The sequence below is a fragment of the Podarcis vaucheri genome (genome assembly GCF_965113315.1).
Source record: "Podarcis vaucheri genome assembly, chromosome: W".
Taxonomy (NCBI): Eukaryota; Metazoa; Chordata; class Lepidosauria; order Squamata; family Lacertidae; genus Podarcis; species Podarcis vaucheri.
In genome coordinates this window covers 15,406,994-15,479,082 of record NC_138757.1, presented here as the reverse complement: position 1 = coordinate 15,479,082, position 72,089 = coordinate 15,406,994, and the positions used below count along the sequence as shown (strand labels likewise).

General features: G+C 45.7%; 1 long non-coding RNA gene across 1 annotated transcript; it reads right to left on the bottom strand.

Annotated features, from left to right (window-relative positions):
* Positions 1–51,826: 51,826 nt before the first annotated feature.
* Positions 51,827–70,084, bottom strand: LOC309523340. Its single transcript, XR_014215310.1, has 3 exons — positions 69,908–70,084; positions 60,676–60,758; positions 51,827–51,919 (listed from the first exon to the last, which is right to left on the bottom strand). It is a non-coding gene; the product is annotated as an uncharacterized lncRNA (long non-coding RNA).
* Positions 70,085–72,089: the final 2,005 nt, after the last annotated feature.

The following is a 72,089-nucleotide window of genomic DNA, read 5'->3' as shown; positions in this document are numbered from 1 at the left end:
AAGGGGCGGTTGAAGAGGAGGGGTTCCTAGGAAGCAAAGGCATCGGTTTTTAACTTGAATTTTGATTTGAGGTAAAGCAGTTAGAGAACTAAGACAATGTTGGATACCTTAAAATTTTTATCATGGAACGTGAATGGGTTGAATGAGAAAATTAAAAGGAATAAAATCCAAAAAGTTTTGAGAAATAAAAAATACGATGTAATTTGTTTTCAGGAAACCCATATTGCAGAGAGACATAAACATATTTTGGTGAATAAAAACTTAGGAATGGAATTTGTAAACTCGGAGGTAAACAAAAAAAAAGGAGTGGTAATCTATGCTAAAGAAAGGTGGGAACCAAGACTAATCTGTAAAGATGAAGAAGGTAGAATACTAGGTATTCAATTAAATTTTAGAGGGGAAAGAATTAACGTGGTGTCGGTCTATGCACCAAATACAAACAGAACTGAGTTCTTTGGAAAATTAGAAAGTATGTTGTTGGAATTGGAACCGTATAAGTTAATTTTGTTGGGAGATTGGAACGGGGTCCCAATACCGAGTATAGATAGAAGTGAGAACCAAAGGAACGTAAACAGGGGGAAGCTCCCTAACTCATTTAATGAGTTAGTGGAAAATTTAGATCTAATTGACATCTGGAGGCATCGGAACCCCACAACAAAACAGTTCACTCATTACTCAGAGCCACACCAGAGCTGGGGTAGGATCGACCAGATATGGGTGACCAGGGCTATGGTATGGAGAGTTAAGAGATGTGAGATATTACCCAGGACCCTGTCGGATCACTGCCCCTTGACCTTGGAAATTAAAAACGAATTGAAAGGGCAGCTCAGGTGGAGGATGAACGAATATTTATTTGAAAATGAGGAAGTACTGGATATGGCAAAAAAAACTTTGAGAGATTATTTGGAGATGAATCTAAATAGAGATACCCCAATAGAGCTGGTTTGGGATGCTGGTAAGGCCGTCCTAAGGGGCTTTCTAATACAACAAAATAGCTATAGAAAGAAGTTAAGGGAGAAAAAGAAGGATGATATTTTAGCACAATTGAGAGACTATGAAAGAAGACTTGCTTTAGATCCGACGGACGAAATAACCAATCAAACGGTGAGGGTGCTGCGGTCCCAATACTCAGCTATTCTGAATCTAGAGGTAGAACAGAAAATTAAATTTACGAGACAGAAATATTTTGAGTCGGCAAATAAAATGGGGAAGTTACTTGCTTGGCAGCTTAGGAAAAGAAGGAAACAAAATGTGATTAATAAACTTATAATAGATGAAAGGGTAATAGAAGATCCAGAGGATATTGAAAACAGGTTTGTTGCCTTCTTTGAAAAGCTGTATGAAAAAGGAGAAGAGAGCAGTGTAGAAATAGAGAACTATCTAAATCGAGAAGAAAGGAAATTCATTACGGAAGAGGACTGTATATATCTAAATAATGCGGTGTCTGTAAAAGAGGTCCGGGACGCTATTAATAAAATGAAGAACGGGAAGTCCCCCGGTCCGGATGGCCTACCGGCAAAATATTATAAAAAAATGATAGATCTATTAGTGCCGGTACTAACGGAGGTAATTAATAATACTCTCCGAGAAGGGAGGATTCCTAGCTCCTGGAAGGAGGCGTATATTACATTAGTCCCTAAGACCGAAAGCGAAAAGACAGATTTAAAAAATTATAGGCCAATCTCATTATTAAATTGCGACTATAAGATCTTCGCAGACATTATGGCAAGCAGACTCAAAAAATTACTAAATAGATATATACATAGAGACCAAGTGGGATTCTTACCGGGTAGACAATTGAGAGACAACGTCCGGCATGTATTAGATATTATGGAGTTTTTAGAGGCAAGACCAGATGTCCCAGCGGCCCTTATCTTTGTCGATGCAGAAAAAGCTTTTGACTGTGTGTCTTGGGAATTCCTGCTACAAAAACTCGACAAGGTGGGTATAAGAGGCCCCTATCTGAAGGGTATCAGGGCAATCTATAAAGAGCAGCAGGCCAGGTTGATTGTTAATAATAATTTGACTAAGTATTTTCCGATTATGAAAGGTACAAGGCAGGGCTGCCCTTTGTCACCCTTATTGTTTATTTTGGTGTTAGAAACAGTCGCAAATAAAATAAGAACGACCCCGAGCATTAAGGGTATAAGAATTGGAGAGAAAGAGTACAAATTAAAAGCTTACGCAGATGACCTAGTCTTTTTCCTCGAGAACCCATCTGAAACCACCAGTAAGGCGATAGAACTTTTGGAAGAGTATGGCAAATTATCCGGATTCAAGCTAAATAGGGGGAAAACTAAAATACTAACAAAGAACCTTACCGCACAAGAAAGAACACAGTTAGAACAACAGGTGAATATTAAAGTAGTAAATAAGGTGAAATATCTGGGAATTTGGTTGTCCCCAAAGAATATTAATTTGGTTGAGGATAATTACAATAAATTATGGAAGGAAATTAAGAAAGATATGAACATCTGGCGTAGATTGAATCTATCTTGGACCGGGAGGATGGAATCGATTAAGATGTGTATCCTCCCGAGATTGCTATTCCTGTTCCAGAACTTGCCAGTCATAAAAGGCACCACCTGCTTTAAAAATTGGCAAAAGACCCTGACCAAATACATTTGGCAAGAGAAGAAACCCAGGGTGAAACTTAAATATTTGATGGATGCTAGGGAAAGAGGGGGTTTTGGCGTACCGAACCTAAGGCTCTATTATGAGGCGGCATGCCTACTATGGATAAAGGACTGGGCCTCCCTGAAAGATACTGATCTATTAGACCTGGAAGGGTTTGATTTAAGATTTGGGTGGCATGCCTACCTTTGGCAGGGAAAGGACAAGGTCCATAGAGGATTTACTAACCATATAATTAGGGGATCACTCATAGAAGTTTGGAACAGGAAGAAAAATGTGATTGAACAAAATACTCCCTGGTGGCTTTCACCCGTGGATATCATTAAAATAAAGAAATTAAATATGACCGGTAAAAGATGGACTTATGAGGATTTATTAATTAAAACAGAAGAAGGGTGGAAATTAAGAACACAGGATGAATTGAAAGAGAAGATTAAGGATTGGTTCCACCTTCACCAAGTTAGTGCAATATGGAGGGAACATAAGAGAATAGGTATGGGAGAAAATAAATCAAGATACCAAACCGAGATTATGGAGAGTAATAGCAAATTACTGTCTAAGATGTATAGGCAATTGCTGGAAAGTGAAAATAAAGAAGTGTTAATTAAAGAAGTAATGATTAAATGGAACAAAGATCTAGGATATGAGATAGGATATGACAAATGGCAAATATTATGGAAAAAAGGGATGAGATTTACCGTATGTGCTGACTTACGTGAGAATATGTATAAGATGATGTACCGCTGGTATCTGACCCCAGCAAGACTAGGGAGAATGTATAGAACAGCAGATAATACCTGCTGGAGATGTAAAGATAAGGTGGGGACTTTCCTCCATATCTGGTGGACCTGTGAGGAAGTGAAGGGTTTCTGGGGTCAAGTTTATGAGGAGTTAAAGAAAATTTTGAAGTATAACTTTCCCAAGAAGCCTGAAGCGTTCCTCCTAGGGATGATAGGAGAAGAGATAAAAAAGACAGATCAGACTTTCTTCCAATACGCCACCACCGCTGCGAGAATTCTAATAGCAAAGAATTGGAAATCTCCAGAAATACCTACAATGAGAGAATGGCAGGAGAAAGTATATCAATACCTGGAATTGGCGAGACTTACACAATATATTAGGCGAGATAAACCGATAAAAAAGATAGAAGAATGGTCTAAATTCATAAGCTACCTTGAGATTAATTTGAGAATTAATAACTTAACAGTAGATGATGCTTAACTCCTTCGACATATAAAGATAAATGAAAATAACTGCAGATGATAAATGTAGAATATTTAACCCAAAGCTGAGGTTAATGGAAGTCAACTGTATGTAAGGGAATGATTGAAAGTGGTTTACTTTGTGATGTTTGGTTTTTTTTTTTTCTTTTTTCTTTTTCTTTCTCTACTTTTTTTTTGTTATTCCTCTTTTTTAGAAGCATGTGTTTTAATGTGCTATTTGTATTGTATTTTTTTTTTACGATACAATCACTTTTGTATGAGAAAGTATACCTGATTGCAATAAAGTTTTTCAATAAAAAAAAAAAAAAAAAAAAGAGAAATATGGGATCATTCTGCCATGTCTCCTGAAAAAGGATGATGTCAAATTGCTTGAGGTAGCACAAAAATTGCTGGTTATTTTTCTTGGCGTTCCAACCCGCGATATTCCAAGACAGCACTTTTAGGCCCCGGGCCCTTCGAGGAGCTGGATCTATGTCACCACCACGTCCAGCAGTTCTTTGGTGTCTAAAAAAACACACCCGTTGGCTCTTTTCGAGGATGACTGCTTGGAGAGGGTGTAGTAATCCTCTCTTCTTGGTGATTTGGGGCTAGGTTTTGGATTAGGGGGGGAGGCTAATTCATTCGGGGACAATTTAAGGTAGCTATGCCAGGAGTTTTGAGATTTCACACATTGATTTGGTTTTACTTTATTATACATTCCCATTCAGGACCAGGGAATCCTCCACACCTGCCCGCCTCCTGTCCCCCAAAAACAGTACTTCTGTCTTGTCAGGATTCAACCTCAATCTGTTAGCCGCCATCCATCCTCCAACCGCCTCCAGGCACTCACACAGGACCTTCACCACCTTCACTGGTTCTGATTTAAAAGAGAGGTAGAGCTGGGTATCATCCGCATACTGATGAACACCAAGCCCCAACCTCCTGATGATCTCTCCCAGCTGCTGCATGTAGATGTTGAAAAGCATTGGGGAGAGGACAGAACCCTGAGGCACCCCACAAGTGAGAGCCCAGGGGTCTGAACACTCATCCCCCACCACCACTTTCTGAACACGGCCCAGGAGGAAGGAGCGGAACCACTGTATGACAGTGCCCCCAGCTCCCAGCCCCTCAAGACGGTCCAGAAGGATGTTATGGTCGATGGTATCAAACGCCGCTGAGAGATCCAGCAGAACTAGGAAACAGCTCTCACCTTTGTCCCTAGCTCGCCGGAGATCATCAACCAGTGCGACCAAGGCAGTTTCAGTCCCATGATGAGGCCTGAATCCCGATTGGAAGGGATCCAAATGGTCCGCTTCTTCCAGGCGTGCCTGGAATTACACTTAACACTTAATTTTATTTACGGCTATTAGCCCATAAAATATGTACAAACATAAAAGGGCAGAGGCATAAAGACCGATATATTCGGCACCAGAAAGAGAACACCACGATGCAAGGGTGGGACATTGAGCCGAGCCAAATAACAGCTTGGGGCCCGGAGAGCTCCAAGGGACTGATCGCAGAAAAAGGAAAACTGAAAACGAAATCCGACATGCACTCTCATCATAACTGTCCGATTAGTTTTTGATGTTGTTGTTTTTTAGTGGTTTTTGTGTGTGAGATAACCGCGTTCAGGAATCTCGCCGCCTGCAGAGTTACAGAAGGATCTGTATCCTGCAAAAGTAGTGCGGCGTGTGACTCAACAGGCCTGCCAACCAAGCGCAATAAAACAGGACCCAGGAATTTAGTCCTGGCTATGCTATGTAGGGGACAGTTGAACATTATATGTGGAAGAGAGTCAACAGTTTTCCCGTCACACACGCATAGCGGAGACACCAAACCCCTGGAAAATCTGTGGCTCAGCAGGTTCGATGGAAGGACATTGAACCTTGCACGAATAAATGCAAGTCGGTGTGGTACAGATGAAAGAGATGACATGTATGATGGAAGGCCAAGTGGTGGGGTTATTCTGTGATACCTGGGGGAGCAGACACCCCCACCCCAGGCGAGGTTGTGTTGATTTTCAATGTCTGCTAATCTTTGCTCTATAAGGCTTTTGGCTGAGCGTAAGTTCATCTTTAAGGAGTCTGTTGGGGAAATTCTGATGCTCAGAAGTTTGGCTTGGATTTTTCCTACCCACGGATTGACAAAGACGTCCCGCCAGAGGCACTGGAAAAGGTAATGGTCGGGAAGCCTATGCCAGCTGGACAGCCAATAGCCAAAGACTCGCTTCCAGATGACAGTCTCCAATGATGCAATCCTTAACTCCAAACGTATGGCTGCGTTGCTCACACACATGGGGAGTTTCAGGAGGCGACGGAGAAACTGATTCTGCAATGTCTCAAGCGATGTTAGATTGGACCCTGGGGCCCAGAGCGGGGCAGCATAACAGAGGGTGGAAACCACTTTTGTGTGGTATACCTTCAATGCAGAAGGGATGTGGGAGGCTCAGTCAGCCGCAAAAAATTGGAGTAGAGAATAAAGTATTGTTTTCCCTTTGTTTAGTAAATACTGTATCTGTGGCTTCCAGCTTAGGTTGTAGTGAAAAAAGACTCCCAGGTATTTAAATTTGAAAACCTGTTCTAATTGGACTCCATCTAACTTCCAGCTGTAAGTTTTCCGAGACCTGGTAAAGACCAGGACTTTAGATTTCCCATGATTAATTGTCAAATGGTTGAGTTTGCAATAAGCTGCAAAAATCTTTAGAGCTCTGCATAAGCCGACTCTAGAGTAGGAAAGGATCGCTGCATCGTCGGCATATAGGAGCAGAGGGCAGCGGAAATCAGCTAGGCGGGGGGCATGAATGTTGGCTTGAGACTCATTCAGAAAGAGCTTCATATCACTAATAAACAAGTTAAAGAGGAGTGGGGCCAAAATGCAGCCTTGGCGCACACCTCTATTTATTGGGACCTCGTTGGATAGGTTTCCCGCCGGCGTGAGTCTCACTCTAGCCGACGACCCGTGATGTAATTGGGTTATAAGCCATAACAGCCTTCTATCTATGCCCCATCTCTCTAATTTCTTCCATAGACAGTTTCTTGGGATACTGTCGGAGGCGGCCTTTAGGTCTATGAAAACGACACATAGGCGCCCCCGCCTCGGGGCAGAATATTTTCTGGCAAGATGATACATAATTACCATATGGTCAGTGGTCGAATAATTGTTCCTAAAGCCCACTTGCTCATGGCCAATCAAGTTTGAGTCGTTTGCCCAATGGGATAGCTTAGACAGCAAAAATTTTGCATAGATTTTCCCGATGATAGACAAAAGGCTGATGTTCCGATAGTTCTCCGGGACAGCAGGGGGACCCTTTTTATGGACTGGCACGATCACGGCCTCCTTCCATGACCTAGGGATAAGCCCCGTAGAATTAATTGCGTCAAAGACTTTGGCCAGGATTTCGGCCCACCACCTCGGTTGCGCAACAATGGCCTCAGCAGGGACTAGATCCGGCCCAGGGGCTTTGCCCGTTTTCAGTTCTAATATCAAGTTCATTATCAGGTCTGGGTCGGTAGAGGGCCACAAAGGTAGGTGGTCGGCTCGGAATTCCGTGGATGAGTTGGATTCCTCTGCCAAGGAGAAATATTTACTCAAGAATTGTTCCCATGTGGGCGCAGGGATAATCGTCAGTGGGTACTTCCTCTTGTGTTTATCAAAGCCCAAAATTCCTGTGGTCTGCGGGATCTAGAAGCCGCAATCAAGGCTCGCCAACGCTTTAAATACCACTCACGTTTGGCCAGCTTTAAAGTCTGTTTGTATGTTCTTTTGGCTTGTAAGTAGGAGGATGGTAGAGCCTGGGCATTAGAGTTTTTATATTCATTATAGATGGAACGGAGAAGGGATCTTGCTTGTTTACAAGAGGTGTTAAACCAAGGGGCCCCAGCACTGCAATGCGCTACTTTCGCCTTTTGAGGAGGTGATGTAAAAAAAGTGGTAAGGTTTGTTATAAGGAGGTTAAAAAGTTTCAAAACCGAATTGGAATCTTGTAAATCAGTAGTTATTTGAGGTAGATAGGCAGTGATTTCCCTGTGGAAAAAATCCTGGTATTTTTGGGCCACAGCCTCAGACCATTTGATCCCTCTTATTTTGATCGCTGATGAGGTTTCCAGAAGGACTGGGTGTTTATAGTCCTTCTGGCACCGGAACAATGACAAAGAGGTCACTATTGGGAGGTGATCACTGAAGTGTTGGTTTTCAACTTGGAAGGAAAGTACATTGACGGCCAAATTTGCGGAGATCAAGAAATAATCAATAACACTGTTAGATGCTAGTCCCAGGTGAGTGAACTCCCCCGGTATATCGGGGGGGGGGGAGGTGCCGTTCAAAAATACTAAATTCAGGCGAATGGCCATTTGGTAAAGGGTCACTCCAGCTTTGTTTACTCTGTTGTCCTTTGAAGTTCTAGTTCTGGTATGTTCCAAGTCAAAGTTGTCCAAACATGGGGGGTTCCACCATTTGGACTTGGTTAGTAGGTCCCAATTTGTGGCAATTCGAGCGTTAAAGTCTCCCCCAATTAAAGAATACGAATTAGGGCATTTGGTATGACATGACAATAGATGATTTTCAAATGATTCCCATCTCCAATCAAGATCAGGTGCTGAGCCTTCGGGGGGGAGATAAACATTAGTAATTAGTAATGAGGATTTCCCTTCTGCGATCAGTCCAGATAGAGCAAAAGGCGGGGAAGCCCGTATCAGAGTGAATTTGGCGCGAAGTTGGAGTGAGATCCCAATCAAAAGACCCCCTTTGGGGCGACCACCTTTCAAAGAAGGGGAGGCCAGAAGTGTTAGAAGATCGAAGCCGTCTATGGTAATCTCTTCCTCATCCCATGTTTCTTGGAATAGGATGATGTTAAATGAATTTATGTACTTCCTGAATTCGGGGTCTACTTTTTTTGATCTCCAACCAGCAATGTTCCAACTGAGTATTGATAATGTCGGGTCCTTGTGTTGTCCCGGTAATTGTCACTTTGAGTTGTTTAATGGGTTCTTGGGGGTAGAACGAGGACCCGTAAGGAAATCAGTAATTTTAGTTTGTGTGGATAACGTCTTCCTCTGTGTTGATTGAGTCCGTGATTTGGTAACATTAACAGGCAGGAAGGGCTTTGCCGAAGAGGAAGAATTAGGCAAAGTTGATGAAGTCGAATGCTGTTCATTAAGGTGAGTAGTAGCAAGTCTTTGATGGGCTATACTAGTAGATCCGTCAGAGTGGTCAATCTTAACCAGAGTAGCGCTAAGAGGTGTTCGAGCCATCACTTGTAGTTGCTGCGCAGATGGAGAAGAATTATCACGCAGATGTATAGGAGGACGTGAACATGGGGTTGGTACATGCATAGTCATTTCCTGGTGATCTTCAGACAGGGTCGATTCTAGCTCAGGCATTGAGGCAAAGGAATCATCAGCTTCCATATTTTGGTTGGACTTAAAGTCTAAGACGGGAGTATTGAGTTTATCGACTTCCTCCACAGTGGAGTGGTGCTGTTGGTCAACAGGTGATTGCTGATTCAGATCAATAGGGGGTAACAATGTAGCAGGTTGAGAGATTTTCAAGGCATTTGATGGAGACGCCTTGTGGGACGTGGAGCGCCTGCTCTCCTCTCTCATCGGCATAGAGGGGTCCCCTAGCGATAGGAGTCTTTGTTTGAGTAGATCCAATCTATCGAGAATAGCCAGCTGTTCTTCTGAAGGGAGTTTTCCATAAGAGAAGATAAGATTTCTCTCTTCAGGGATATTCCAATCTCCGCTTGCAGTTGGATCATTCCTCAATGTAGCTAGATGGGTACTTGAGATCGCAGATGGAACAGGGGGTACCCGGCTAGGTGTTTTTCCCTTTAATATAGGAACAGAAGGAGGAGGCGAGCGTTCATTGCCGGTTAGGATGTTAGCAAAAAGAGGTTTAACACTCGTGTCCTTAAAGACTCTTGTTGTTACAATCTCCCAGAGTGCCAGCCGATCTTTCTGTCTTGCAAGAAGATGTGGGATTCTTGCAGACTGGAAAGAGAGCACAAATCTCCCCGGCCAGGGCGTGGCATTTAGGGGTACCACAGACACAAGATCTATCTGGGAAAGAGGAGTATTTAACAAATCACGTAGGTACCCTTTAGCCGTCCTCAGGTTATTCCACCTAAGTCTGGGGGCATCACGGGGAAAAAAGGATAGACATATTTTATTAGGTTGAAAAATCAAGGATTGCTTATTCCTTTGCTTATTCCTTTGGGGCAGTGGCGACCAGCGTCTTGAGCTCTTAAGATGAAATTTCTGGTCAGGTTGTCTCTTTAAGGCACTTACAAGCTGCACAGGAGATTGATGCAAATTAGATAGCTCAGTTGAGGAAGGTAAATGGGCCAGAAGGGCCCGTGAAAGTTTATTCAATGACAAAGAAATCCCCTCCAATTCCTTAAAAATGAAGCTTAAAGTCCTGATAACCAGTTGTATTTGATCAGGTACTAATTCGTGGGCAGTTTGCCCTAATGCGTCGTGTTTCAATGGCGGAGGTGTAATTAAGGTGTCAGGGAGGAGGGCTTCCCTATGGCTTCCATCCCCCGCTGGATCAGCTAGCTTTTCCAACTCTCCTTGATCATACAGAGGCCAAAAGCGGTTGTATGTTTCGACCGCAGAAACAATTACTTGCTCTGTTTTGCTGTAATTGTTAGTAGATGGTGGGGGAGATTCAAGCTTCGACTGCTTTACTCTTGGAGGTGAGCAATCTTTCTCAGCAGATCTTGGTCGCTTGCCATGACCCATTTGTCGCTGTCTCACTAACTGCGGAGGTTCAAGGTAGAAGTAAACGGATAACCGGAGATAAAAGAGAACTTATCTTTTATGGACACAACTTATCTGCTACTCCTCCTCCACTGCTCAGCATAACCCAGTCTCCAAAGTGGTGTTACTAATCAGCTGCAGGCTTTCTCAGCAGAAGGTTTGAATATCCTTGTTGATACGTATATTGGCCCCAACAGGCCAACCGTGAAAGTAAAACAATTAAACTTCTAACAGAGGTAAAATAAATTTAAAAGTCTAATAAAAACAGCCATAAAAACAGCTATAAAGACGGCTGTAGGAGGCTATAAAAGGTTTGTAATCGGAGGGTTCACGAAGGAGAAGGTGTTACAGCCGCCATCTTCTTCCAATTTGGGCAGTACCGTGCCTGGAGTTGTTCAGCAACCACTCGCTCAATCACCTTGCCCAAGAATGGAAGATTTGAGACTGGGCGATAGTTGGCCATCGTGGCCGCATCTAAAGATGTTTTTTTAAGAAGCGGTTTAATAACCGCCTCTTTCAGCGGGTCTGGGAAGGCTCCCTCACGGAGGGAAGCATTCACCACCCCACGAAGCCCATCGCCCAGCCCTTCCCAGCTAGCTTTTATAAGCCAGGATGGGCAAGGATCAAGGAGACAGGTGGTTGGTTTCACTCGTCCAAGCAGCCTGTCCACATCCTCGGAGGTAACAGATTGGAATTGATCCCACGCAATTTGACTAGACAGGACTCTAGCACTCTCCCGCCCCGGCCCTGCTCCCACGGTGGCGTCTACCTCTTCCCGAATCTGAGCGACTTTATCTGCAAAAAACTTTACAAAATCATTGCAGGAGATCATGTGGCCCGTACTGGGCCCCGATGTAGCAGGTGGTTCCGCTAAATTGCGGACCACCTGAAAAAGTCTCCTGCTGCTGTTTTCTGCAGATGCAATAGAGGCGGCGAAGAAAGCCTTCTTCGCCGTCGCTACCGCCACTTGGTAGGCTCGACACTGAGCTCTAACCTGTGTCCGGCCAGCTTCAGAATGGGTCATCCGCCACCGGCGCTCTAGCCGTCTCAACGATTGTTTCATTGCCCTCAGATCCGTGGAAAACCACGGGGCTGTCCGGGCTCCATGCAATCGGAGAGGGCGCTTCGGAGCCAAACAGTCAATAGCCCTGGTTAACTCCACATTCCAGCAGGCCACCAGGGAATCAGCTGAAAGGCCATCAACATGGGATAAAGCATCCCCTACCGCTCTCTGGAAACCATTCGGATCCATTAAGTGGCGGGGGCGGACCATCCGAATCGGTCCCACCTCCCTGCAGAGGGGAAGGGTCGCGGAGAAGTCAAGTTGCACCAGGAAGTGGTCTGACCATGGCACTTCTTTTGTTTCGCTTTTACTTAGTGTCAGAACACCAATATCCATGGAGGTAAACACCAGGTCCAAGGCATGTCCGCGGCTATGGGTTGGGCCAAACTTATTCAGGGACAGCCCCATGGAGGCCATGCTTTCCACGAAGTCCCGAGCGGCCCCTTGTAAGGTCGTGTCAGCATGGATATTAAAATCCCCTAGGACAACCAAACTAGGTGTCTCCAGGAGAACATCCACCACGACCTGAAGCAGCTCGGGCAGGGAATCCTTGGTGCAGCGGGGAGGTCGGTACACCAAAAGGAATCCTGTACTGCCCCTATTGCCCAACTTCCAGAACATGCACTCAGAGAACTGGGTCTTCCCAATAGGACGCCTGGTGCAAACTAATGACTTCCTAAAAATCACTGCAACCCCCACTCCCCGCCCACAAGGCCTGGGTTGCTGTGCGTAAGAGAAACCTGGTGGACAAGCAGCGGCAAGAACATGCCCATCTGCTTCATCCAACCAAGTCTCTTTTACACAAGCCAGGTCAAATCCTCCATCCATGATCAAGTCATGGATGGCAGTGGTCTTATGAATCATTGACCTGGCATTGCACAGCAGCACCTTCAGGCTATGTGGGTATCCCTTGCTGATTCTAGTATCCGTCCGGACAGGACCAGACCCGGAGGCAGGGATAGTCCTCAGACAACAACTAAACCTGCCTCCTCTGTAATGACATGGTCTGATCTTAGCGTAACTCCTCCTCCTACCCGTGATCACTGAGATCGGTTGTCCCAGCGCATCCCCCTCTGTGGAACATACCCCAGCCATTCTGTTGGCTGGGACCCACTCCCCGGCAGCCCTGACCCTTCCCCTTAAGAACAAAATAAGACCTTAAAACAATAAAAAACCCCAGAAAACAAAAGAAGAAGAAGAAGAAGAGTTTGGATTTGATATCCCGCCTTTCACTCCCCTTCAGGAGTCTCAAAGCGGCTAACAATCTCCTTTCCCTTCCTCCCCCACAACAAACACTCTGTGAGGTGAGTGGGGCTGAGAGACTTCACAGAAGTGTGACTGGCCCAAGGTCACCCAGCAGCCGCATGTGGAGGAGCGGAGACACGAACCCGGTTTCCCAGATTACGAGACTACCGCTCTTAACCACTACACCACACTGGCTCAAAACAATACAAATGAAAAACTATAAAAATTACAAATCCATTAAAATCAAACAAATTCCCAACTAAACATCCATCCCACCCCCATCCCCGTCCCCACATATGTAGGAATGAAAAATCACAGGAGACGAGAGAGGCAGGTGCAACATGAGGCGTCTGTCAGGGCAGGCCCTGGGAGCCTCTTTTATTGAATATTGCAAGCATTGCCACAGGTGGGCCTGTGGCTGATTGGTTGATACATGCACAAAGAAACTTGTGATTGGTTAACATAAGTACAAGGCGGGGATTACATGTGAGAGGTGGGATTTACATATGATCATTTATCACTGATACATTAAAGGCTGAGAATCGGAGCTAGAACTAGACAGGCATGAAGCCTCCTAATTAAATTGTAACTAGAGATTAATATGGCACAAACAATTACTAATGATTGATCATAACATGAAACAATATAACAATCAAGTTCTGTAGATGTGGTCAGCTAGGCATGAAGAGCAGGTCATGTTGTTTTCCATGAGCTTAGGATGTCTGTTACTAATGATTGATCATAACATGAAACAATATAACAATCAGGTTCTGTAGATGTGGTCAGCTAGGCATGAAGAGCAAGTCATGTTGTTTTCCATGAGCTTAGGATGACTGAACAAGGAAGGAATGTCTTGGTGTTTGGAACAGTTTCGTACAGTGTGTGCAAAAGCAGAGAAAAGCCTGCAAGCAAGACTTCCCAGAATGCAAGAGAAAAGAAGCAAGGCTTCCCCATAATGCAGCAGTTTTGTGCAGAAGGAGAACTAACAGTTATGTGCAGACAGAGGACTTCCCTTCACACATATACAAAAAAATAAAAGGAAAAGGAAAAGGAACATTTTAAAACATTTTAAAAAGAACTCTGCGCCCCTCCGGATCCCCCTGGGCCGCAGCAGCAGTAACAGCAACCGTCCCTGTGAGGCCTGTCAGGCCCTGCCCTGGGCCAGGTGATGAGTGGCAGGAAGGAGCAGGGCCCTCAGACACTCACACAGGAGAGTCCTCCTGGGCAGCAGAACGCAGCAGTCCCTGTGAGTCCTTCAGGCCCCGCCCTGGGCCAGATGGTGAGTGGCAGGAAGGAGCAGGGCCCTCAGACACTCACACAGGAGAGTCCTCCTGGGCAGCAGAACGCAGCAGTCCCTGTGAGTCCTTCAGGCCCCGCCCTGGGCCAGATGGTGTGTGGCAGGAAGGAGCAGGGCCCTCAGACATTCACACAGGAGAGTCCTCCTGGGCAGCAGAACGCAGCAGTCCCTGTGAGTCCTTCAGGCCCCGCCCTGGGCCAGATGGTGAGTGGCAGGAAGGAGCAAGGCCCTCAGACACTCACACAGGAGAGTCCTCCTGGGCAGCAGAATGCAGCAGTCCCTGTGAGTCCTTCAGGCCCCGCCCTGGGCCAGATGGTGAGTGGCAGGAAGGAGCAGGGCCCTCAGACACTCACACAGGAGAGTCCTCCTGGGCAGCAGAACGCAGCAGTCCCTGTGAGTCCTTCAGGCCCCGCCCTGGGCCAGATGGTGAGTGGCATGAAGGAGCAGGGCCCTCAGACACTCACACAGGAGAGTCCTCCTGGGCAGCAGAACGCAGCAGTCCCTGTGAGTCCTTCAGGCCTCGCCCTGGGCCAGATGGTGAGTGGCAGGAAGGAGCAGGGCCCTCAGACACTCACACAGGAGAGTCCTCCTGGGCAGCAGAACGCAGCAGTCCCTGTGAGTCCTTCAGGCCCCGCCCTGGGCCAGATGGTGTGTGGCAGGAAGGAGCAGGGCCCTCAGACACTCACACAGGAGAGTCCTCCTGGGCAGCAGAACGCAGCAGTCCCTGTGAGTCCTTCAGGCCCTGCCCTGGGCCAGATGGTGAGTGGCAGGAAGGAGCAGGGCCCTCAGACACTCACACAGGAGAGTCCTCCTGAGCAGCAGAATGCAGCAGTCCCTGTGAGTCCTTCAGGCCCCGCCCTGGGCCAGATGGTGAGTGGCAGGAAGGAGCAGGGCCCTCAGACACTCACACAGGAGAGTCCTCCTGGGCAGCAGAACGCAGCAGTCCCTGTGAGTCCTTCAGGCACCGCCCTGGGCCAAATGGTGAGTGGCAGGAAGGAGCAGGGCCCTCAGACACTCACACAGGAGAGTCCTCCTGGGCAGCAGAACGCAGCAGTCCCTGTGAGTCCTTCAGGCCCCGCCCTGGGCCAGATGGTGTGTGGCAGGAAGGAGCAGGGCCCTCAGACACTCACACAGGAGAGTCCTCCTGGGCAGCAGAACGCAGCAGTCCCTGTGAGTCCTTCAGGCCTCGCCCTGGGCCAGATGGTGAGTGGCAGGAAGGAGCAGGGCCCTCAGACACTCACACAGGAGAGTCCTCCTGGGCAGCAGAACGCAGCAGTCCCTGTGAGTCCTTCAGGCCCCGCCCTGGGCCAGATGGTGTGTGGCAGGAAGGAGCAGGGCCCTCAGACACTCACACAGGAGAGTCCTCCTGGGCAGCAGAACGCAGCAGTCCCTGTGAGTCCTTCAGGCCCTGCCCTGGGCCAGATGGTGAGTGGCAGGAAGGAGCAGGGCCCTCAGACACTCACACAGGAGAGTCCTCCTGAGCAGCAGAATGCAGCAGTCCCTGTGAGTCCTTCAGGCCCCGCCCTGGGCCAGATGGTGAGTGGCAGGAAGGAGCAGGGCCCTCAGACACTCACACAGGAGAGTCCTCCTGGGCAGCAGAACGCAGCAGTCCCTGTGAGTCCTTCAGGCACCGCCCTGGGCCAAATGGTGAGTGGCAGGAAGGAGCAGGGCCCTCAGACACTCACACAGGAGAGTCCTCCTGGGCAGCAGAACGCAGCAGTCCCTGTGAGTCCTTCAGGCCCTGCCCTGGGCCAGATGGTGTGTGGCAGGAAGGAGCAGGGCCCTCAGACACTCACACAGGAGAGTCCTCCTGGGCAGCAGAACGCAGCAGTCCCTGTGAGTCCTTCAGGCCTCGCCCTGGGCCAGATGGTGAGTGGCAGGAAGGAGCAGGGCCCTCAGACACTCACACAGGAGAGTACTTCCAGCCATTTTGCAATTTCCTGGATCAGTTCCTGCTCAATCTCTTCCTCCTGTATCTCCAGGACACCTCTCAGACGGAGCATCAATTCTCTCTGATGCATTTTAAGCATCACAATCTGGTCCAGGACCTCTTCATGAAATATCCTTAATTCCTGTGTTTCTACCTTCATTGTCTCTTTGATTTCTTTTGTTTTCATATTATTTGATGATAATTTCTTAATTGTTTTTTCTTGTTTGTTAACTCTTGTCTTGAGATCATGTACCGTTTTGTCCATATCCTTATATTTTTTCGCCAGGTCCTTTATTTGATATGATAATTCTTTAGTTATCTTTGCATTTTTTTCAATTTTAATGTCCATTTGTTCAATCTTTAAATCCACTGCATCCAGTTTATAATTTAGATTCTTATCCATTTTTACTAACACCTCTTTAATGTTCGCGTTTGGATCTGATTCAACTAGCGATTGTCTTCTTAATTGTGAACCAAGAGTTGATGTAATTGTTGCTTGCTTGTTTCTCACAGTCATCCTGGAATCATTGTTCTACCCAAAATTGCTATTCGAGAAAACAAGACAAGAGGGGAGATTGAGAAGCAGAACCAGAGCTTTGTAATGTTCTGGCTTCCTCTTGATCCATTGTTTCTGCTAAATTATTATTATTATTATTATTATTATTCCTATAAATTCTCTTACATGTGATGTTGGTTAATTGGTGAGTCTTCCCCGAAAGGGTGCCAATTAATTATTATTCCATTCTTTTTAAATTTATTTTATTATGAAAATGCTATTTACTGTTGTCTCTTATTCCTGTCTGAGAATTAACGTGGACTTATTTTTATAATTTTCCCCTTCCTTAATATTTTTTCCTTAATTGAAGACACACAAGTTTTAATTTATTTGTCCCCTTTATGCCCCTACTAGACTTAATGGAGTTCTAAGTTTACTGCTCTTAAGTTTTAGATTATTGTAGAAAGTGCTATGTGATATAGAGTGGGTAATGACAATGGTATAAAGAGAATCAGTTTAAAGTTACATTATTATTTTCCCCACACACCCAGGTGGCGCTGTTGCTCCTGTTTCACTTGACTCCTCTTGGGGTTTCTAAGTTTCTGTGTGTTTTCTCTATGGTTGTAGTCCTTATACTCCTTCCTGTTATTCTTTCCTGATTCAGCACTGCTCCACCATTTTCTTCCCTCCTCTGTTCCTCCGCTTCTCCTCTGTCCGTTCCCCCTTCTAATTTCCTGCTTCCGAAAGTTTCCCTTTTAATTGTCTCCTGCCTTCTGCGCGATCCCACGATGTCCTGCCTCCTCCCAAGTCGTCTTTCCTTTGTCTCACTCCTTATCCTCCTTCCGTCTGCGTTTTATATCCCTTCTGTCCTTTCCTCTGTAAGTTCCGTTCCTTTCCTCCTCCCAATTCCCTTCTCGAACGTCCCTTTCTTACCCGCTTCTCTGCCACGTCCTTGCTGTTGTTTATTGTCCCTCGGTCTCTCCCTTCTGCTCTTTACGTTTTCAACGTGGTGGTTTGGTCTCGCTAATATGTTTCAAACCTCTTCACTACTCCCGCTGTAAGGTCTCTCAGCACAACTTGTATAAATCTTCACACGGTGAACCTCTGTTATTCTTCTCTGTCTGTTCTTATAATAAAGTACCTCTCCAGTTACCTTAGTTGCTGTTTTGTAATACTTATTTCCATATATATTCATCAAGATCCTTTATTAGGCATAGCAGACCACACATTATCAAACAGACACCGTATACAAATTGTGCAACATACGAGCTCAACATAACAAGGTTTGTCCCAGTCAGATCTTTAACTCAAGAGAAAATTAATTTGCATAAATAATAAAATACAGAACTACCGAATCCCCGATAAGTTAAGAACTACTGATTCTCTTTATAATGACCCAGTCTTTCTACATGGACAGCACTCAAAAATTCAGCCACTATTAAAGCAATTTGTTCATTCCTGTCCGAAAGCAGGTCCTGAACCGTTGGTAGCATAGAAATCAGCCTATTGAGTTGTAAGGCCTCTAATAATTGTCTTCTGGCAAAAATGCCAAAATCACAAGAAAAGAAAATATGCTCCAAAGTATCAGGTTCCTGTTTACTACATTTGCAGAGATGCTCTGCTTCTGGGAGAGCTAAATATCTTCCTCTCACTATCATCGAGGGAAACATATTAAATCTGGCTGACATAAACAGCCTGCACAATTCATGATTCTTCAGATTTGTCATGTATCCCTTTTGAAAATCTCTACACAAAGGGAGATTTAAATACAGAGGAGAGCAAGTGCTGTGCTTTACAACCTCGAGAGTGGAGAGAACACTTTTTTTTGTAAGTTTCTTCCTGATAATTTCCCAAGCATCTTTGGGGTCAGAATTTTCAAAGTCAGTTAGATTAAGCCCTATCAAATTCAATTTTCTCCTACAAATCAATGATAAATTGTAAATTACATTATCACTTAAGAGGTCGTAAAGGAGAGAATTAGGAGATAGGTCTCTATAATGCAAGACGATCCAATATTTCAAGGTTCTTAGCCATACTCTTACTGATAAAGGAGGTATTCCCAACTCACAACATATTGATTCATATTTTACAGAATTTGCAAGTCCTAATAATGACCTCAGAAGGGATGCATGAAATTTATCCAACCTCTTGAGGTCACCTGAAATCCACACTGGGGTGCCATATAAAAGTTGGGCACAAAGTTTCATATCAATCACTTGCAATACAGCTGGAATATATCTATTTCCTACAGGAGAGGGGGGAAAAGATTTAATATGGTGAGCTGTCACTTTAGCCTTAGCTATTGCAGCACAGATATATGTGTTCTAATTCATGTTATTTTTAAATACTATTCCCAGATAATTAAAATGCTTAACTTCTTGTATTAGATGTCCATTGATAATCCAATTTTTTGGGTTTCCTCTCTTTGTAAATTGCATAATTTTTGTCTTATCATAGTTAATGTTGAGGTTATTAAGAGAGCAAAAATTTGAGAAACACTTAAGTAATTTTTTTAAACCCAAAGAAGAAAGTGAGATAATTACCGCATCATCTGCATAAAGTAATAAAAAAAAACTGGGATATTGTTTAAATAAGGAATATGAGTGGTTGCATTTTGAAGAAATAATGGGAGGTCAGATAAAAAGAGATTAAATAGGATAGGGGCCAAGATACAGCCTTGCCTAACTCCTCGGTTATTCAGAATTGGACCTATAAGTCTACCACCTTTTGAAACTTTAACTTATATTTGGTTACCAGAGTGTAGACTTTTAATCAATGTAAGCAGGTATGGGTCAATACCAAGGTATTCCAATTTGGTCCACAATTTATTACGATCAACAAAATCAAAGGCACTTTTTAAATCTACAAATGCCACAAAGAGTCTTCATTTGTTTCTCAAGACATATTTGTCCACAAGATGACTTAACACTAGACACTTGTCAAGAGTTGAAGAGCCTGCCTTGAAACCAGCTTGTTCTTTACCAGGTAGACCTTTTGCAAGCATCCAGTCTTCCAGTTTAATAAAGCCATTTCCGGCTTCAAGGAGATGGGGTTGCGGGCTTGCTCCACCCCACTCCCGCGCGGGGGCTGGCTCTTCCCCCGCGCGAGAACAGGGAATCCCCGGGCGTGTCACTGAACCGGCCAGCCTATTGGCTGGCCGGGGAGGCGGGACCTTGCCTATTTAAGGCCAGGCACGCCCGGGGATCGCCCTCTTCCCACCTGGACCCCAGAGAGGTTTTTTCCCATCCCACCCACCCGTAGGTTTAGCTAGTCTTGGCCTTGCTATGGACTTCGGTTGGTCGCCGCAAGGGGCCTGGTAGGAATTTTTCCAAGTTGGCCCACTTCGTGCCTTTTGGTTTTTTCGCCTACCTCGTAGCAAACGTCACAACTTCTCCGGTGTTGGCGGTTAGGCATTGGCAGGGGGAATTGATACGCAAATGAGAGGGGGGGAAGGAAGCGCCATCACCTTCCCCCAAATAAAAGGGGTAGTCCGGTAGAGGACTCCGGGGGGCGTTGCCTTGTCCGAAACCTACGTAGGTAAGGGCCGCCGGCACGCCCCCGAGCGGTGACACCCGTGGGATCCTAGTTGGCGTACTCCAACAGGACCCCCCACGGTTTGTGGACAACCCTCCCAGTCACCATGCCGGGTAGTCGATAGGAGCCAATGCCTAAAGCCAATACCTTTCAATTCTGTAATCAATAAAGTTGTGGCCTTTTTATGCCCATTAACCTTAAATATTGTGTCCCGTGTCTTCATTTCTCAATGGGGGGGGGGGGGGAGTATTGCCACGCAAGCAGGGATTTGGCATAGATTTTGCTTATGCATGGTAGCAAACTAATAGGCCTGTAAATCTCTTGGCAATTCCTATCACCTTTTTTTAAAAAATCAGCACCACTATTGAGTTATTCCACGATTTAGGTACCAAGCCTGAGTGATAGATAGAGTTAAAGAGTGGGACAAGATTAGTGGCCCACCATTCCACATTTAATCTCAGCAGGTCTATTGAGATGCCATCCATACCTGGAGATTTTCCTTGCTTAAACGAAAGAATTATCCTTTCCATCTCAATAGTAATTTGAAATTGTGTGGTTATTGCCGAAGAAGAGTTAAAATTTTCCTTCTTAAAAACTTGGGAATCGTAGAAAACAGCAGTAAAATGCGTAATCCAAGCGTCATCACTTATATTAGGGAAAGCAGTGGCATCTTTTATTGAAAAGAGTGACAAAAAACTTTTGGTATCTTTAATTTCTAATGCAGTAACAATTTTGGACCATTTGGCTTGTGAAAACACGGATTTTTTCCCCAGGAGCATGTTCTTAAAAGCGTTTTTCATTTCAAAATAGGTCTTCCAGAGATCTTGGGAGTTAGTGACAGAGGCTTCTTTTAGACAAGTTCTAAGTTCTTTCTTATGGTTAATACATTCTTTATCAAACCAGTTATTTTTATTTAAAGGTTTGTGCTGGACTGGAAATTTAAAAAAGAAGAAAATAATTCCTGAATAGTATTGTAATAATAATCAATGTCTGCCAAAGGTATCAAATTTTGGTTAGCCAAAGGTTCGAGAATAACTGGGTTATTATCAAATACTGCTAATAGACCGTCCCTATTTTTATCACTTATATACATTCTTTTGGCATAACTAGTCTTATCAGTACTAATAAGAGGACAAGGGTGATTAATTCTGGAGTTTTTATATATCTTTAAAACAATTGGAAAGTGGTCACTCTCAACTGTAAAAGAGGCAACTTCATCAAACATTTCTAAGGAGACTAAGGAATAGTCAATTACACTTCTGCCCCTTTTGGAGCAGAAGGTAAAATCTCCTGGAGTATCAGGCCATATTGAGCCATTCAAAAATGAAAGATTAAATTCTAAAACCAATTGTAAGAGTTTTCCTCCCGCTTTATTAATAGTAATGTTCTTTGAAATTCTCCCTATTCTCAAAGGAAGTGGAGCACCTTCGGCTAGAGTTGAGACATAGCGTTTATCGAGAGCTGTGTTATCTGATCCAATTCGTGCATTGGTGTCCCCCATTACAATCAGGGGGATATTTGGAAATTTACTGCGTATTAAGTACAGCTCTTCAAAGACTATATTTCCCACAATAATCTGGTCTGTCTTCCAACTCCATGGGAGGAAAATATATATTTAAAAGAAGAATTTCCTTGTGAACATTGGAAAATGATAACAATTGTGCATACTGTCCAATATTTCTAATGTAATTAATTTTTAAGGTTAGAAGACTGTTTAATACCACAGATCAAACCAGCTTTGGGGCATCCTTTTCTTGACATTTTAGTGGCGGGTAAATTATAAATAATAAAATTAGGAATATCTAGAGGTTTAAGAGACCAAGTTTCCTGCAAAAGGATTATATCATGAGAATCAAGAATCAAGAAAATTTATAAAATCTAGGTGAGCTAATTTACATAAAAGTCCGGCTACATTCCAGGACATAATAGAAAGAGTTTGCAAAGATCGATGATTTACAGATACTGATGGTCAATCCAATAAAGGGAGCACATTTCCACTTAATTTGTTTACATCACCAGAAGGATTAATATCAGAAGAGCATTCCAGTTCAGGCAAAGAAAACTCATGGTCCCTATTGTCGGTGCTTCTTATACTGTCTGCTGTCAGCTCCTTCTTCGAAGTCAAGTAGCTAATTAGAGGGGCGGGATCACTAGGTCTGAGAGCATCGACAGGAATGTGCGTTCCAGAAGTCGTTCCCGGGAGTTCTTCTTCTGTTGGGCTGTCCTCTGGTGCCGGCATATCAAAGACAGCATTTGCGGGGCGAGATGAAGATTGATGGATTAAAATGTTAACTTCTTGCAGATGGGCTTTGGAGCAGTCCTGGAACACAGGTGGGAGAACAGGTTGCTTAACAGTTTGTGATACATCTGGTAGGTTTGGCATTATGTTATCTATCCGGAAGGTTTCTGGTTGGTCCTCGGCTGGGGGCAATCGCAGCTCAGCGCTCGGGATGACCGGCTTCCCACTGTGCATCTTCTGATTGAGTTCAAACAGTCCCCCATACATTTGTGTAGTTTCTGATCTTGCTTGCTCCTCCTCCATAACTGTGGACAAAGTCTGTTCTATGGATAGAGGTGAAGATGGATTGTCTATAGTGTCATACATGTTGATTCGGCATATATTTGGATCCAGTCCTTTGGTCTTGGTTGGGTGAGTCTCTTACCAGGGATTCCTCATGTAAAAAGGCCAGTATCTCCTCTTTCTCAGACCTATCATTGTTCGTATTCCTGCTGCCCACGTTAGCAGGTTCATGGGGGTTTGTCCTAGGCTATTGAGGTCACACATCGAATCTTGAATACTGTTTGTTATTTCTTCAATTTCCTCTAGTATGGAGTTAATTGGGGTTGTGTTTATCGTTGTTCTTTCCTCAATATTCCTAAGGAGCAGAGATTTCTCTAAAGTCACTCTTTGAGGCCCTCCTGTATTAACTGCAGCTGTGTTAGTATCAATCAGAGGAAATGGAAGATTTCCACGTTGGGTTAATCTTAAAGGTGGAGCAGAGCTTGAGTCAGGGGGGTGCTCAGGAGATAACCAACTTGTTGGCCTCTGTATAGCTGGAAGTAGAGGTGCAGCGTACAAGTCTGCAAACACCCTTTTAACTGTAATGTGGAAATGACTCAGGAAGCCACCCATTTTGGGGAGAAGCAGGGAGATGGCATGACTTTGAAATTTGAGAAATAGCTTTGTTACTCTTGGATGGCTCGGCAGTTTTTCCAGTGTTTTTAAGTCCAGAGAGCCTATATCCAATCTCAGAAGTTCAGATAAGGAGAGGCAGACTCTCATTGGAGATCCAACGCCCTTTGTTCTCCTAGTTGTTTTGAATAATCAGGACTATCTGATCCAGCTGCAAACACCTCTTAGTATGGGGGGGACCCTTGGGCTCCTTCCTGGGATTATATGGACTGTGCAGCTTGCGGGCTCTCCCTGGCAGGATTAGGGGGCTCCAGCCTGCCTGGTGGTACCCACTCAGCATTCCTCTCCCGGGGCCACCAGGGGCTCTCTGCCCCCTGACCACCGACCGCAAGGTTCTCAATGCTCTCCAACTTTTGAAGAATCAGTACCAATGACCTTCCGGTAAGTAAGCTTTGTTCTCCTAACAATTTTCCTAGCAATTCTCCTAGCAATTTCCCAGGTGTAATCTCCTCGTTAGCTCCGTACGGTGAAGGTAGCTTTTGAGGAGTTGTCTGGGCAGTGGCATGGGACGATTGGGTTGCTTTAATCTCTGAACTCTTTCCTGTGGTCTCATTGTTCTTTGAGCTTTTTGGCCTTGGGCTTTTTGGCTGCTTGGGGGGGGGTCTTCGAAACAGCTAGTTAGCTGCTGTTTAGAACTGTGGGGAGACTGTGAGTCGGCATCATGCCCATTGCCCCCCTCCTCCACCTGCTCCCCTGTCCTTGTTTCTAGCCCATCAGGCACCTCTTGTTCAATTTCAGCATTTGCCCAGTCTGAAAAGTCTGTCAGGCTTAATTGTTTAGATTTTGTTTTTGATCTGGTTAAACGATTTGGCTCGGAGGGCTCTCACTGCCGCTGCAGCTTTTTCTTCTTAGCCCTCAATCCAAAGCAATCCTCCTTCGTCAAACTTAATTAAAATCTGGTATCATACCAGTAGGAAGTCCAGCAATTACTTGTCTAGCAGAATGCAAAACTAAAGTAAATAACTTACTCCAGCAGTTGTAAAATCTAATTCAGAAGAAGAGATCGGAGAGAGCTGGAAGGAGAAATCTTACACGGCAGCCATCTTGACTTCTAATACTTATTTATGGTAACCGTTTGTATTGTCAGTTGTTCTTTCTTGAGAAACCTGGTACTTGCTCTGTTGGGTCCTGAGGCGTCTCGCAGCTAAGAGTGCGTTCAATTTGGGCCCGGCTTATTCCTGCTCTCTTCCACACAAAATAAAGATTCATGTATCAACTTTGTGCTGGAGCAGCAGGAATCCCTTTAATGCGCAGCTCGATGCTTTAGATTGAAGACCTCCTCTTCAATTTTATTAGGGGTTCACATCGCCCTTGCTTCCCCCCTCTCTTTTATTCACTGCGATAGGAAATGCCTGACCCAGGCAGAGCAATTTCCCCGACCCGATCTCAGAGTGCACCACGCAGGAAGTCCGAATAGTTTTCAGCAGACATTTAAAAGTTGGCACAGAAGATGTCCACTGAATCTCCAGTGGCAGAGTGTTCCACAGGACTGGGCCGATGACACTAAAGGCTTGGTTTCTTGTTGTCATCAAACAAGCCTCACCAGCTTGGGGTATGACCAGACACACTCCTGCAGATGATCTCAGTGATCAAGCTGGGATATAAAGGATTATTAGGCAGTATCTTGGATCTATGCAGTTCAGGGCTTTGTAAATGAATACATGGACCTTGAACTTGGCTTGGTAGTAGAAGGGTTTCAGAACTTACAGGGTTAAGAGTTCTGAGTGACGTCTCACATCATGAGGCGTGGCTGCGAAACACATACGGGAGTGGTTTTCTCTCTGTGTGTTATTCTCATCCGCTCTGCGAGAGGCGAGATGTGTGCTTTGTCACCGGGTGCTTGAGACTGAATTTACGATGTTATGCTACACGATTAAAGACTGTTGGAGATAAGAGAACGACTTGCCTGCGTTCTGTTTTATTACCCCCACAGCGTAGCAGCTTCTATCGCTGTGTTTACTCTGCTAAAACGGTCAGAGAGGCTGGAGGATTTTTCGCTCGGCACGAGACAGCAAAGCTGCGCAGCAGAAGTGTGCCGGACAGCCATCTTGGCCGCATAGGACAGCTAGTACAAATGTTTCAACAGTGGTGTCATATGGGATAGGACATAAGAAGCTAAACTTATGTACCAAGTCAGACGTTTGGGTCCATTTGGCTCAGTATTGCCTACACTGACTTGCAGTGGCTCTCTGAAGGTTCCAGGCTAGGGAATCTCTCCCAGCCGTAACTGGAGATGCCAGGGATTGAATTTGAGGTTTATTGCATGCAAAGTAAGTGCTCAAGTACTGAGCTACACCCCTTAGCAAAAACATTGGCCTCTGCGATAGGAAAGGTCTATAAGAAAGAGAAGTTTCTTTTTTAAAAAATATATTCAAAATTAAAACAAAACATATTATCCAAAAACATATCACCCTTATTCCCCCCTCCATTTTTCCTCCCTCCCCCCTCCCCCCACCCTCCCACACAAAACCCACCCACCCGCCAGCTCCCCTCAGTTCCAGTCTTTGGTTTCTCTGAGACTGCTGTTTTCTGCATGTTACAAAGTTGTATAAATCCTCAAACTATTTAGCTCATTATTATCAATAAAAAGTTTGTGAATGTTTATTCAAAGCCAGCCAAGGAGTCCAGTTCGCTTTGTTGTGTCTTCAAATACTTTGTAAAGGGTTCCCATTCATCTTTAAAGTCATAGTTATCCTTGTCCCATAGCTTATATGCCAGTTTTGCCAGTTCTGCATAGTCCATCAATTTTTCTTGCCATGATTCTTTAGTTGGGGTTTCTTCAGTTTTCCATCCTTGTGCTATTAGAACTCTCACGGCTGTTGTCACATACATGAAGATGTTTTTCAGCTTTTTTGGCAGATCTTTCCCTACAATACCTAACAAAAATGCTTCAGGTTTTTAAATAAATGTTAAATGGAACATTTTCTTCAATTCGTTGTATATCATTTCCCAAAATTTTTAATTGCATTACAATCCCACCACATATGGTAAAATGTCCCCTCCTTTTCCTTACACTTCCAACATATATTTGAACTAGTTTTGTACATTTTCCCTAACTGCACTGCTGTTGTGTACCATCTATACATCATCTTCATGCAATTCTCCTTCAATAGGGAACAATCTGTAAATTTTAAATCAGTTTTCCATAATTTTTCCCAATCTTCCATCATAATGTTGTGACCTACATCTTGTGTCCATTTAATCATAACTGATTTTACCTCTTCATCTTTCGTCTCCCATTCTAATAGTATGCTGTATGCCGCCTTCAGTAATTTCACTTTCCCTTCAATCACTTCCGTTTGAAACCTAGATCTTGTATAAATGAATCCTTTCTTGCTGTCTTCTTTATATGTTTCATATAGTTGTCGATAATGCAACCAACTCTGAAAGTGGTCTTTGATCTCATCATAATCTCTTAATTTCCATTTTCCATCATCCATTCCTATTTAGCTTAAATCCATCTGCCACTCTTCCAGTGTGGGTAAATCTTGAGTCTTCCAACGTTTTGCGATACGAATTCTTGCTGCTGTAGTTGCATACATAAAAAAGGTTCTATCCTTCTTTGACACCTTTTGGCCGACAATGCCCAAGAGAAAGGCCTCTGGTTTCTTAGGGAAGGTGTACTTGAACACCTTTTTTAACTCATTGTAAATCATTTCCCAGAAGGCCTTCACCTTTGGACAGGTCCACCAGAGGTGAAAGAATGTCCCTTCAGCCTCCTTACATTTCCAACATTTATTATCAGACAAATGGTATATCTTAGCAAGCTTGACTGGGGTCATGTACCACCTGTATATCATTTTCATAATGTTTTCTTTCAAGGCATTACATGCCGTAAATTTCATACCGGTGGTCCATAACCTTTCCCAGTCCTCAAACATAATGTTGTACCCAATGTCTTGAGCCCACTTTATCATGGCTGATTTAACTGTCTCATCCTGAGTGTTCCATTTAAGCAGCAAGTTATACATTCTCGATAATACCTTGGTCTTTGGTTCTAACAGTTCTGTCTCTAGTTTCGATTTTTCCACCTGGAATCCTGTTTTTTTATCCAACTTTAAAACCTCTTGAATTTGAGCATAATGAAACCAATCTTGCATCTTATTCTTTAGTTTTTCATAGCTCTGTAACCTCCAATTATCTCCAATTTTTTCTACTATTTCCCCATATTTCAGCCAACCGGCCTCCATATTGGGTTTTTTTCGGGCCTTAGCCTCCACTGGTGATAACCACCTCGGGGTCTTACTTTCTAATAAGTCTTTATATTTTGTCCAGACCATAAATATTGCTTTTCTGACAATATGGTTTTTAAACATTTTGTGAGTCCTTACCTTGTCGTACCACAGATATGCATGCCATCCTAACGAATTGTTAAACCCTTCCAGATCTAGGACATCCGTGTTCTCTAAAAGCAACCAATCTTTCATCCAGCAGAAGGCTGCAGCTTCATAATATAACCTTAAGTCTGGCAGGGCAAACCCCCCTCTTTCTTTTGCATCCGTTAGTATTTTAAACTTTATTCGGGGCTTTTTGCCCTGCCAAACAAACTTTGAGATATCCTTCTGCCACTTTCCAAAACATTCCACTCTGTCCACGATCTGTAGGGTTTGAAACAAAAACAACATCTTTGGCAAAACATTCATTTTTATAGCTGCTATTCGGCCCAACAAGGAAAGTTTCAGTCTTGACCAAGTTTCTAAATCCTTTTTAACTTCTGACCAACATTTTTCATAGTTATCTTTGAATAAGTTCAAATTTTTGGAAGACAAGTTAACCCCCAGGTATTTCACTTTTTTAACCACATTTAACTCTGTTTCCTTCTGAAACCCATCTGTTTCTGAAGGTGTCAAGTTTTTCCCCAAAACTTTAGTTTTTTGTTTGTTCAACTTAAATCCCGCCACCCGACCAAACTCATGAATCAGTTCTAAAACTCTTTTTGTACTAGGCTCTGGCTCCTGTAATGTTAAGACCAAGTCATCTGCAAAAGCTTTCAGTTTATATTGTTTCACTCCGACCCATACTCCTTGCACCAGCCGGTCCTCCCTAATCATATTCAAAAGCACCTCCAGGACTGAGATAAATAATAGGGGGGAGAGAGGGCATCCCTGTCGTGTTCCTTTTTCAATTTTGAACTCTTCTGTCACCACATTGTTCACTATCAACTTAGCTTTTTGTTCTGAATAAATTGCTTCTATACCATTTTCAAACCCCCGTCCCACTCCCATCCCCTCCAGATTTTTCTTCATAAACTTCCAAGAAATGTTGTCAAAGGCCTTCTCCGCATCAATAAAAATTAACACTGCTTTAGTGTTAATGTTGGTTTGCAAAAGTTCCAGAATATCAATAATATTCCTAGTATTGTCAAACAAGTGTCTGCCTGGGAGAAAACCTGCCTGGTCCTTATGAATTACTTCATTTAATACCTTTTTGAGTCTACTTGCCAAAATGTCCGCAAAAATTTTGTAATCCACATTTAAGAGTGAGATGGGACGGTAGTTCTTAAGCTGAGTCTTTTCAGTTTCCAATTTGGGTATCAATGTGATGAAAGCTTCTTTCCACGTTTCCGGTGCCCTCCTTCCCTCCATAATCTGATTGCAAACCTCCATTAATGGTTGTATCAAATAGTCTTTTAATATCTTATAGTACTTGGAGGTAAGTCCATCTGGGCCTGGAGATTTGCCCAGTTGCATATTCTGAATGGCATCCTCAATTTCCTGTTGTGTTATTCTGTAGTTCAAGATTGATCTCTTCTCCTGAGATAGTTTTGGTAAACCATTAACTTTTAAGAATTGGTCCATCTCAGGCACTTCCTCAGGCCCTTGCGTATACAGTTTTTTGAAATATTTCTGGAAACACTTTCTAATTTCATCTGGTTTCTGAATATTTCTCCCTTCAACCTCTAGATTGGTAACAAAGTTCAATTTTTGTCTCTTTTTCAACTGTCATGCTAGCAGTTTTCCACATTTGTTTGCCGATTCAAATGATCTTTGTTTCATTTGTTTAATTTTCCATTCCACTTCTTGATTTATCAGTTTCGCATATTGTGTTTGGTGGAATTTGATTTCTCTTAGAATCTCTTTTGATTTTGGTTTTAGTCTCAATTTTTTCTCTCCATCTCTTATCTTCTCTAATACCTTGTCCTTTTTTCCATTCCAGAGTTTTTTCTTGATCGTATTCTGTTGTATCAGAAACCCTCTCATTACAGCTTTACTTGCATCCCAGATTGTTCTCTTTTCCACCGAGGTGTTCAAATTAATTTCGAAATAGTCCTTTAAAGTTTTTTGGGCCTTCTTTACAATCTCTTGATCTCTTAGTAGGTTGTCATTCATTTTCCATCTGAAGGAACCGGCTGGAGTAAGTCTCAATTCCATTTTCAAAGCGTTATGGTCGGAGCAAGTCTTTGGGCAGATTTCCACTCTTCTAGTCTTAGGTGCCAGCCCTCTAGTTGTCCATATTTGGTCGATTCTTGTCCATGACAGGTGGGCCTCAGAAAAGAATGTTCCTTCTTTACCTAAGGGGTTTCTTGTCCTCCAGATATCAATCAAGTCCATATTGTCGGTTAGTTCAAAAAAAGTTTTTGGTAGTCTGCCATCCTTGGTTAGATTTTGATTTTGTGACTTATCCATGTAGGTAGAGACCACCCCATTCATATCTCCCATCATGATGATGTTGGAATAATCCAGATAGTCCAGCAATGTCTCATGTAGCTTCTTGTAAAATTCCGATTTCCCCTCATTTGGTGCGTAAATTCCTAATATCAAAAATTTTTCTCCTTGAGTTTGTATTTCGATTGCCAAAATTCTTCCTTGCTCATCTTTAAACAAAAATTTCGGTGACAGGTTCTCCTTTGCATAGATCACCACGCCTCTCTTTTTAACTCTATCTGATGAAATAAATTCTTGGCCTAGTCTTTTATTGATTAACACTTTCCTGTGGAGTCTAGTCACGTGTGTTTCCTGCAAGCAGATAATGTCCAATTGTTCTTTTTTCAAAATATGAAAGATCCTTCTTCTTTTTTCCGGGGAATTTGCTCCATGAATGTTCCAACTGTACAGCTGCAGAGACATCCTGAATCAATCTGTTGTTCCTCTTTATGGGGTGTCCTTCTTTTCGTCCGCACCCGAGGGTGTGGGAGTTGGTACTATTCCAGACTCTGGCGGTGGCCAAGGAATTGCTGCTCCCTTCTGCAGGTCCTCTCCGTAGTCGTGCAGGAACTTCTGGTTGTCTTCTATTGTTTTGATTTTAACTTTCTTTCCTTTGTAGTTGAAAGATAGAGATACAAAGACTTATTGGAACAAAAGACCCCGTGGTGGCTCTCACCACATGAAGCATTACTGTTCAAACCACTTGGAAAGAAAGGAAAATGGCTTGCATATGTTGATTTATTAAAGGACCATGATGATGGAAGAAAGAGAAGTTTCAAGGGACGGGTGATACCTGGCTCACTTGATTGGTAGCTACAGTTGCCAGAACTTGGTGGACAGCTTGTGCAGCAGACTGAGGAACCGATGACCTAGAAAAGGAAAAGGAAAAGATTTCAGAGGCCAAACAAACCACCAAAGAATTCAACAAACAAAACACAGGAACAAAGGAGGCTGCCACTGAATGAGCCAGATTGCTGGGGTGCATATAGCTCAGTATTTCCTACATTGAATGGCAGAGGCTCTCTCCCAGCCCTTCCTGAAGACGCTGAGGATTAACTCTGTATGACAGCATAAATGCTAAGCTGCCAAAAGAAAATGCAAGATTCTCAAAGGTGTGTTGCCTGCTGCACCCCTTCATGAGTTACTGTTGTGCCGATTACATTCTGTCAAGATTGCATAATTCTCCATCTTTGCATAGGACAAGGTTGGGTCCATAACATCATTCAAGACGCAGTAGAGTCACCCTTCAGGTCAGTGGCAGCTTGGGGTATGTTTACATGAGTCTCCGCTCCATCAGTTCAGATGGGTTACGCCTAGCGCAGAGACTCAATCAAACGTACCAGAGATGGGAATTCTCTAGCCTTTTTACTGCTTTCATATTTACTCCATTTTTATCTCATCCTTCCTCCAAGGGCTGCATTCCCTTCTGGGGGCAACATGCCAATAGGAGGTGGGGGCAGAGGTAAAAGTATGAACAGCAATCACTGCAAATTTTTACTTTCATACAATAGGCTAGTTTCTACAAACACACTGATCCACCCCTCTCTATCCTCCATCCAAACAAGCAAGCTAGAGGCTTTATCATAGTTCACGGGCACAGCCCAGCAAGGCAAACACACTCAAGATGAGTCCCCCACCCCTACACTGCTTGTGGGTTTCTTCTTGGTTCCTGTTGATAGCAGAAGACCTGCGGTCTGATCCAAGAGAATTCTTTTTGTGAGGGTGTTTGCAGAAGGCTTGCTTGCAGCAACAGCCAGGAGTGGGTAGAGGATCCACAGAGAAAGTGCAGTATTCCCCTTTGGTGTGAGGGTGCATATACACACAAACACACTCCTCCATTTACATAGACTGGGTTCTTTTATTTTTTGTCACACTGACAATACCATGAATCAATCCCTGGCATCTCCACCCTGGTTTGAAATCCTGGAGAGCCACTGCCAGTCAATGAAGACAGTACTGAAATAGATGGGTCAATGGTCAAACTCAGTTACAATGAGGCAAGGAAGGAAGGGCTACCCCTATACTATCCATATAACCAGTTATCAATAATCAATATTGTCAGAGCTGCTTCCAGGTCCCAGCTCACAGAGGACCACGCTAGCCGGCAACACTGTACAAAAGTCTTTATTGAGTTACAATTTCCATTTTCAAGCCGCAGCGCGCAGCTCCACGTCTTAGAAGCTAGACCGGCGAAGCTCCGTCTGAGTCTCCGCCTCCTGTACACCAACTTAATACTCTAGCCTTACTCCACCTCTTACGTCTTTCCTTCCTCCTCTGGGTCCCTCTGCCCCCCGTGGTCTCTTCCTTCCTGGACTCTTCTGACGCTGACCCCCCGGACTCCTCTCCCTCCTTACGGCGGGCTTTAGGACCTGGCTCCCTATCCGGGCTGCTTACTGTGCCGCCTTCCTGTGGATTTGAACTTGGCGCGCGCGCCCAACCTTCAACTTTCCTCTTGACCGTTTCCTCGCTCCCCAATGGGGGTGTGGCCAATCCTGACTCATGCCCTCCCGCTTGCGGCGAGCCTTCTGATCCCGATACCTGGGACCCCTCCTCCATACTGTGCTCTGGTGGGGAAGCTGGCCCCGATTTCCAACTGCTGCTCTCTGAGTCCCCTCTGGTCCCTTCTTCCTGGGGTGTCCCCCTAGGCGCCCCCTTGCTCTGACCACTGGCGCCCCCTTCTGTGAATCTTCCGATTCACTGGAAAGACTCAGAGATCTCGGGCCGCTGTCATCGCTCATATTTCCTTCGGATTCCTCCCCCTCGCTCTCTGTTTCCTCCCTTTCCTGTGCCTCTGCTCCTGAACCCCTGACAAATATATTCAATATATATTCATATATGCTTACACGAATCAAGGATTACAGTACTTATAATCCATTTTGAATCAAAAGGGAAGCTGTGCCTTAGCTAACTGCAAACTGCTTGAAACAGCAAAGTTAGGAACCGACCTTTCCCCTAAAAACATCTGTGTACCCCGGACAAAGGGGAAAGACAGAGATTCTGGTACAAATTCCCCTCAGATACAGGCTAAATTAATCCACAGAACAGGAAGAGCAAAACCACAAAATGTCCAAGCTCCCTGTCCTGTCATAACTAGGGGAAAGGTTAGACTGAGCGTCACTGGGAGCATCGGAAAGCAGAACTGGAACCCTGCGCTTGACCAGTGCTAGACCAGGAGCTAGAAGCGTGACAACTGCTTGCTGATTGGCTGATTTTTGCTGACCAAGTTATGAGTCCCTCATGATTGTCTTATGATCTGTGATTTGCTGTGATTTGCTCAGGTATAAAGACCCCTGTATTTCTGTCAATCGGGGTCCCAGTTCTTTGGAAGATATTCCAACTGGGTCCTTATTGCCTGGCAATAAACTTCACCTTCTTATTCTCCATTGCTGAGTCTGCTTGATCCTTATTTTGGTGCACCTAGCCAAAACCACTAACTTTCACGTGCTTCAACAAGGCAGTTACAGCTCTCTGTGTTTGGGAAGTGGCTGCAGCTTGGGGGTAGAGCATAAGAAAATTTTGTCCATGGTGTGATTATTTTCCACCTAGTCATTTTGATACGTTGGTACTCTATTTGCAAAATTTAACAATTCCAAAACACAGGCACGCTTTCACTTACACAAGATTAAATATACTGCCTTCAGCTGTACTTGAGGGTCGATTTCACTGGAAAAAACTTATGCCAAATGTGGAGATGGCGGTATTGAATCAGTAGCTCATGTGAGGAGTGACGTTATTACCCCTCTACTATTGTCCATACCAGGTCACTTAACCATTGCTACTGTGACCTTTCTTCTAGCAGATGAAGATAACCAAGTGACAGCAAAAACTGCAAAAAAATTATCAGGTGCAATTAGAATAAGATCTGTTATTTTGATTGTTGATGTAAAATACTGTACCAAACATAAAACTTCAACTGGAATTGAAGCTTTAGAGCAGGAAGGAAGCTAGAGGATGAGTGGAAAAGCAGTGGTGGTGGCTGTGCTAACACACATCAGCTGTTAGGCGGGTCATGCACAATGTATATGGGCCATGGCAAAGTCAATTGCATGCAAGTGGGGGATGCCTATATTTGCATTCCGGGTCATTAAATCAACACTCAATTTAATTTTGGAAGGCCAGGGGACTAGAAACTTTATTTTAAAGACGAAAGCCAAGACCATGGAATACAGAGAGCCTCTTCTTTCTCAATGGCCCCTTTGCTCCTTTAGAAACAAGCCAACCAACTTCAGGAGCCCAAGCAGAGGCTCACCACTGCCTTTCTGAAACAATTACACTGCCCTACTGACAGCTGAACCTTCCTGCAAGCATGGCTTAAACAAAAACAAGACATTTCAAAGGTGAGCAGAAAATTAAAAGGGTTTACCTACCCTATTATTGCAGAAACAGCTGGAGGAGAGGTGTTACTCTTGAGTTCTCGCACATTCATCGCCTGAGGGACATTCTTCAAAGTTGATTCAGTTAAGGAAGCACTCACAGCTTTAAACATAACAATAATAAAGAGACATGCTAATGGTGAAAATTGTTGGCTTCTGTGTGTTGCCACTGTGCAGTGCTTAGAGTCACAAGTCTCTGTTTACATTCCAGATATTCCATACTGTTGGAAGTCTCATGGGAGAAGGATGTGACGTTACTGGTTTCCTGTTCCTTTGTTTTTCAGTTGCTCTCTGCTTTCACAGAGAGAGGATGTTTCTTTTCTGTCTGCGTAACTAGAAATAAAACTCTTTGCAATGTAGCTCATAAATCTCGTCACTTCTGCTGCTTTGAAACTCTGCGGAATGGGAACGTGCTTGGAGCCTTATCAAAGGCTCAGGTCGTTAATCACGTCGGAAGGCAATTCCGGAGGAGTCGCTCGGTCAATCGCAGGTTCCGACAAAAATAACCTGACTATGATTAACCAGACGAGGTTGAGGCTGCATATTCAGAGAAAGAGCACCCGCTTTGCATGCAGAAGGCCCCAGGTTCAACCCTTGGCATCTCCAGGTGTGTTGTGTTCATTTTTAGACTAAGACTGTCTTGTTTTGAGTGTATGTAAACTGCTCTAGGAGCCTTTCTGGCCGAAGAGCAGAGTACAAATGTTCTAAATAAAAATAAATAAATAAATATAACTGGGATTCAGAGGTGCACTGCTTCCAACAGAAGGATGGCTAGTAGCCATCAAAGGCCATGGCAAAAAAATGCTGAAGTGCACACAACTGTAATAATCTGCCCATACATTTGGGCCCTTGCAGTGGCATCACCTCTTGAAACCCAGTAACCTCTTTCAGAGACAGACATCCTTGAAGTCTTCCCCAGGGTGAGGATTGCAATCAGGCTCTTGAAATGCTTTTGAGGTGTTATCATCTGTTATTGACTTCTTAGAACATTCATCAGTAAAATGATGATTTGGGACCACGTGATTTCCCTTGTAAGCCTTGCCGATGTTCTTCTTATCAGTATATGATTATTACAGTTGTGTGCCCTTCAGCATTTTTGTGCGTGGTTGTTATATGGTGCTGTGCTCTTTGCATATGATTTTTATCTAGCAGCCATCGATAGCCTCGCCTTTCATGAATTTATCTAATCCACACAAGTGGGGCAGAGCAGAAGAAGGCTGTGTGCTCTCATTCCCTTCACATGCTGAACTGGTTTGGAAGATGACCAAGTGACCAATGAGACTCCATTGAAGTATTTTCTGAACCAACCCCTCTTTTTCAGTCATGATTAAACCTCCTCTTTTTCATTTGCTTTCATCAATGGCGTGAAAAACTTCTCAAGGAAAACCCGAGTTAAAAAGTGAGTTGATGTGCAAAAAGGTAAAGGTAAAGGACCTCTGACCGTTAAGTCCAGTCGTGAACGACTCTGGGGTTGCAGCGCTCATCTCACTTTACAGGCTCAGGGAGCCGCCGTTTGTCTGCAGACAGTTTTTCTGGGTCATGCAGTCAGCATGACTAAGCTGCTTCTGGCAAAATCAGAGCAGCGCACGGAAACACCATTTACCTTCCTGCCAGAGCGGTACCTATTTATCTACTTGCACTTTTTTGGGGTGCCTTCGAATTGCTAGGTTGGCAGGAGCTGGGACCGAGCAACGGGAGCTCATCCCATCGCAGGGATTCGAACCGCCGACCTTTTGATCGGCAAGCCTGAGAGGCTTAGTGGTTTAGACCACAGCGCCACCCGTGTCCCTTTGAGGAGATGTGCAGAGTCTACCCAATCATTAGCAACCCCAAATCAATACCTAGTCAAAGTGTGAGGTTTACCTGGGTTCTGAATAGCCATCTGTCTCCACAATGCTGCTTCTGCTGCTGCATGGGGTGCTGGGAGGCCGGTGGAGGGAGTAGGGGCTCCGTGCTTCACTGTCTTTGTTGCCAGCATTGTGCTATCTGCCCCTTGGGGGATGATTCTGGGCATGGCTAATGGAATGAGGTGGGAGAAGATATTGTTAAGTTACTATGAACAGCAGAGAATCAAACATCTTGTAAACATCATGTAAGGTTCTACACTTAGGCAGGAATAGCTAGCTGCCCAAATATAAGATGGGGGGGGGGTACCTAGCTTTCCAGTACTACATGTGGAAAGGATCTAGGGGTCTTAATAGATCACAAGCTTAGCATGAGCCAACAGTGCAATGCAGCAGCAAAAAAGCTAATGCAATTCTAGGCTGCATCAACAGAAGTATAGTGTCCAGATCAAGGGAAAGAACCAGTTCCACTCTGCCTTGGTCAGACCAGACTACAGGACTGTGTCCAGTTCTTGGCCACACAGTTTAAGATGAATATTGAGAAACTGGAACATGTGCAACCAAGATGATCAAGGCTTTGGAAACCAAGCTTTAGGATAAATGGTTTAGGGAATTGGGTATTTTTAGCCTGGATAAGAGGATATTGGCAAAACCTATTGGTGTGGACATCCTGGGCATCAGTCAAGCAGGGCACCCAAGATGAACAGGTCATAATGGAGAGTTTTGACCAAACGTGATCCACCTGGAGGAGGAACCGGGAAGCCACTGCAGTATCCCTGCCAAGAAAACTCCATGGACAAAGACAACAGGCATATAAAAGTTATGACGCTGGAAGATGAGCCCCTCAGGTCGGAAGGCGTCCAACATGCTACTGAGGAAGAGCGGAGGACAAGTACAAGTAGATCCAGAGCTGATGAAGCGGCTGGGCCAAAGCCGAAAGGACGCTCAGTTGCAGATATGCCTGGAAGCGAAAGGAAAGTCCAATGCTGTAAAGAAAAGTATTGCATAGGAACCTGGAATGTAAGAACCCTGAACCTTGGTAAGCAGGATGTGGTCAAAAATGAGATGGCAAGAATAAATATTGACATCCTGGGCATCAGTAAACTAAAATGGACGGGAATGGGCAAATTCAGTTCGGATGACCATCATATCTACTACTGTGGGCAAGAATCCCGTAAAAGAAATGGAGTGGCCCTCATAGTCAACAAAAGAGTTTCAAAAACTGTACTGGGATGCAATCTCAAAAATGATAGAATGATCTCGATACGAATCCAAGGCAGACCTTTTAACATCACAGTAATCCAAGTTTATGCACCAACTACTGGTGCTGAAGAAACTGAAATTGACCAATTCTATGAAGACTTACAACACCTTATAGAAGTGACACCAAAGAAGGATGTTCTTCTCATTATAGGGGATTGGAATGCTAAAGTAGGGAGTCAAGAGATAAAAGGAATAACTGGCAAGTTTGGCCTTGGAGTTCAAAACGAAGCAGGGCAAAGGCTAATAGAGTTCTGCCAAGATAACAAGCTGGTCATCACAAACACTCTTTTCCAACAACACAAGAGACGACTCTACACATGGACATCACCAGATGGGCAGCATCAAAATCAGATTGATTATATTCTCTGCAGCCAAAGATGGAGAAGCTCTATACAGTCAGCAAAAACAAGACCTGGAGCTGACTGTGGCTCAGATCATCAGCTTCTTATAGCAAAATTCAAGCTTAAACTGAAGAAAGTAGGAAAAACCACTGGGCCGGTAAGTTACAATCTAAGTCAAATCCCTTATGAATACACAGTGGAAGTGAGGAACAGGTTTAAGGATTTAGATTTGGTGGACAGAGTGCCTGAAGAAATATGGATGGAGGCTCGTAACATTATACAGGAGGCAGCAACGAAAACCATCCCAATGAAAAGGAAATGCAAGAAAGCATAAGACATGAAAATACTGATTTATTGTTAATTTTGTTTTCTTTTTTACTCTTTATGTATTTTGTCTTTGTATTTTTGTATTTTTTGTTTTTTATTATTGTTAAGTTTTTCATACTTCCTATTTTTAATTTGGTAACTTTTTATTGTTTGAAAAATTTAATAAATATCATTTTTTTAAAAAAAGGAAATGCAAGAAAGCAAAGTGGCTGTCCAACGAGGCCTTACAAATAGCGGGGGAGAGAAGGCAAGCAAAATGTGACGGAGATAGTGAAAGATACAGGAAATTGAATGCAGATTTCCCAAAAAATAGCAAGGAGAGACAAGAAGGCCTTCTTAAGCGAGCAATGCAAAGAAATAGAGGAAAACAATAGAATGGGAAAAACCAGAGATCTGTTCAAGAAAACTGGAGATATGAAAGGAACATTTCGTACAAAGATTTCCATAATAAAAGACAAAAGTGGTAAGGAACTAACAGAAGCAGAAGACATCAAGAAGAGGTGGCAAGAATACACAGAAGAACTATACCAGAAAGAAATGGATGTCTCGTATACCCCAGGTAGTGTGGTTGCTGACCTTGAGCCAGACATCCAGGAGAGTGAAGTCAAATGGGCCTTAGAAAGCACTGCTAATGACAAGGCCAGTGGAAGTGATGGTATTCCAGCTGAACTATTTAAATTTTTAAAAGATGATGCTGTTAAAGTGCTACACTCAATATGCCAGCAAATTTGGAAAACTCAGCAGTGGCCAGAGGATAGGAGAAGATCAGTCTACATCCCAATCCCAAAGAAGGGAAGTGCCAAAGAATGCTCCAACTACCGCACAATTGCACTCATTTCACACGCTAGCAAGGTTATGCTTAAAATTCTACAAGGCAGGCTTAAGCAGTATGTGGACCGAGAACTTCCAGAAGTGCAAGCTGGATTTCGAAGGGGCAGAGGAACCAGAGACCAAATTGCAAACATGCGCTGAATTATGGACAAAATAAAAAAATTCCTTCCAGTAGCACCTTAAAGACCAACTAAGTTAGTTCTTGGTATGAGCTTTCGTGTGCATGCACACTTCTTCAGATACACTGAAACAGAAGTTGCCATATAGTGAGAAGGTGGGGATGGGTATTACTCAGAAGGGTGGTGGGAATAGGAGATAGGCAGATAGCTGAGATGAGCCTGTTGACGACTCTTAACGACTGTAATAGGTCTTACAGGAAAAGGCAAGGGGTGAAAAGGTGAGAAATGGCTTAGTCATGTATAATGGGATAAGAATCCAATGTCTTTGTTCAGACCAGGTCTCTCCATGGTTTTAAGTTTGGTAATGAGTTGCAATTCAGCAGCTTCTCTTTCCAGTCTATTTCTGAAATTCCTTTGTAGTAAAACAGCTACTTTGAGATCTTGTATAGAATGTCCTGGGAGATTGAAGTGTTCTCCTACTGGTTTCTCTGTTTTGTGATTCTTGATGTCAGATTTATGTCCATTTATTCTTTGGCGTAAGGTTTGGCCTGTTTGTCCAATATAGAGAGCTGAAGGACACTGTTGGCATTTGATGGCATACACAATGTTAGACGATGAGCAATTAAATAGTCCCGAGATGGTATGTGTGATGTTGTTGGGGCCAGTAATGGTGTTGTCCGGGTGTATGTGGCAGCAAAGTTGGCATCTGGGTTTATTGCAGGCTCTGGTGCCGGTGTCCGTGTTAAGTCTGGTTGTAGTATTATTGTGGGTTAGGAGTTGTTTAAGATTGGGTGGCTGTCTGTAGGCAATGAAAGGTCTTCCTCCCAGAGCTTGAGAAAGAGAACTGCCATTGTCCAGGAGAGGTTGTAGATCTCTGATGATGCGTTGTACTGTTTTAACTTGGGAGCTGTATGTGATGACTAGAGGTGTTCTGTTATTTTCTTTTTTGGGTCTGTCTTGCAGCAAGTGCTCTCTGGGTATCAGTCTGGCTCTGTTGATCTGTTGTCTAACTTCATCTGCTGGGTATTTTAGTTCTGAAAAGGTTTGCTGTAGATCCACCACCCTTCTGAGTAATACCCCTCCCCACCTTCTCACTATATAGAAGGATCTGGCAACTTCTGTTTCAGTGTATCTGAAGAAGTGTGCATGCACACGAAAGCTCATACCAAGAACTAACTTAGTTGGTCTTTAAGGTGCTACTGGAAGGAATTTTTTTTATTTTGACTATGGCAGACCAACACGGCTACCTATCTGTAACTGAATTATGGAGAAAGCTAGAGAGTTCCAGAAAGACATCTACTTCTGCTTCATTGACTATGCAAAAGCCTTTGACTGTGTCGACCACAGCAAACTATGGCAAGTTCTTAAAGAAATGGGAGTGCCTGATCACCTCATCTGTTTCCTGAGAAATCTCTATGTGGGACAAGAAGCTACAGTTAGAACTGGATATGGAACAACTGATTGGTTCAAAATTGGGAAAGGAGTACGACAAGGCTGTATATTGTCTCCCTGCTTATTTAACTTATATGCAGAATTCATCATGCGAAAGGCTGGGCTGGATGAATCCCAAGCAGGAATTAAGATTGCCGGAAGAAATATCAACAACCTCAGATATGCAGATGACACAACCTTGATGGCCGAAAGTGAGGAGGAATTAAAGAACCTTTTAATGAGGGTGAAAGAGGAGAGCGCAAAATATGGTCTGAAGCTCAACATCAAAAAACCGAAGATCATGGCCACTGGGCCCATCACCTCCTGGCAAATAGAAAGGGAATAAATGGAGGCAGTGAGAGATTTTACTTTCTTGGGCTCCATGATCACTGCAGATGGTGACAGCAATCACAAAATTAAAAGATGCCTGCTCCTTGGGAGAAAGGCGATGGCAAACCTAGACAACATCTTAAAAAGCAGAGACATCACCTTGCCAACAAAGGTCCGTATAGTAAAAGCCATGGTTTTCCCAGTAGTGATGTATGGAAGTGAGAGCTGGACCATAAAGAAGGCTGATCGCCGAAGAATTGATGCTTTTGAATTATGATGCTGGAGGAGACTCTTGAGAGTCCCATGGACTTCCAGAAGATCAAACGTATCCATTCTTAAGGAAATCAGCCCTGAGTGCTCACTGGAAGGACAGATTGTGAAGCTGAGGCTCCAATACTTTGGCCACCTCATGAGAAGAGAAGACTCCCTGGAAAAGACCCTGATGTTGGGAAAGATTGAGGGCACAAGAAGAAGGGGACGACAGAGGTCAAGATGGTTAGACAGCGTTCTGGAAGCTACAAACATGAGTCTGACCAAACTGCGGGAGGCAGTGGAAGATAGGAGTGCCTGGTGTGCGCTGGTCCATGGGGTCACAAAGAGTCGGACACAACTAAACGACTAAACAACAACAACAATTGGTGTTTTGCAACTTTCTGACTAGTTGCAGGACCTCAACCAGACCTAGCAGAGTAAACGCAAAATCCACAGAAGCAATTGGCGACTTGGCTGCAGACAGGATAGACGACGAAGGAACCAGTAACTTGTAGTTGGGTGTTTATTATATACAGTGGACTATTTACAGGAACAGAACACGGATCTTTAGCTTGCTCTCTCATACACGACTCACAACTCCTACACTGAAACACTGAACCACTGAACTCACGAACTCAGAACTAACACATTCCAGTTAGTAGGCCATTAATTATCACTCCTGTGAGAGAGCTTGACCAAGCATGGAGCTGTCTCCATGCCTCTGTATCACCAGGCAGACTTACTCCTTCAGATTGCCTTTTGGCTGTCTGCCAAACCTTAATTGACTCTGTGTGAGTAGCTGCACGTACACAGTTTCCGAACACCCCCTCACAGCTCTTCCACAGTGCAATTAACTTCTGAGCACATACAGAGTATTTTACCCAACTTTGTTCTCCAAACCCAAGCATTCACACATTTGTTTGTTTTTTACAAATGACAACGGTTTCGTAAATATGTCAGCAACATTTCCAGCACTCTGAACATATTCACATGCAATGACATTACTCTGTACATTACATAACACATTTTGGTATTTTACGGCCACATGTTTAGATCTGGATTTAAACTGTTCAGTTTTACTTAGCGTTATACAAGCTTGATTGTCAACATACACCTGAATTGGAGAATTGCATTGTATGCCCAAATCTCTCAGCAACTGCTTGTAATACACCAGCTCATTGCAGAGCTCACTTAATGCTGCAAACTCAGCTTCGGTGGATGACACACTGACTATACTTTGTTTTCTGGACTTCCATCCAATCAGTGACCCACCAAGCAAAAACACTAATCCAGTAATTGATTTACAATCAGGCAAATTTGCCCAGTCGCTATCTGAGTAACATGTAAGCATTTCATCACCTGCTGAACTTAACTTTAAAACACTACCAGCAGTATGCATCAGATACCTCAGAACACGTTTTACTGCCTTCCAGGCACTCACAGTGGGTTTAGACACTTGCCTGCTCAAAATCCCTACTGCGTAGCTGATATCAGGCCTGCTCCACTGTGATATGTACAGCAAACTCCCAATAGCTGATTGATACAAATCAGGTCGCTCAAACTTAGAGCTTTCATCAGCTTGCAAAGCCTTAAAGGTAAAGGTAAAGGTACCCCTGCCCGAACGGGCCAGTCTTGACAGACTCTGGGGTTTGTGCGCCCATCTCACATTTATTGGCCGGGGGCCAGCGCTGTCCGGGGACACTTCCGGGTCACGTGGCCAGCGTGACATCGCTGCTCTGGCGAGCCAGAGCCGCACACGGAACGCCGTTTACCTTCCCGCTGGTAAGCGGTACCTATTTATCTACTTGCACCCGGGGGTGCTTTCGAACTGCTAGGTGGGCAGGCGCTGGGACCGAACAGCGGGAGCGCACCCCGCCGCGGGGATTCGAACCGCCGACCTTTCGATCGGCAAGCCCTAGGCGCTGAGGCTTTAGCCCACAAAACCTAAATCCATGGGAGTAGTTGCCCCTTTGCAATCCTGCTGTGATGGCCTGGGAATCAGATTCAGAGGCTGAACCTGAGGAATCCCAGCTTGCACAGGGCCTCCAGACCAGGAGAGGCAAGTTACCTGTGGACCAGGACCATCCTTGACTTCGGACTGGACTCGGACCATGCTGCACGGTAACCCCCCGGGACCAGCACAGTTTGCTCCCGCACACCCCCTTCGTTGGGGTGCGTTAGGGAAGAGCCAGAAGCCATGACCGAACAGGCAGCTGCGTTGGTGGCATTGGCCCAGGAGAACCTCCCAAAACCGGAAGGCGGATGCCCTGTCCCGGAAACCCGAAGATGTCGCAGACACGGTACAGCAAGTGGTACCAACAACGATCTTACAACTGGCCATGTTCCTGGCCACTCAGGAGGCTGAGCCACTGCGGGCTCGGGTGCGGGAACAGCAACGGGTCGACGCGTGAGCTCAAGAACGACTCTGGGAACTGGCTGAAGGGTCATGCCCTCAATATCCGGGGCTGGTCTTGCACCAAGGCCTACTACTGCACCACGGTCGTCTGTACATCCCGGCAGGGGCACTGCAGGCTGAGGTTCCCCGGATGTCCCACGATGCCCCAGCAGCAGGGCACTTCGGGTGGTATCGGAGCACCCATCTGGTAAGCCGGGAGTTTTGGTGGCCCCGCCTGAAGGCTGACGTGGCACGCTACATTGCCGGTTGCGAGGTCTGCCAGTGAGCCAAGGGCCCTACTGGGTGACCCCCCCCCCCAGCCTACTCCATGTGATGGCCTGGGAATCTGATTCAGAGGCTGAACCGGAGGAATCCCAGCCTGCACAGGAGTCCCTGCCTCCAGGGCCGGCTGAGCCGGGGCAGGGCCTTGAATCTGAAGGGCCCGCACCTGTGCCGGATCCTCAGGAGCAGACACCAGATGAATCCACTCTGGCTCCGGGGGTGGTTGAGGACCCATTGCCTGCAGGTGCTCCTCTCCCAGCCCTGTCAGGGGAAGGTGAGGCTGCCTCTGGGTCCAGTAACCCTCCAACCTCTCCTGAGCTGCAGAGGCTCAGGGAAGAGACGCGGAGGGAACTACGTTCTATCAGGAGGAGTGCACGCCTTAAGGCCAGGAGAGACGAGTCACCTGTGGGCCAGGACCGCCCTAGGCCCCAGAGGAGATAAAGGCCAGTCAGTCCAGTCCCAGGTTGCGGGAGCAACGTCGTTGGAAACCTGTTTCTGCCAGCACCCAGACCTGTTCTTCCGGAGTTCCTGACCATGCCCGGCTTCTTGCTTTGGACCCCGCCTCGCCCTTGGTGGATAGTCTCCAGACCCTTGACCCAGGACCAGGCTCTGACCACGCCTCACAGTAACCCCCCCCCGGGTCCAGCGCAGTTTGCTCCCGCCACACCCGCACTCTCCCTTTGTTGGGGTGCGTTAGGGAAGAGCCAGAAGCCATGGCCAAACAGGCAGCTGCGTTGGTGGCATTGGCCCAGGAGAACCAGGCCTTGACTCACACCATTCAGCAGCTAAGCAATGCGGTTATAGTGCTTCAGCAGCAGTTGAACGCCTTACCAGCTCCTGGGGCCGACGCCCCAGTTTCTGGCAAGTACCCAGTGGCCCTGCTAGAGAAATTTGATGGGTCCCCTGTTGGGATACTGCCAGGGAGATAAAGTCCATCATGGCCCCAAGCTGTGTGCCGGATGATCCATCGATCTCTGGTAGGCACGCAGTATCATCGATTAGCGACATGAGTTTCTAGAAGTTATCTTGCCACATTCTAGAGCTCATGCACACTCTATCAGCAGATAGTCACAGCAGAAGTCGCACTCCGGAGAGCATTATTTACAAGCTTTATTCAGTGTTGATCAGAACAAAGAAAGACATGACTGCCTGCGTCAGTGTCTCCGACAGAGAGAGAAAACGAAAGCAATAGGAAACATAAACATCCTGTGAACAGGAAATACGCAGGCTGTGACACAAACATCCTGCTCCCTTTTAAGGTGGAACGGAAATATCCTAACATCCCCGGCCAGCTTTCCCATGTTCCTCGCCCAGGCCAAGCTGTATATTCAGGGGCGAGCCCAGAATTTTCCTGACGATCGCACCAAGGTGCACTTCTTGATCAGCTTGCTGAAGGACCAGGCGGCCAAGTGGGCTTTGCCATTGCTCCGGCAAGACTCTCCTTTGCTGACAGACTATGTGGGGTTTTGTAACCACTTGGAGACTGCGTTTGGCAACCCTCTGAAGGGGAGCCAAGCCAATCGGGCGATTCATCGGTTGAGACAGGACAAGTCCACAGCTGCCGCCTACGCCACAGAATTTCGGCTGTTGGCGCAGGACTTGTCCTGGAATGACTCTGCACTGCGGGACCAGTATCTCGAGGGGCTTTCGGACGAGATACTGGACCAGCTGGCCACGATGGATCATCCCACCACGCTGGACGCCCTCATTCAGCGGAGCCTGCAGATAGACGATCGGTTGGAGGACCGTCGCCAGGCCCGGGACTGCCAGCACTCCCGGCTTCTGGCTCCAGTCCTTCCCAGCAGGTCCATGGCCACAGCCAAGTTGCCGGACGAGCCAACGCAGCTCAGGGTGGCGTGACCTCACCTCTCCCCCTCGGAGAAGACGCGGCGTCGGGAGGGAAACCTGTGTCTCTACTGCGGTGGGAGTGGACATTACGCCCGATCCTGTCCCGAGAAAATGCCAGCCACAGGAAAACCACCAACCCCGGTAGCCGAAGGCCCTGGCTACCTGGGGTCCCAAACCATACAAGAGGGGCCCTCACCAATGGAATTGCGACACCTCATGGTCCCGGTGCTTCTATACCCTCCAGGTGGGCCCTGGATTCTCACCCATGCTCTGGTAGATTCGGGGGCAACCCGCTCCTATATGGACGCTGCCTTTGCCGCCCATCATCAGGTGCCACTTCAGGACAAGCCAGAACCGGTACAGGTGGAGTCAATTGACGGACGGTTCCTGCGTTCGGGTGCCGTTACTCGGGAGACCCAGCCCTTGGTCCTGTGTCTCCAGCAGCACTTTGGACATTGCCACCATGCCCCAGTTCCCCCTGGTGCTCGGGATGGACTGGCTGGAGGCACACAATGTTCAGATCGACTGGGTCAAACGGTCTGTGTGCTTCCCAGACCCATGTCCCCATGCTCGGTCCGAGATGCTAGCGACTGCGCCCACAGAGGAGGCTGCATCAACGCTCCCCGCTGCGTACCGCGACTACCAAGACGTGTTCGAGGAATGGGGGGCAGACCAGCTGCTGCCGCATCAGTCTTTCGACTGCGGTATAGACCTCCAGCCCGGAGCACCTCTGCCTGTGAGTCGCTTATACTCTCTTACAGAGTCAGAGCGCGAAGCTTTGCAGGACTTCCTGCGCAAGAACCTGGAGCGTGGTTTTATTTGGCCCTCTACCTCGCCCACCGCTGCACCAGTGCTCTTTGTTAAGAAGAAGTGTGGGGAGCTTCGTCCTTGCCATGAACAAGATTACCATCCCCTTGCCCCTTATCTCGGAGTTGCTGGAGTGGGTGCAAGGGGCGCAGGTGTTCACGAAGCTAGACCTCCGGGGGGCCTACAATTTAATTCGGATCCGAGTCAGGGATGAGTGGAAGACAGCATTCGGGACCCGGTATGGGCAGTTCGAATACCTGGTTATGCCCTTCGGATTGTGCAATGCGCCTGCTGTGTTCCAACGGTACATCAACCACGTGTTCCAGGACTTGCTAGACAAGTAAGTGGTGGTGTACTTAGATGACATTCTGATTTTCTCCCGTGACCCGGCTCGCCACGAGGGTCATGTCCGGACCGTGCTGCAGCGCTTGCGGGAGCACTGCCTGTATGCGAAGCTCAGCAAGTGCGAGTTCCATCAGCGGTCAGTGGACTTCCTTGGTCACCGACTCTCTCCAGATGGGCTGCAGATGGATCCTGGGAAGGTGGCAGCGGTTCGGGAATGGGCGGCACCTCGGAACCACAAGGATCTACAGTGGTCCCTGGGGTTCGCCAACTATTACCGGACTTTCATTGCAGACTATGCTCATCGCACCACCCCGTTGACCCGACTGCTGCGCCCCAAGACGCAATTTTCCTGGGACAAGGAGGCAGAGGAGGCGTTTCAGGGGTTGAAAGCCTGTTTTCAGAGGGCGACAATTTTGCAGCATCCTGATCCCTCTCGACCCTTCGTGGTGGAGACCGACGCCTCCAGCACGGCTCTCAGTGCCGTCTTGTCCCGGCAGCATGGACCGGATGCACCACTGTTACCCTGCGCCTACTATTCCCGCCAGCTCCTTCCTGCGGAACATAACTATACCGTGTGGGAGCGGGAACTACTGGCCATCAAGGTGGCCTTTGAGGTCTGGCACCATCATCTTGAGGGGGCACGACACCCGGTGGAAGTGAGAACTGACCACCGGAACCTGGAGTACCTCCAGACCACCCGCAAGTTGAACCAAAGGCAGATCCGGTGGGCGTTGTTCTTCTCCCGGTTCCAGTTCCGGATCCGCTACATCCCTAGCTCCCAAAACCAGAAGGCGGATGCCCTGTCCTGGAAACCCAAAGACATCACAGACACGGTTCAGCAAGCAGTACCAACCATGATCCTACCACTGGCTGCGTTCCTGGCCACTCAGGAGGTTAAGCCACTGCAGGCTCGGGTGCGGGAACAGCAGCGGGTTGACGCTTGGGCTTGAGAACGACTCCGGGAACTGGCCAAAGGGTCATGCACTCAGTATCCGGGACTGGTCTTGTACCAGGGCCTACTGCTGCACCACGGTCGCCTGTACATCCCGCCAGGGCCACTGCGGGCTGAGGTCCTCCGGATGCCCCACGATGCCCCAGCGGCAGGACACTTTGGGCGGTATTGGACTACCCATTTGGTAAGCCGTGAGTTTTGGTGGCCCCGCCTGAAGGCTGACGTGGCACGCTACGTCGCTGGTTGTGATGTCTGCCGGCGGGCCAAGGGCCCTACCGGGCGACCCCCCGGCCTACTTCAGCCGTTGCCAGTCCCACCACGTCCTTGGCACACGGTTTCGCTGGACTTTGTGGTGGACTTACCCCCGTCTCGTGGCTGTACCTGCCTTCTAGTTTTCTCCGACCATTTCACTAAGATGGTGCACTGTGCCCCCTGCCCATGTGTACCCATAGGTAAGGAAACCGCTCAGCTATACCTTCAGCATGTCTTCCGCCTGCATAGCCTACCTGAGCGTGTGGTGTCCGACTGGGTGTGCAGTTCACATCCCGTTTCTGGCGAGCGTTGCACCAGACCCTCGGGACAGAGGTCTGTCTATCGTCAGCCTACCACCCACAGACTGATGGCCAGACAGAATGGGCGAACGCAGTGCTGGAGCAGTACCTCCAGTGTTACTGCAGCTACCAGTAGGATGACTGGGTCGACCACCTAGCGTTGGCGGAGTTCGCTTACAACAATGCGGTGAATGCGTCCACCCAGCAGACCCCGTTCCAGGCCAATTACGGTTACCATCCAAGTTTGTTCCCAGAAGCGCTGCCGGCATCCACGGTCCCTGCGGTGACAGAGTGGCTTCAGGAGCTCCAGTCTCAGCAACAACTATTGATGGAGCAACTGCGCCAGGCCAAGGAGGCATACAAGGCCCAGGCCGACCGCCACCGCCAGGTGGGGCCGGAACTCCACGTCGGTGACCTGGTATGGCTCTCCACTCGCCACCTCCACCCCTCTCAGCCTTCACGGAAGCTGGATGCCTGCTTCACCGGCCCGTTTCCTATCGTGGACCAGGTCTCGCCTGTGGCATTAACCTCAACCCTGAAGGACCCATTGCCTGCAAGGTGATTGAGCGAGCGGTTGCCGAACAACTCCAGGCACGCCTGGAAGAAGCGGACCATTTGGATCCCTTCCAGTCGGGATTCAGGCCTCATCATGGGACTGAAACTGCCTTGGTCGCACTGGTTGATGATCTCCGGTGAGCTAGGGACAAAGGTGAGAGCTGTTTCCTAGTTCTGCTGGATCTCTCAGCGGCGTTTGATACCATCGACCATAGGATCCTTCTGGACCGTCTTGAGGGGCTGGGAGCTGGGGGCACTGTTATACAGTGGTTCCGCTCCTTCCTCCTGGGCCGTGTTCAGAAAGTGGTGGGGGGGGATGAGTGTTCAGACCCCTGGGCTCTCACTTGTGGGGTGCCTCAGGGTTCTTTTCAACATTTACATGCTGCCGCTGGGAAAGATCATCAGGAGGTTTGGGCTGGGTGTTCATCAGTATGCGGATGATACCCAGCTCTACCTCTCTTTCAAATCAGAACGAGTGAAGGCGGTGAAGGTCCTGTGTGAGTGTCTGGAGGCGGTTGGAGGATGGATGGCGGCTAACAGTTTGAGGTTGAATCCTGACAAGACAGAAGTACTGTTTTTGGGGGACAGGAGGCGGGCAGGTGTGGAGGATTCCCTGGTCCTGAATGGGGTAACTGTGCCCCTGAAGGACCAGGTGCGCAGCCTGGGAGTCATTTTGGACTCACAGCTGTCCATGAAGGCACAGGTCAAATCTGTGTCCAGGGCAGCTGTTTACCAGCTCCATCTGGTACGTAGGCTGAGACCCTATCTGCCTGCGGACTGTCTCGCCAGAGTGGTGCATGCTCTGGTTATCTCCCGCTTGGACTACTGCAATGCACTCTACGTGGGGCTACCTTTGAAGGTGACTTGGAAACTACAACTAATCCAGAATGCGGGAGCTAAACTGGTGACTGGGGGCGGCTGCCGAGACCATATAACACCGGTCTTGAAAGACCTGCATTGGCTCCCAGTACGTTTCCGAGCACAATTCAAAGTGTTGGTGCTGACCTTTAAAGCCCTAAACGGCCTCGGTCCAGTATACCTGAAGGAGCGTCTCCACCCCCATCATTCTGCCCGGACGCTGAGGTCCAGCGCCGAGGGCCTTCTGGCGGTTCCCTCATTGCGAGAAGCAAAGCTATAGGGAACCAGGCAGAGGGCCTTCTCGGTAGTGGCGCCCGCCCTGTGGAACGCCCTTCCAGCAGATGTCAAAGTGATAAACAACTACCTGACATTCAGGAGACATCTTAAGGCAGCCCTGTTCAGGGAAGTTTTTAACGTTTGATATTTTATTGTATTTTTGTTTTCTGTGGAAGCCGCCCAGAGTGGCTGGGGAGGCCCAGCCAGATGGGCGGGGTATAAATTATTATTATTATTATTATTATTATTATTATTATTATTATTATTATTAATCCAGTATTCCACCGGTCCCTACTGAGTCCAGTGGCCCCACCCGACGAGTTCCACCTGAACCAACCACGACTGCAGCCAGTTTTGGTTCAGGGGGAGCCCGAGTACGAGGTAGAGCGCATTCTTGACTCCCGATACCACAGGGGGAAGCTCCAATATCTCATCGACTGGAAGGGGTATGGATCTGAGGACCGTTCCTGGGAACCAGCAGCCAACGACCACGCGCCTGCCTGCCTCCGTGATTTCCATGCGGCGTACCCCAACAAGCCTGGTCTGGTCCCTTGGTTGAGGGGGGGCCTGGGAGGGGGAATGGTGTGATGGCCTGGGATTTGGACTCGGAGGCTGAACCAGAGGAATCCCAGTCTGCACAGGAGTCCCCGCCTCCAGAACCAGCTGAGCCAGGGCTGGGGCTTGAGCCTGAAGGGTCCTCACCTGTGCTGGATCCTCAGGTGCAGGCACCAGCTGAGTCTGCTCTGGCTCCTGAGGTGATGGAGGACCCATTGCCTGCAGGTGCTCCACTTTCAGCCTTGTCAGGGGAAGCTGAGGTTGCCTCTGGGTCTGGTAACCCTCCAGCCTCTCCTGAGCTGCAGAGGCTCAGGGCAGGGCCTCCAGACCAGGAGAGGCGAGTCACCTGTGGACCGAGGCTGCCCTATGCCTCGGGGTAGATAAAAGCCAGCCAGCCCCAGTCCCAGGTTGTGGGAGCAACATTGTTGGTAGCCTGTTCCTGCCTGTACCCTGTCCTGCTCTCCTGCCAGAGTTCCTGACCTCACCCGACTCCCTGCCTTGGACCCCGCTTCAGCTTTGACGGACAGCCTCCATACCGCACCCTTGACCTCGGACTGGACTCGGACCTCACCACATGGTTAACCCTTGGGACCAGCACAGACGGGATACTGGCACTCTGATATGTTGAGGTGCCTTTGCTCTGACCCAGCAATCCCAAGATTAAAATTGGCTTAGACTGCATACACTGCCAATACATTTAAAGCACATAGCTTCCCCCAATGAATCATGGGACCTGTAGCTTAAGGTTGCTGAAAATTCTAGCTCCAAGGGGTAAACCATAGTTCCCATGCTGCTTTGAGGGAGGGTACATGTTTAAAATGTATAGTGTGCAAGCAGCTTTAGATTAATTTAAAATAGAAGCAAGCACTTGGAAACAAGAGGGAGGCAACAGCATGCTCGAGCAAATCCCAAGGATTGGAGAAGGACAAAAACACCACCCCAACAACTCCCAAAGGGGAGCCCCTCCAAAAAGCAGGCCAATGAGGACCAAGCATGGTCAGTGAAACTACAGAATGTCAAGTTGTCAATTTAAAAATATACAAAATGTATTGGCGGGGGAGGGGAAAGTGAATTGGTCTGATAGAGCCCCTTACAGCTAGTAGAGCAGGAAGGCATGGCTACCCTGAACAGAAGGACCCCTTGAAGAGGAGAGGAATATATTGCAATGCTTTACAGCTGGCTCCACCTGATGGCAAAGGCAGGCTATTTTGTGTGTGTGTGTGTGTGTGTGTGTGTGTGTGTGGAGACAGTTGGAAAAACAACTTTGCCAAGTGATGAAGTTATTTTCAAGTCCTAGAGGATACCTGGCGCAGTTGTCCTTACAGGCGGCACCTTCCTCTTAGACAGCAAATTCCTCAGCTGGGCCTGCTTCACAGGGGACAGTTTGGCTAGAAGAGAAGCAAGAAGGGTGATTATTTATCAAGCATTGCCTGTATGGACCCTTCTAATCCTGCAGGCATTCAGTTTCAATTGCAAATCCTTTGTGAGGCTTATAGGGTTAACAGCTCTGTGTGTATCCTGCATCTGGGGAGGAGCTTTCCCTACATCGGGGAAGCTGAGTTCTTTGTGAGTTACTTTCGCTTTTCTGCCGAGATGCAGAGACACCATGCCTGCCATCTCGGATGGTCTGTTTGTTATTCTATTGTTCCGATGTAAATAAAGCTGTTTCGAGAAACAACAGCGTGTGGACTCTTTCTTCTGCAACTGGCTGACAGAAAGCGTGAGTAAGCTTATAGCCCCAGGAAGATGGCAGAGACCCAGGCTCATGAGACTTTCACCATCCCCTTTGAGAGACTTAATGGGCGCAATTGGGAGGACTGGTCGCGAAGAGTAAAGTATTGGCTTTTGGGCAAACAGCTTTGGGATTGCACCCAAAATGAGCCACCAGTAGCAGCTGCTGGGGCAAATGCTTCTGAGGTTGCCCGAGTTGCAGCTGCAGTCAAGAAGGACCAGAAAGCAATGTCCCATATAGTACTTGCCCTGGTAGCCTTCCAGTTGCCCCACATTGATGGTTTGCTGACTTGCAGAGGGATGTGGGACGCTTTGGTCCGTGTACACCAAAGAACCACGGCTGGTGCCAAGATTCATGTGACAAGCTCTTTTTGAGATGCAGCTGGCTCCAGGGGAATCGGTGTGAGACCACATTATGCAGATGCTGGCTGTGTTTACTAAGCTGCGGCAGCTGAATGTACCTCTCCCTGATGAGCTTAAGGCCTACATCCTGTTGAGCTCTTTGGACAGGAGCTATGAGAATTTAGTTTTGACCTTGGAAATGATGCCGACTGAGCAGCTTAGTCTGGATTATACCACAGGGAGACTTTGTGATGCAGAACAGAAGAGGCAGAAGGCTGGAGGGCGAGTAGGCACTGGCTGTGCCCCCAGGAGCTGTGCCCCCAGGAGTGGGGGTGCAGAGAAAAGCAATGATGAATCTGTGAAAGCTTTTGCTTCAAGACATTGCTACAGATGCGGATCCCCCTCCCATCTCATGAGAGACTGCCCGGTAGAGGCTCAGGAATCCAAGGTCGTCTTGCGTAGCAACCATATAAGCTCAGCGGCGAGACGTGGGAAAGCTCGCAAAAGTTCCAAGGGAACTGATAGCAAAGACACATCTTCACAGTATAACCTTGCAGCGAGCACGGCAACAGAGACCAGCTCCACCCATGGCAACGTGCTGAGCTGGGTGGTCGACAGTGGAACGACTCACAACCTTATGTTGACTATTTGCAGTATAGTAGCGCTGCAGAGAGCTTGCTGGGGAGACCATGCATAACCAGGAACTCAAAAATAACTTTAACAAAGGTTTTAATAACAAAAACAAAAACTCCTTTTACACTAAAGATAACAACAACAAAACATGACCCAACCACCAACCCATCCCCCAGGGTAATGGGAGAGCTAGGTGCTGCTCCTTATATACTATGCCCAAATGCTGACACGGCTTAATTAACACAACCTAGCAGCACCTGCTATGTTTCACAGCTGTAAGACTGGGTCTCGTTATTTGCCTTGACCCTGGCCCTTAAAGACATACACAACTTGTGAAACAATAATGAACCTTCACATTTTACAGTGACCATTCAACACCTCATGCCCTCTGGTGGTCTGCTGCAGAACTGCAAGGCTGTAAAAAGTGGACAAACTGTTACACTAGCAGATGGAAGCAGACATGATTTGACTGGCTCACTGTGTTGTTCTTTTTTACAGCATGAGATTGAGGCTTTTGTCGTTCCAGAAATGTCCAGCTGTCTTTTATCCGTTGCTGCTCTTGTTGCCAATGGTTTCAGTATTTGTTTTGAGAATAATGTGTGTTCTTTTTCCAGGGGTGGGCGTCAACTGTTAAGCGTTGAATGCAAAGACCTGCTGTTTGTGGTAGAAATGCCTATTGCAGGTAACAGTCCCACTGAGTCAGCACAGGTGCAGTGTGCCAGTGTTCCAACACATAATGGCTGTCAGCATCTATGGCACAGACGAATGGCGCATGTGAACTGGGGATACGTCAAGAAGGTCCTGGAGTGTACTGAGGGGTGCAAAATGAAGGCATGTGACAATTTTTGCAGAGCTTGTAAGCAAGCGAAGGTGAAAACATGCTGTTACCCCAGGTCTGACAGGGTGACAGCCAGACCTTTTGAGCTGGTGCATGCAGACGTGTATGGCCCTATTGCAGTAGCCAGTCTGGGTGGGGCCAAATACATACTTTCGATTGTGGATGATTTTTCGTGGAATAGCTGGGTCTTCATAATTAAACACAAAGGTGAAGCTGCAGCATTGGTGAAAGACTGGATCTCTGCTGTAGAACTGGAATTCTCCTCAAAGGACCAGAGCTTTCAGTTCGATAGCGGTTCAGAGTTCACTGGGTCTGTGCTGCAGAGTTTCTTCCGCCAGAAGGGAATACGTCACAGGTTGACAGTACCACACAGTCCCCAACAGAATGGCATTGCTGAACGCCGGAACAGAATGCTAGAAGAGGCTGTTGCGGCTATGCTCTTTGATTCTGGGCTCCCCCAACGCTTTTGGGGCAAAGCCTGGAAGTGTGCTTCTTTTTCTCAGAATCGCTCATATTGTTCTGTTGTAGGGGACACACCCTATTTTCTACTGCACGGCAAGAAGCCCAAGGTGCATTTCTTCTGTGTTTTTGGTTGTGAGGCTTGGGTTCTTGTGCCAAAGGCCAAACACAGAAAGTGTGGACCCAAGGTCCAGGAAAATGATCTTCTGTGGGTATGAAGCAGGGACCAAGGGGTGGAGATTTGCCTATCCAGAAGGCAATCAGTCCAGGCTTCTAGTCAGCAGGAGTGCTGAATTCTGTGAGCAAAGTGGGTGGACATGCATACATGGGAACCCAGATGTACTTTTAGAGAGTCTGCTTGACTCAGCTGATGAGGAAGAGGTGGAGACTGATCCTGCTGCTGAGGAACAGAGTCCAGAGCAGCAGCAGCAGCCGAGAGCCTCTCCTAGAGCTGTCAAGTCAGAGCCAAAAAGTGCACCGTCCTCACCCACAGGTCCAGTTGAGAAGTTCAAGAGGCACAGCAAATCAGAGGGGGAGCTCTCTGATGCCAAGGACGGTCTAGCTGGCCCTAGTGGGTCAGAGGGGGTACCTGAGCTCACGTTGAGACGTTCAACCCAGTCCACTAAAGGTAAACCACCCGACAGGTTTGAGGTCACAAGTGTATGGGTTGGGGTGGCTCAGTGTGAACCTGAAAGTTTTGAGGATGTTCAGAAACTGCCTCAGGAAGAAGCCAGTAAATGACAAGAGGCAATGCAGAAGGAGATGAGCTCAATGGAGTCTCTTGGTGTGTTCTCCCTCACAACGTTGCCAGCTGGCAAACAGGCTGTGAGCAGCAGGTGGGGTTATCTTCTTAAACCCACAGCAACTGGAGAACCACAGTACAAGGCTAGGTTAGTAGCCAGAGGGTTCACACAGCAGAAGGGGCTGCATTACACTGAGGTGTATGCTCCTACTTCCCGAAGTGAAAGTCTGTGCATGCTCTTAGCCATTGCTGCACAAAGAGGTTTGCTGGTGCATCACTTTGATGTGGATGTAGCCTACTTGAACTCAGACCTCCAGGAGGAGCTGTACATGCTTCCTCCTCCAGGGTTTGAGGGCAATGGGCAAGGCATTGTGTGGAAACTGCACGAGTCAATTTATGGGCTGAGACAATCAGCCAGGAGTTGGAACTGTTAGGATATTTCCGTTCCACCTTAAAAGGGAGCAGGCTTTGTGAGTCAGAGAGAGTCTGCGCATTTCCTGTTCACAGGATGTTTATGTTTCCTATTGCTTTCGTTTCTCTCTGTGTGTCTGGAGACACTGACGCAGGCAGTCATGTCTTTCTTTGTTCTGATCAGCGCTGAATAAAACTTGTAAATAATGTTCTCCTGAGTGCGACTTTTGCTGTGCATTATCTGCTGATAGAGTGTTCATGAGCTCCGGAATGTGGCAAGATATTTTCTAGAAACTCATGTCGCTAATTGCTGATACTGCGTGCCTACGGGAGATCGATGGGTCGTCCGGCAGACGGCTTGGGGCCATGATGGACTTTGTCTCCCTGGCAGTATCCCAACAGGAACTTGTGTCTGATTGAAGCCTTAGAGAAGCTAGGTTTCAAGATGAGTCTTGCTGACAGCTGCCTGTACCTGAAAGGGTCAGGAGAGTCACAGGAAATGGTTTTAGTCTTCATTAATGACATCATATATGTCTCAAAGGCAAATAAACAGGTGCAAAAATTTGCCAAAGAGCTTGGAAAACGTTTTCAGCTCAAGAACCTTGGTCCAGTAAAGATCTACCTAGGTGTGCAGCTAGACAGGGCTGAAGATGGAAGTTTCTTGCTCAGTCAGAAAAGCAAGATTGAGCAGTTGCTTGAGAAGTTCAGGATGTCTGAATGTGCAGAGGTCAGGACACCCATGGAGACAAGCTACGTGAAAGACAGTCAGCGAGTAGAACGCACTGAGTTCAAAAATGCTGAGCTCTTTCAGTCGGCCCTGGGTAGTCTGTTGTATCTGTCCCAGTGGAGCAGACCTGACATAGCTTTTGCTACCAATCTGCTCAGCCGGGAAGCTACAAACCCAAGCGTACAGGCCTGGAATGGTGTCAAGCGGGTACTGCGTTACCTACAAGATACCAAAGACTTCTGTCTCAAGCTGTCAGCCAAGGGGGACGTCAAATTGACGTGCTGGGCAGACAGCGATTGGGCGAATCTGGAGGACAGGAAGTCAGTCTTCGGTATGGTGGTGAAGTTCGGGGACTCTTTGGTTGGGTGGAAGTCTCAAAAGCAAAGTCTCATAGCGCTCTCCTCTACTGAGGCTGAGTTCAGTGCACTGTCTGAGATTTGTAGGGAATCAGAGTTCTATGTGTGTTTGGTCCAAGAGATCTGCGGAGAGAGTTGCTTGCTCATCACGGTGTGGGAGGACAATCAACCGTGTCTGAAGTTGGCAGAGTCTGGGCAATTTAAGGCCAGAACCAAATGTTAGTGTTTGTAAAGGGGGGGGGGAAGGTTCTGACCTCCCTTTGTCACCTCAGCCTGGTCCTCAGACCCTTGTCGGCATAAAAGAGTCCACGAGAAAAGTATCATTGCAGAGTACATTCTGCTTTTATTCTTAAAAGTCTTTCTGCAAAAGCGACTGACCAACTGTACACATCAACACTACCAGCTTTCACTAACCAACCAACCAACCAACCAACCAACCCAAACAACAAACTAACATTTCTCACTCTATATATACTAGTCAGTGCAGGCCGCTGACTCACGCTGACCCAGCTTTTTAAGAATTAAAGAAACAGCGGCCAATTTTTAGCCGTGACACCAAACACCTAGAAATCCATTTCCAAAATGTGTGTCAGAGTGTTCAGTTGGGATTGGTGTGACTGCAGTACTATCCCAGTTCGAAGAACCTGGCAGATGGGTTCATGAAACCGCTGACCTTCCAGCTTCATGGGGAGTTCTGTGAAGATCTGTGTTTAGGGTAAGTGGTCACACTTACAAGCCCCCAGTGCAGGACAAGAGGGGGTGTGAGGTTTGGAGCTTACAGGGTTAACAGCTCTGTGTGTGTCCTACATCTGGGGAGGAGCTTTCCCTACATCTGGGGAAGCTGAGTTCTTTGTCTGTGAGTTATTTCGCTTTTCTGCAGAGACACCATGCCTGCCGTCTCAGATGGTCTGTTTGTTATTCTATTGTTCTGATGTAAATAAAGCTGTTAGTTTAGAGAAACAACAGCGTGTGCAAGCTCACTCACATGAAGCACTCGCTGTGCCGCTCTGCTGCAAGTCCGGGAATTCTGTTGCTGTGGAAACATACCGGACTTGAACATCCTTACATCCATTAAAAAAAGACAAGTTGGTGTCGCAGGAATTTCCCTGAACCATTTAGTTTGTACAAGCACAACACATACACACACACACACACACACACACACACACACACACACCCATCAGCAAACCTCATTTTCATGGCCTTCCATAGATAAGGAAGCGCTTAAAACATACATTTATCCCCACGGAACACGCTCCCTATTCTTCAATGAGTCGACCGGTTCCATATTCAAATGAACTGCTGCGCTCCAGCCAATGAATGTAACCGAACAGTGCCCCTTGTGGCGGCCACGCAGGTACTGCAGGGCTGGTATCTACCTCTCTCAATGACTTTGACAGCCGCTAATACAATGTATCCGGGTTTAATTGACCGTGGCTAATCTTTTTTTAAAATAATTTTTATTAACCGGCCAATCAAATCAAATTAAATCACATCACATAAATTTCGAATTACAAAGCCGAATTTTAAATTTTGTTGGGGGGACCCATATTTCAAGATCTGAAGGGGGGATTCTGATCATCTTCTTGCTACTGCATTAATGTCCAAATCAGACCAAATCAGTCCAAACAGAGTTTATAATTCTATCCAGTCTTATCTTGCTGTTTCCACATCACATCTTGTTCATATATTTTCTCTTTTTTCTTTATGATCTCTTCTGATAGTCTCCTTAAGCCCATAAAAACCAATATTAATCCTGTGTGAATTTTTCCGTTCTTCCAATCCTCAAATCGAGATGGTTTCCATATATCATCACCTTCATAGATAACATCGCTCTTTCCATCATTAATCTCGCAAAACTGTCGCTCTTAAGTCCCTCTGAGGAGTTTCACCCACAATATAAAAGCAGCTCTATTTCTCTATTTCTCCTCCCAGACTCAAGACCTCCGACAGAACTTTCCAATATGGTGATGGCATTTTTAACTGTGTCATTCCAGAGCTCTTATACATTCCACGCTCTTCTTAAAACATGCTTTGGTTCGAAAGTTTATGTCCACACAGCCTTAAATCCACAGCTTAAGTCCTTAAAACGACATTTCTGACTCGTGAGGGGAGGGGATTCTTGCTTAATCACATAAGGAAAGAAAGGAAAGTTTTTTCCCCCTCCCCCATCAGTCATTTCCCATACCGTATCTTGGCGTATCTTCTCATGATTTATTCTTGTCTTGTTTTATCAGAGATCTCTTCGGTTAGCAGTCTTTACTCCCCCTCCTTCCTTGAAATATGTGCATTCCTTCATCCAAATTGTTTCTTTTGAAGTTCTTGCAGCTAGTGGCGCGGATCAGGGACGTCGTCCAGGAGTGCCGGAATCCCACAGGAGGGCTTTGTGCCTAGTGCCCCCATCCCCACAAATTCGGGGGTGGTATAGGGCACAGCAGGCAAGGGCAGTCCCCCCTACCATCCTGGGGGGGGTAGGGAGGCTAATTACTCCCATCATAGCCTCCAAATTACCTCCTCTCTGACAGTGCTCGCATCAGCTTCAGCAACAGGCATCAAGAGTACCTCCGTTTTTTCTCAGAAGAGAAGGACTTGGTGTACTGTGCAGATATTGCGCAGCTTCGGCTCAAGCTTGGAGTGCCACAGTATGAACCCAAAGATTGGAGACTGTTCACTGACAGCAGCAAGCGATCACTGAAATGTGTTCTGCTACACAACGGCAACCAGTTTGCCTCTATACCCCTGGCTCACTCGACTACACTGAAGAACTATGAAGCGGTGAAGTATGTGCTGGAGAAAATTGGTTATGATCAGCATAAGTGGTTTATTTGTGTTGACCTGAAGATGGTGAACTTTTTGTTGGGACAACAGTCTGGCTTCACCAAGTACCCATGTTTTCTGTGCATGTGGGATAGTAGGGACCGTGCTCAGCATTACACGAAGGAGGACTGGCCTGTGCGGGAGGAATTGGTGCCTTGCAGAAAAAGGAACGTCATCAACGACCCTCTGGTGGACAGAGAAAGAATACTCTTCCCACCGCTGCACATCAAGCTCGGCTTAATCAAGCAGTTCACCAAGGCTCTGGACAAGGATGGTGACTGCTTCACTTACTTGTGCCAGGCTTTTCCAGGATTGACCATGGAGAAGTTGAAAGATGGCATCTTTGACGGTCCTCAGATCCGTCAGCTCATCAGAGATCCAGAGTTCGGAAACTCAATGAACGAAGTGGAACTGGAAGCGTGGAAGGCATTTGTTCTGGTAGTGAAGAACTTTCTGGGCAACAATAAGGCCAGAAACTACGCAGAAATTGTCAACAACATGCTGACTGCTTTCAGAAACCTGGGCTGCAACATGAGCGTCAAGATGCACTACCTATTTTCACATCTGGACCGGTTTCCTGAGAATCTGGGTTCAATGAGTGACGAGCAGGGGAGAGATTCCATCAGGACATGAAAGAGATGGAGACCAGGTATCAGGGTCGCTGGGACACAGTCATGATGGCTGACTACTTTTGGACTCTGAAGAGAGACCTCCCTGCCGCTGAGCATTCCAGGAGTTCCAAGAAATGGAAGTTCAAGCCCTGAAGTTTGAAAAATGGTGAAGCAACATGCAATTTACGTGTACTTACCTTTATCAATGCCCACCATTCCGTTTACAGTAAACCTGACCTGATGGAGAGAAACGGATGCCATTTCCTGGTTCAGCAGTGCAAAAATACACTAAATCAGTTGTAGAAATCTAGACAACATTCAAAAAGTAAAAAATTGTTGTCCAGTGTTATTATACAGTAATCAAGACCGATGATTATCTCTGCAATGATCCCCTAAAGTGTGCTTGTTACACAGAAAACAAACCCACACACATTAGCACTACACAAGGACAGGACAACAGACCAATGTAGTCACTACATCATGATTTTGAAGTTCTGGTGGAAGGTTGAAGAGTAGCTTTTGTCAAGGTGTTACTTAGGCTCTCCAGTTCACTGTCAAGGCTGAGTTGATGAGAGTTAGAAAAGCAGCAGGGAGGGAAAGGCGGAAAAAAGAAGCCAGGCATCAATCAGACCCTATTTGCTGTTTCTGAAGAACTCAAAAAGCACAACTAATGTTGAATTCTTGGCGCAGAAATGAGCCATGGCAGAAATGTGGTCTCAGCAACTTAAAATTAGCTAAAGGCAAAACTAAAATATTTATGGGGATGAACCCAACATTAGTCCTACTTAGAGTATACCTATCTAAATTAATGGACATGGCTGATTTCGTTAAATTTCAATGTCTCTACTTGAAATGCAGCTTGGCTGAATACCAATTTTAGCTCAATTTTCATACACTGCAGTACGATTTTAGTTCATATACAAACCAGGGGCATCTACAGCAACGTTTATCAAAGCTCTTCCTCAGATGATGGAAAAGAAACTGAAGCAAAAAATGTAATACTATAATGAGGTGCAGGGGAAGACACTAAGTTGTCAATGCATTTTACCTATATGCTTACTGACACTTAGAAGAGGAAAAATATGTCCGTATTTTATTTAACAACAATATAGCACTTAATTGTAAATGGAACCTCTAAGTGGCTTACAAAAAGTAAAGCAAAAACAATAAAATTACCTGGTTTGATTAACCCTATACACACACACACACTGCCTGATTGTAATAAATAAAACCTTGAAGCAGTTTAAAAGAAATAGTAAAATTAGCAATACAAAACCCAAAACAAAATTTAAAATCTTTTAAAAGAAATAACATTAGCAATTAAAGAAAGATTAAAGCATGTACATTTGGAGATGCTTGCCTTATGTGTGACAGTGAGGCCTTGGACCATTGGCTGTAGTGAGGACTGCAGGGCCTGCTCCCTTCCAAGGCCTTTTCCAGCTGGCCCAGGGGTTGCCAGGAGCTGAAGCGGCCTCAGAGTAAGCAAACAAGCAGGCAAGAGAGCCCAGCCAGCCAGTCCAACAGCCCTTGCTGTTGGGAATGGAGAGACAAGTGGGAGGCTGAGCAGGCAGGCATTGCACTGGCCTTTCTTGTGCTTGCTGTGTGCAAGGCTTGCCTGGAAGCTTAGTGTCCAGTACCGAAGGGGAGCATTTCCACCATTCATGCCCGGCAGTGACCACTGTTGCCTCCCAAGGTGAATAAGGGGCTGGCCTCATGTTCACCTTTGGCCAGTCTCAGTTGGGCTGCTAAGGCTGGGGGAATCCTCTTCCCAGGCCCCTGCACGGCAGCGTGAGGAGGCAACTCTCTTTGGGATGGGGGTGGAGTTCAGAGACTAGGGGCGGTGGTGGCAGCTGCCTGGAGGACTCCCAAGGAGAGGGGAGAGGAAAGGAGCCTGAGGGAACACTCCATAAGGGAGGGTGTTTGGGAAAGGGTGAGAGGATGCTAGCCCTTCAGGCAAGGGGTGACATAACTGGGCTCCTGAGCCCCACAGGGGTGCTGCAGAAAGAATGTAGTTGGTCAAGGGAGCTGTGGACTCAAAAAGGTTGAAAACCTCTAGGTTAGGGGATCCCGGACAGGCCACATGGCATGCACACACTGAGCTCAGTCCTTCAACAGAGGGAAATGGGGGCTGCTACTGTCAGTATGCCTTTGAGCCGGTGCCAGTGACTGGGCTCAACAACTGGTTCTGCCCCGACTGGGCTAGGCAAACTGGAGCACTTCCAGAGACCTTCCACTCCTGGAAAGCAGGTCTAAGTGCACTGGACCCACAACTGTGTGTTGTGAGTACCAAAGTCAGCAGAGTATGAACAACATGGAACAAAGTTGTGAACCATAACTTCTTTATTTTCTAATAGCTGCTACAAACTAAAAACTAAAGAGCTACTGGCTTGCATGAGTGTTACAGCTCTCACTCAGCCATCTAATCTCTACAAAGATAACACACAGACTCTCCACAGAGTCAGGCAGGAGGGAAGAAGCGAAGAGCAGTTTTCGCCCCCTTCTTTCTGAAAACATCAGGAGATTCTTACAGTGGGAGGGGGTGGAAATATCAACAGCTACTATGGCTGCCCCCACGAGTGTTTACAGGCATATTCCTTTGAGGAACACTAAACTGGCCAGCAAGATCCACCTGCATTATCAGTTAGAAGAGGTTGGATTCCAAGTTCCGTGAGTGGAATCTGCTCATGGAATGGACTTTTCCACCTCCTTCCCTCTAACTCGAGTCCCTTACACTTCATAAAAGCCGCCCTGATATGTTATTCTTTGTGGGGAGGGGACTCCCATAGTACAGAATGTGGTACTTGGGGATGGAGAAGGTAGTGGTGAAATCTGAACACCTCAAAGCCCCCTGGGCAAATGGAAGCACCTTCTAGACATGTAAAGACGTATGACTGTGCTCAGTATAAAGGACGGTGGGATACGGTTTCTAGCAGAATCCACGGACTAAAAGTCACCGTCATTCAAATTGAACAGACACAGAGAGCTGGATGGGGCTGGTGAGGGGTTGGAGGAGTGTGGGGGTGGAACATGGATCAACACAGGTATCCGTTTCAGTCCACAATTCCTGAAATCTCAAAAGCCTACTTAGTTTGTCTCACTGCCAAGTTCTCTATTATTCACCAGCACCCTTTGGGGCCTTAAGCACTAGATACATGCTCTTTAAAAAAAGTATGTATACACACACACAAGCTTTCCATTCCATCTACAGTGGTACCTTGGGTTACAGACGCTTAAGGTTACAGACTCCGCTAACCCAGAAATAGTACCTCGGGTTAAGAACTTTGCTTCAGGGAGACTTCCGGTCGGCGCCAGCGTTAATGGCGGTCCTTTTCTCCGAGCTCCGGAGAAGGACTGCCCTGCGAGTTCGGGTCTGACCCGCTACGGCAAGCGGGGGACCCCTAAAATCACAGGCGCTGAAGCCTGTGAACAAGGAGACTCGGTGGGCACCAAAAGCGCCCCCCCTTTACCGCAGAAAGAGCCTTTTTAAAGGCTACGGAACGGCATCGGGAGAGCGCGGTGCTGAGAGTCGCTACCCAGCCCGCAGGGTGAAGCCGCGTCGCCATTGACGGAGAGCGCCGATTCCTTCCTGCAAATTTGGACTGGAAAAAACCTGTGAGTAAGATTAATTGCTATTTGGAACCTTCTAAAAGAAAATTCGGCTGAAAATGGGGAAGGTAAAAAATCAAGGAAGTCTGCCTCCCCTTGACTGCATGACAGTTAAAGCAACGGAACTTTAAAGCTGCATCCGTATGAGCTATCCTTCTTTTTGAACATTTAAACCTGACATTGAACTTAGATCTCCCCTCTAGCAAGCAGGGCAGAGGGGAGGAAAAAAGGACATTTAGAGCTGCATGATCTATTTAAAGAGGAAAAACCCTTCTGCTGCCTCACTGCCCTGAAGTGGACTGCCATATAAGATATTAGAACACTGAACTGTTTCTAACTTCTGGGAAAGTTACATAGTTGAAGTCTTTGTCGATACAAAGTTTTGGGACTCTGTTTGCTACAGTTTACTGGTATGTGCTGAAACTGTATCTATTGGGAAAAGTACTTTAAAAGACTTTTACAAGCCTCCTGATATACTTGTTTATACTTGTTTTTAAACTTTTGCGTCTCCTTACTTATTTTTTGGCTGCTCCCCCTAGAGGGCTAAAGTAACAGTTGTAAAGCCTAGGACTGTGGAATTTTCCATTAGGGGACTGTTCCCCTGGGAATGACCTTGGAGCATGAGTGGCTCAGCGGAAGAGATAACCACAAGAGCTAAGGCCAAGCAGCAACAACATCAGCAACAACAACAAAAAAAGAGAGGCTCAATTACTGGTGCGACTCCTACAGGAACAACTGGACAAGAAAAAGTGTCAGCTGCCTCCATGGAGTCAGTGACACAAGCGCTTCTCAAGATAAATCAGTCTTTGGAGAACTTGACGAAGCAGACCACAGAAAATACACAGAAATTAACGGAGCTATCAGCAAGATTAGACTTAAACACAGAATCTATAAATAAGCTCGCTCAAGAAAATTCCGCAACACGTAAAATTGCAGAGGAAGCCAGAACCATTGCTGGAGAGACGCAACAGAACTTGCAACCGATTGCTAAAAAAGTGGAAGAACATGATACAGCCCTGGCTCTGTGGGACTTACAGAAAAAGGAAAGGAATCTGAAATTAAGACTGATCCCCGAGAGCGAAGGAGAAAATTTAGCGGAGTATTTAACACAAGAGTTTGCTGACTTTTGGGAAGATCTGGAGGACGAAGAAATTAAAATAACAACAGCATTTAGACTGGGTAGAAGACAGAACAGAAAGACCCCAAGGGATTGTTTGATCACCCTTAGATCGAGGGAAGAAAGAGACAAAATTTTAAGACTACACTACGGAAGGGCCTTGCAAATTGAAAACTCATCTATACAGATTTTTAAAGATATTCCTAAACACATCTTGGAGCTGAGAACTTTCTACAAGGACTTGGCCTATTTGCTGAAGAAGAACACCATCCCTTTTAGGTGGGAGTTCCCACAAGGGTTGTCTTTTGACTATAAGGGAAAGAAGGTGAAAATAAAGACCATACAAGACAAAGAAAGATTCCTGGAAAGAAACCAAGAGGACTTACAGAAGGGAACGGTGGACCCAATCGCAGAACAAAAGAGAGCAATAGACATCCTTAATTTATCGTATGGACTTGACTCAGCCCCATCAGAGGAGGAGCAAAAACTTGGAGCGGTCGGAGGAGTAACAAAAAAATAACAAAATGGCCCTGCAATTCCTCAGTTGGAATTGTAATGGGCTGAACATGCCTTTGAGGAGACGTCAAGTATTTCATATTTTGAAAAGAGAACAATTGGATTTGATTTGCTTACAAGAAACCCATATAACCAGAACACACAGGAAACTACTTATAAATAAAAGATTAGGACAAGAATTCATCTCATCGGATAAAGTCAAGAAAAGAGGAGTTGTGATCTACGTGAAGGAGAAATGGGCCCCAAAAATGATGTTTAAAGACGAACAAGGAAGATACCTCGCAGTGGAAATACAAGTACAAGGAGAAAAATACTTAATAGTTGGAATTTATGCACCAAATGAGAGCAAAGCGGAATTTTTCAAGAGACTCCATGAAACTTTGACGGACTATCTGGATTACAATATGATAGTCATGGGAGACATGAATGGTGTAGTCTCCACAAATATGGACAAGGCACAAAGACTGACAATCTCCAATGAAGGGAGACTTCCGAAGACTTTTTTTGAGATGACGGAAAATATGGATCTAATAGACATATGGAGAACAAGGAACCCCCTGGAGAGAGAGGGAACCTTCTTCTCCCAAGCAATGATGACCTGGACCAGAATTGATCAAATTTGGATCACTAGTGGGATGGCTCCAAAGATCAAGAAAATAGAAATCTGCCCAAAAACTTGCTCCGACCATAATGCCTTGAAGATGGAAATGAAAATTACAACAACTGGTCAATTCAGATGGAGGATGAATGACACCCTGTTTCGAGATAAAGAGATCCACATGAAGGCCCAAAAAACTTTAAAGGACTACTTTGAAATAAACCTAAAGGCCGATGTGGAAAAAAGAGTGATCTGGGACGCAAGTAAAGCGGTGATGCGAGGATTTCTGATTCAACAAAACTCAATTAAAAAGAGAAAGCAGAGTGAGAAGAAGGAAAAGATTTTGGAAAAGATAAAAGAAGGAGAGAAAAAACTAAGATCAAAACCGAAGTCTCAGGAGATCTTGAGAGAGATTAAGTTGTATCAAACACAATATATGGAATTGATGAACCAAGAGATTGAATGGAAGATAAAACAAATGAAACAAAAGACATTTGAATCGGCGGATAAATGCGGCAAACTTCTGGCATGGCAATTGAAGAAAAGACAGAAATTAAATACAGTTACAAACCTAGAAGTGGATGGAAAGAACATATCTAAACCTAACGAGATCAGAAACTGCTTTTTGAGTTATTTTAAAAAACTTTACTCTCAAGGACCACAAAATCAAGAGGATATAGACAAATTCCTTAATAAATATGGATTACAAAAGATCTCTCATCAAAGCAAGGTGGATCTAAACCAGAGAATAACAGAACAAGAGATAGAGGGTGCCATTCAAGACATGCAACTGGGCAAATCTCCAGGGCCAGATGGATTGACTTCCAGATATTACAAATCTCTGAAGGAGTGGCTGGTTCATCCGTTAAAGGAAGTCTGTAATGAGATCTTAGAGGGGAAAAGGGCACCAGAATCGTGGAAAGAAGCGTATATTTCACTCATACCAAAGACAGAAACTGAAAAGACTCAACTCAAGAACTACCGCCCAATATCATTACTTAATGTGGATTACAAAATTTTTGCAGACATTTTGGCAAAAAGGTTTAAAAGAGTGTTGATGGAGAAGATTCATAAGGACCAAGCAGGCTTTCTCCCAAAAAGACACCTATCAGACAACGTAAGGAATATAATTGACATTCTGGAATTGCTAGAGGTGAAAATTAACACTAAAGCAGTGCTGATTTTTGTGGATGCGGAGAAAGCCTTTGATAACATTTCTTGGAGTTTTATGAAAAAGAATCTTCACGGGATGGGGGTAGGCCAAGGATTTGAGAATGGTCTGGGTGCGATATACTCTGAACAAAAAGCTAAGTTAATTGTAAATAATGTGGTAACTGAGGAACTCAGGATAGAAAAAGGAACACGACAGGGATGCCCTATTTCCCCACTGCTTTTTATTTCAGTTCTGGAGGTGTTGCTGAACATGATTAGAAATGACCAGCAGGTTAAAGGTGTACAGGTCGGAGATAAACACTATAAGTTAAGGGCATTTGCAGATGACTTAGTATTGACCTTACAGGAGCCAAACACTAGTACGAAAAGGGTGTTGGAGATAATCCAGCAATTCGGCCAGGTAGCTGGATTTAAATTGAACAAACAAAAAACGAAAGTCTTAGAAAAAAACTTAACAGCCATGGAGAAGGAGAAATTTCAAGAAGAGACAGGACTGACATTAGTTAAGAAGGTGAAATATCTAGGGGTTTATTTGACATCAAAAAATCTGAACTTGTATAAGGACAACTATGAAAAATGTTGGTTAGAAATTAAAAAAGATCTAGAAATATGGTCAATTTGAAATTGTCAATGTTAGGCCGAATTGCAGTGATAAAGATGAATGTATTGCCTAGAATGTTATTTTTGTTCCAAACTTTGCAGATTCTCGACAAGATGGACTGTTTCAAGAGGTGGCAGAAATATATTTCGAAATTTGTCTGGCAGGGCAAAAAGCCCAGAATTAAATTTAAAATACTGACAGATGCTAAAGAAAGAGGGGGATTTGCCCTGCCGGACTTAAAATTGTACTATGAAGCAGCAGCATTTTGCTGGCTGAAAGAGTGGATGCTCCTCGAGAACACAGACATTTTGGATTTGGAAGGTTTTAATAACGCATTTGGTTGGCATGCATATCTATGGTATGATAAAATTAAGGTGCATAGGGCCTTTAAAAACCATATTGTTAGAAAAGCATTGTTCAATGTCTGGATAAGATATAAAGATCTGTTGGAAAACAAAACCCCTAGATGGGTCTCACCCGTGGAGGCTAAGGCAGTGAAGAAACTCAATATGGAGGTCGGATGGCCGAAGTATTGGGAAATCTTGGAACGGGAGGGAGATAAATTGAAATTACAAAGCTATGAGAAAATGAAACCTAAAGTACAAGATTGGCTTCAATATTTCCAAATAATGGAGATCTTTAAACAGGACAGGAAAATTGGCTTTCAGGTGGAAAAATCAAAATTAGAAACTGAACTGTTAGAACCCAATATTAAGAACTTGTCAAGAATGTATAATTTGTTGTTGAAATGGAATACACAAGATGAAACAGTTAAATCGGCTATGATTAAGTGGGCACAGGATATTGGTCATAACATCATGTCTGCTGACTGGGAATGGTTGTGGAACACCGGTATTAAATTTACGGCATGTAATGCCTTAAAGGAAAATATTATGAAAATGGTTTACAGGTGGTACATGACCCCAGTCAAGCTAGCAAAAATTTATCATTTGCCTGATAATAAGTGTTGGAAATGTAAAGAAACTGAAGGTACTTTCTATCACCTTTGGTGGACATGCCCGAAGATTAAGGCTTTCTGGGAAATGATATATAATGAAATGAAAAAGGTACTTAAATGTACTTTTCTTAAAAAACCAGAGGCCTTTCTCTTGGGCATTGTCGGCCAAGTGGTGTCAAAGAAAGACAGAACTTTCTTTATGTATGCTACAACAGCAGCAAGAATACTCATCGCAAAATATTGGAAGACACAAGATCTACCCACCTTGGAAGAATGGCAGATGAAAGTGATGGACTATATGACACTAGCTGAGATGACTGGCAGAATCCGCGATCGGGGAAAGGAGACGGCGGAAGAAGAATGGAAGAAATTTAAGATTTACCTTAAGGACTATTATAAACTTGCTGAATGTTAGAATGTCGAGGTTTGAGTAAGAAAGGGTTACAGCGAAATAAGATTAGATGAAGAAAAGAGTAAGAGGGCAGAGGACTGACAGATGTATTTAGAGTTGCTAAAAACTTTTTGGACATTGGGATGCAGAAAGGGGAGGTACGGGGAAGTCGGAGAAACACGGTTTATGAAAAAAGGTTATGAAACTATACGTGTTTGTATGTCTTTTTATATGTTTGTATTGTCCTAAAAAATCTGTAAAACCAATAAAAATTTTTATAAAAAAAAAAAAGAACTTTGCTTCAGGATGAGAACAGAAATCGTGCTGTGGCGGCGCAGCGGCAGCGGGAGGCCCCATTAGCTAAAGTGGTGCTTCAGGTTAAAAACAGTTTCAGGTTAAGAAAGGACCTCCAGAACGAATTAATTTCTTAACCTGAGGTACCACTGTAGACCCAAACACAAGGAAGGAAAATGTGGCTTACATCTAACATTAGACCCATTGAAATTAACAGACATGGCCAACATAAATCCATTAATTTCAATGGATGGTGTTCAACTCAAATAGTAGACCTCTTGAAATCAATGGACCTAACTTAGTTATCTTCATTCTTTTCAGTGTCTACGCTGAGCAAAAATTAGGTTGGACACAATGCTCCTTCGGCAAAGCTTTGGACCCAGCACTCAGACGAACCAATGCACTGCAGAGGGGGAAAGCAAAGCTGCTTGGGGGGTTTCTTGAGCAATGCACACCTTTGTATGCTGCTGCTAGAAGAGGTGGTAGTGGATAGGCTCCACCGTGGCGTCTGATTGTACAAGCGGAGCTCCTGCAGGCTGCCCACCAAATTCTTCAGCAGTTTCAGCTGCTGGTCAATAATCTCCCAGTTATTGGTGACGGCGTTGAAGAGAGTCTCACGCTCAGGTACCGGTAAGCGCCTATTTGGAAAAGGAAAAACCAGAAACCAAATTTCAACAGGGAGAGAAAGAGAGAGGCAAAAGAACAGAGAACAACACAACAAAAACAATGCAAACATTTAAAGAACAATGTCATATATTAAAACAGTTAAAAGGAGTACCAACACAAATGCAGATTGTAAATGGTAGGTCAGAGAATAACGCTACAAATATCTGCAGATGGAGACCACAGGAAGGGAGTGCTCGTGTCCTTAAATGCTGCTTATCAGTTTCCTACAGGCATCTGGTTGGCCACCGTGAGAACAGGATGGACCGTTGGCATAAACCAGCAGGGCTTTTCTTATAAGGGATTTTGTTTTGTTTTATAATACCATCGAATTGCAGAACTGAGGAAGTGGAAGGGACCCAGAGGGTCATCTGGTCCAACTCCCTGCAATGCAAGAATCTCAACCCAGTCAGTCCCCTCATCCAATTTGAAACCTGAAACTGGACTCTGCTTAGCTTTGAAAATGTACCAGCAGTTTTATTGCTGTACCAACTGGGATTTGTTATTATGCTAGATATTTGTGTTTTATGTTGCAAACCACACTGATATTTGAATGAAGGGTGAAATAAATAAATAATATATTCTCTTGAAAGGCTAGTTGGAAGAGGAACGTCTTCAACAGGAGCAGAGAACGAAACAGAGAGGGTGACTGCCCTTACATTGCAGCAGAGGATTCCATACAGCAGCCCCCCTACACTAAAGACCCAATTCCTACCTCATACAGATCTCCTGGGTTAGATGATTATGCACAGGAGGCCAGACCAACCATATGCTGGGAATGCTCTAGCTCCAGACTTCTGATCAGGAAGCTGGACTAGAAAGTGGCCTTCAGGGGGGGGGGGTCCTCCTGTTGGCTATTTGCAGTTTAGTAGCGCTGCAGAGCGCTTGCTGGGGAGACCATGCATTAAAAAGGGACTCAAAAAAAACTTAAACAAGGTTTTAATAACAAAAACAAAAACTCCTTATACACTAATTACATCAACAACAAACCCAACCCATCCCCCAGGGTGATGAGGGAGCTAGGTGCTGCTCCTTATATACTATGCCCAAATGCTGACACAGCTTAATTAACACAACCTAGCATCACCTGCTATGTTTCACAGCTGTAAGACTGGGTCTCGTTATTTGCCCTGGCCCTTAAAGACATACACAACTTGTGAAACAATAATGAACCTTCACATTTTACAGTGACCATTCAACATTTCCCCTGCAGTTCATTATTGTGGAACAAAAACATATAGCATACTTTGTACATGTCTTTCATGTGTAACCTTTGGAAGTGCTTTAGCAAAAATGTCTGCAATTTGATTGTCACCTGGGACATACTGAAATACAATCATTTCGTCAGCAATTAGTTTCTTTACAAACTGTAAACGTAATCTTAAGACTCTAGGGTACTGCATATTGGTTTCTGAACATATGATAGCGAGTCCACTCTGGGAATCAAGCTAAACTTTTACTGGTAGCATTACTTGCATCTGTAGGTCTGCAAATACTTGCAGATACCATTCTACAGCACGTGTGGCCTGAACGCATGCACATAATTCACTCTCTGTTGTGGAGAGACAAATAATGGTTTGCGTGGCTATTCCCTCCCCCACCACAGATGGTAAATGAAGACACAGGACACCAGAATTTAGGTTAATGGGCGAAAATGGCCACAACTTTATTGATTACAGGCAAGAGTGGTATTGGCTTTAGGCATTGGCCCTACCAGACTAACCGGTCTAACCGGTGAGGGTTAAGCACCAACAGGGGTACCAGACACACCCCTGCAATTATTTTGTTCCACTGCATGAGATGCATCGCAGAAAATTTCAAAACCTTTGTCAATACTTGACGTTAACTGCAACCTATAATGTTTGGTATGTTTAAGGTACATTACCACTCTCTTAAGAGCAGAGAAACATTGCGTAGTGGGCTTTTCCACAAATTTTGCCAGAAAGTGAAAGGCATAAGTTATATCCGGTCTTG